The following is a 51,041-nucleotide window of genomic DNA, read 5'->3' on the forward strand; positions in this document are numbered from 1 at the left end:
TTGTTGTGTGCCATGATTAGTTGTATTTCTTGAAGCTCTGCAATCAGTTTAGCCTAGGAAAACCTGTTCTGAAACATTCAACAGCGACACCATAGGGGTCTTTAAAAACTGTTCTGGCTATGGCTCTGCATATTAGGACAATCATAACTCATTTAATATCAGAAAAACGCGTGTATTACAACGTCACTAACACGAACTCTTTGGACAAATAATATGTTGTGTGCAATTGAGATACTACGTCAAACAAAAAGAAATAAAAATAAAAACTTATTAATGTTTCTTTGTTAAAACGATGGAGACGATTTGGTAACTTGTGTCCACTGTTACTACTTGTCTTCTAATACTTGTTTGGGGAAACTTATCATTTACGTTGATCTCCATATGAGAGAAGAGACAGGCAAATCCGCAAGGACACAGTAATAAGCTTAGATCTCATCTCTTCGGGGCAAATAGGACACCCATTCATCTCATCATCACCTTCTTTCTTCTGATCATACTTCTTATTCTTTCTACTGAAATTGTTATGAATTTCTGATGAAGCTTCTTGGTCTCACTTTCACTTGCCTGCTCTTCTCCATAATGCTGAAGAGAAGCAATGTTGTGATCTGTTGACATTAACACAAGCTGTTGAGGCACGATTCCAAAATCACCAACTGGAGTTGCAAAATCTTTTGGTTTATATACTCCTAACAACACCAATTAAGGAATGTGAAGACTTTATGCTCCACATACATAATCAGATTGTGCAAAGAATGAACATATATACCTCTATAAAGTTACCTTCCTGACAGCCCATATCCACCAAACAATTAGCATCATAGAAAAGAAAATAAAAGAGCATTCATTAATCTGTAAACAAATGCATATCACACAATGACTTCAACAGCGACAAAGTAAACTTACCAAAATAGCATGAGTGTGACATATGGTCGTCTTTCTCATTTCATGTGCTTTTGGTTTAGAGCAATGAAGCCTTAAATACCAGGTTTTCATGTGGAAATGTTGAGTTGGTTAGATTACAGAGAACAATGGTTATCATTTTGAAGGGTATTAGTCTTTTAGATTATGAGGCCGTACCTTTTGGTCGGTTCATAGGCTTTGAGAAAATTTGGTGGTGCAAATAGCCAGAGAAGAAGTGTCAGAAGGAAAATAGTAGCAGATACTAAAACTTCTTGGGACAGAGCATTACCATGTCTCCCTCACCGTGTATAGCACAGTTCAAGATTTGTTTCACACCGCGGCTAGCTCCATTAGTGAGAAATATGAGTTCTTGGTCACTGAGATATGAAATTGACAAATAATAACCCTGAGCTGGATTTGCTTTTACAACAAATACATCAGTTGCCTAAAAACAAAACTGAAAGCAATAACCTGGGTATCCATGACGTCATTCAATGAACTCAGCTACCTCTTCTCTAACTCTCGGAAGACCTCTTGAGACACTATAAGCGCCTGATGACACAAAGAGAAAGGAAATAAATTTCATATTATTCCACACTAAATCTATATGCAGATAGCTGGCTAACTAATGAGTTTAGTGTGTAACAATACCCAATCCGCCTGAATTCAAGAAATTAAAATGTTTAGCTCTTGCAATAACATCAGGTGGAAACATCATTCTAACATTTGCGTCATGTAGCAGAGACGGAGCTTAACAAAGCAGAACCACCTGCAACAATTGGTTGTTATCTTTAATATCTAGCAATCGATTATATTAATAATTGATGTTCATAAGCAATTACGTGCAGGTAAAAACATTTTTTTGTGTCATATTAATATTAATGTATTATAGAGAGATACATTTCGTCCAAATTAGTCCTTACATTTATACCTTTTTGCCTTCTTTTTAAAGCTTAGAATCTCAGAGGATGAGATAAAGCTCACCACTTACGGCATACTGATACTTCTTCATGTTTACATTCATAAATCGTACTTGAGAACCATTTATTTCCACACCTTATAGCAATCGCTACCTCACTAACCGTATTGAAACAAAAAAAACTATTTTTTTGTGAGAACCCATGGACTCACATCAGCAGTTCAAACATAGAGCCAGACAGAATCAAAATGAATCAACATCAAAACTAAAAAGTCACGGCTTTTCAATTGAAAAAGAAAACTGATCCAAACGAAATCGCAATTAATCAGCACATACCTTCAAAAACTCAATCTTGTGATCCCTACATATCCACACCAGCAGAAGAACTATTACCAAAAACAAAACAATGAATGAGATGAGGTTGTTTCTGCTGGGATTTCAACTATATATATAGTGGTTTGTGTGTAGGTTATGAAGCGTTTGAGAAGATGGCATAATGAATGAATCGGGAAGAGTGAAATTATTCAAGAGATCACAATAACCTTAATCACAGATGAACTTAGATCTTAACGCTTCATATTTGTAAGGTTTTTGAGAAAACACCAATAAACTTGAGAGGAAGAGGAAGAGGAAGGGATTTTGTGTTTGATACAGAGTGCGGAAATTATATACTGAATTTCAATACTGAAAAGTCGCAGAACACACATTTAAAGAACGGGATACATACATCACACATTAAAGTCCACTCATACTTAAAAAACAAATTAAATGTGGGGGCCATAATAATGTTGATCTGGACATGCTTAGAAGAGAGGAAAAACTGTATCATTATAATATAGACTAGGTCCGTGTCCGCGCCACGCGCGGATTATGTTTAATATATGTTGTGTGATATATTATTTCTCTCTAAATTATGTTTAAAGTAAAATAATGTTGCAACAAAAACAACCATAAAATGTTTGACAAAGAAAATAGGCTTGGTATAGTAAATAGTTGTCTTCTTTGTTTAGTTTAGTTGATTAATTATATTTATATTGAATAAAACTGAAATGTTCAACATTGTCTTCAATTTTTTTTTGTCATCAATTTAAAATACTAACTTGGTTTAGTTTATTCTTCATTCACAAGCTTTTGATAATGCCAGTTATGGTGTTGGAATAAAATGGTATTGTTGGTTGTTGAATCGAACAATAATTTGTGTGAAATTATATAAAGAAGATGATTAGATTTTTGTTTTTACCTTTATCTTTTTGGATTAATTCTTATTATCAAGGCGATCTAACATTACTGATCAGTCATGTTATGTAATTTGTCTAAAATGATTAGTCATATCATCATGTTATGTAATCTGTTCGTCCTTCTTTACTTTAATTTTAGGTTTTTATACTGCGTTTGAGTTATTGTATTTCTAAGATATATATAAGCATCAAACAAATGAGATTTTCTTCCGCACTACGTGAAGCTTGTATATTTTAAACTAATTATATTTCAATTTTTAGAAGTGTTATTTACAGTGTTGTATGATCTTTTGTAACAAATTGTGCAAAACCATTGTTATAATGGCAGCTTCGAGCTTCTAACTTGACTTTTTCAAGGATTAAGATTCTCTCCAACGTATAAAAAGATCTCATAAGGTGGTTACTTCCGTTTACAGGAGAAACTCAAATCTTAAATTTGTAACAATAAAACAATTCTATAGATATTGGTTAAAGAGCCAGTCGAATACAATTAATTCACTAAGTGTAGTCATTTTCTGTAGCCTCAGCGAATATATATTATTGTCTTAACAGTAACCTCTTAATCTGATGAAACAACATAAAGAAACATTTCAAAGTTATTTGACCTGAGGACCAATAGACAAAAATCTGTATGCACTTTTTCTAGTCTATTAATGCAACTAAAAGTATATAGGGAGATCTCACTACTTCAGAGAAAACTTTCATAAGCTTTGAAACTTCATAGAATTGCATTTGAACTTTGTACATCTGCTCTAGCTCTAGCTTGCTGCTGCAGAACGTATTCAGAAATGGAGTCCATTTGTTAGTAACCCATATCCAACCATTAAAGCACTATATAACAGATACATTTTGATGAAAGTAAAAAACCCACAACTTAAATATCAAAGGGGCACCATTGGCAAAAAAAAATGTCACCTTTCAATGGTAGGATGACCCTTGTAAAGCATGGGTCGTTGAAAGCAGTCCTCTCATTGTGCTTGAGAGAAGTCATATCACTCAAAAAGATAATGCATTGTTAACTCATGGAAAGTAAATGGAGATATACGTGAGTTCATGTGGCTCGTGGCTCCACCACGCTAATTATTGTGTAATACTTCAAATAGTCAGGAGAGGACAACATAGATCAATACAAAACAGCACTCTACTTGTTTCCATATAGAGTATCATATCAAGACTTGAGTCAAGTGGTGACAATCTGAACTAAATCTTAGAAGAAAACATTTAAGAGCAAGAATTACTTGAATGATATTCGCTCCTTTTGCGTGTGCTTCTCTGTCCAGCCTGGAGAAAACAAAACTTTCAGTGCAGCAACGTTAGGGGAGATATCCTCGGAGCAGGCGAACTGATGAGAGTAAACAACCACTTCTCGCCTTCTTCCTTCTGGGGACTTGAATCTTACATGACAAAAATTATTGGTTTACAGAGTTGATTTCACATGATATGAGTAACTGGAACTGAATCTTAAAGAAGAAACTATTCGTTTTATCCATGTTCATCTCAAGGCCAATTCGACTGCCCCTTTCGTGCTTCTTAGATATGAATTAACCGGAGTCGCAGCTCCGCCTCTCCCAAGCCATGGGCAACATGGTCGAAGAACTGATCGATAAGGGCCTTGCCGGTGGATTTCGTCATCTTCGTAGCTGATATATAAGCTGTGAAGCTGAGGGAATCGTAAAAGTTGCATGCTTCTCGGGTTGTTGAAGTAATGAATTGAGTATTAAGAGCCGTATTTATGAGACACAACCATTGAAGTTGAGAATCGTAGGAGATGATGACTGCTGATATTCTCCGGTCAGAATAAAGAAAACGAAGCGAAGAAGTCAGGATCTAGGTGGTGATAAGTTAGGTAGATATTTTGGGCCACTAAAGTCGACAATCTTTGCAAATGAGCTGTTTATCTTATTCGTCTGAGGTCCAGCAGCTCAACATCCACGATGACATGGCAAAATGATTGGTTCTAAATATTTTGTCCTACGTGGCATCCCTAAAAAAACTTCAAATTAGTTGCTTTTATATAGTAGAGATTGTGTGAATCCATTACTATAATATGTAAGTTTCCTTTCTAAAAATTCATCAGTTCATTCCTTTTAATCAATTTCGTCTTAAATCTCAGTGCTAGGTGATTTGAAGGCCGGCCGCTCCACCGTTCTCCTGAGATTCTGGGAGGCTCGCATTGTAAACAAATTCGGCGAGTTTATAGGTGTTAACATGCAGAGTTTATATCTTCCCGAACTATAGAAAACGTGTGTAAGTCAAAGCGATACAAAGGTCCGATCACTTTCTTCCTTCTCGCTTTCATGGTTCTGTTTCTTGAAATTATAACGTTACTGAGCTGGGAAGATGTGTGTACTTCTGTACACACCGTCAATGGTTTAGGACCCTTATGAATAAAGCCTAAATCTTTGCTTATATTGTTGAATCAAATGATGATTGTTTGCTAAATTGTTATTGCAGTTACCTTTCTAAGACAAAGAAGAAAGGAAGGGAGGGAGCACATGGATGGTAATGTTAATTGAATCAGAGAGTCTATCGAAAAATATAATTCTATCAAATTCAAGGAGTTCAGACAACAGTTTAGACACCATGGAAGACTGTTTCTTTGTTTTTTTTTTCGTAACTATGAGTAGATGGGTGTTGGTTGGAAGTAACTGAGATTAATATATGTTTCATTGAATTGTTGATTTGTAGTTTGGTACTTCTTATTGGTTCAGCTTCTTCCTAGGCAAACAAAGTGATGCAGGCCTCTCTTGGTCGTTCTGCTTCTGATGATATTGGTCCTGCTTAAAGGCTATATTCTGCTTCTTAGAATAGTTGTTTTATATTAAATGGTCTTTTCTCGCCAGTTGCGCTTTTACATATGATTTGGAATTTTTTTCCAGTTGCTTCATATTGATGCTGGACTTCTTATTACAGATATGCAAAAGGAAAAGGTTGAAAGGTATTTCTTTCTCGAAATCCTCTTTTTCACCTATCTTTCTTTGGTGGAAACAACAGTGAAAGCTTAAACTGTTTCCATCTTATTCCTGGCTTTCCTGTATCTTTGGTCTAACTGTTTTGAATACATCTTCTTATTATCATTGCAGCTCATTTTACGCTTATGAAGATTCTGGATTTTTAAGGACTGAAAGCACTCCAGTAGAAACGGTTTGTGATTCAACTATTGCCAACTTGATAAACAAACAAGATTGACTGTGTTTATCTTCATTACTGATCAATTCTGTTTTCGTAAAATTGATTGAACAGGTTGAACTGAAGGAAGAGTCTCTATAACAGTTTACACAAGAGATGGAATCCTTTCTAAGGACGCATGGTATGCATGTTTGGCTCACCAAAGGTGTTATCTTGCCACTTTTAGTTTCATCTCCATCTCTCTCTCTATCACAATATTAATTTCTTTTGTTGATTCATTCATTACATACTACGCATAATCGTCATGTATTTTGGTAAATAATGATATCTCTATTCTAAAGGCCTTTCTTTTTGTATGTTTTTAAACATTGAATTTTTCGATGATGTTATTATATTTAAAAAAATTATTCGGCGAACAAATTTGAGTTGGCATATAATTTTTCCAACATGATATATATTATTTTGAATAAATCTAAAATACTTAATAAAAAAGTAAACTGTTTACTTCAAAACTCAATTGTTGAAATAAAAAAGATTAAATATATACATAATACAACCATTATAAAAAAACAAATACAAAAACAAGGAGTAGAATAAAAAAAAACAATGACAACTCTGATAACCAAACAACAATATTATTTTCTGGACAATCTAATCAGTTTCGATATTATGTGTATCTGATATATATGTCAAATAAATATGTGTACCTTCTAAATAGTAACGAGTAGTATGATATTTTTATACTATCTACTATCTAACTCATAAAAAAAAAAATAATAAAAAGTGCAACGGTTATTTTATTTTTGGTATTAACTAAATCAATATGTTTAAAAGAAAATGTATAAGAGAAACTAAAGTATATTCAAAAACAAAAGTATAAAAGGTAGAAATAATTCATAATTTATAAGTTGTATTTCAACTACGTCTTGAATCAATTAATGTAATTTACTTACAGAATAAAATTAGGTAGAATAAGTATTGAGTAAATGTAAAATAATGATATCAACATAAGAATTTATTTATACTAAACAAGCTTATTAACTTTTAGAACAAAAAAGCTTATTTCAAAAAAATTAACAAAATAGTCAAATATAAAATTACTTTCAGTTTAAACTGAATATTATAAAAATATTTACCAGTTAATTTTTTCATTCACTTCTATGTTTCCCCATGATATTGCTAAAAAAATTCTTCTATATTTAGAAAAAAAAATATCATTCCTTAATATGATTTTTGATTTTTTATAGTTATAATTCTTTTACACAAGATGCTTACTTACATTAAAATTAAAGGCCCAAAAGACTTAATGGATTACAACCGGATATATACTCCTAGACGATACACAAATAACACCAAACGTTATAGTTATAACAGTATTTTCTTAGATAAATATAAATGATTTACACAAAACAGAAATACAATTTTTTGGTTTACTTAAAAAGTTATTTAAGTAATGTATGTTTTATGTAATAAATGATTAATTTAAATAAATATTATAAATTTATGAAAATAAATTGAGTTAATTTAACTTTATAACTAAAATTTAATATTTGTAAAGTCAAACTAGAGTATATAAAAAATAATAGTTTGAAGGAAAAAATACATTGAAAAGAAACAATATATTCTAAAAATTTTCTATAAAAGAAAAAAAAATAGAAAATGCATTTGAGATGGACTTTAACTCGATATTCAGATGTTTTTACACAATAATACACCCTCCATGATTTACAACTTCTTATGCTTTGATTGGCATAGCAGATGATAAAGTAGTAGCAGTTAGAGGCGGACGTACGTTACGACTAACGGGGTCATGTGTCCCCTACTAAATCTTGATTTTCTTTAAGCAATTGTATTACAGCAAGCTCAACTTCTATAAAGGTGCCCCCTACTAACTCAAACCTTAGCTTGATGTCTCCGACTAATGCCTCTTCTAGATCCGCCCCTGGTAGCAGTATGCTATAAAAACACTATGGTACAAAAGCTGTATGCTTTTGTTAAACTGTTTAATATGATGACTGGTAGAGCAGTATGAATATGATATTTAAAATTATTATAAAAATTAGTATATAATATATAATATATTTATTTTAATGAATATATTTCTAATATTTATATATAAATATATTAACATATAATATTAAAAAGATATTTAATTAATTTATTTTATTTAATAATTTAAAAATTATTTTTATATCGGAAAATATTATTTTAAAATAAGTTTTACAATTAAAATATCTATTTTTAAAAATTATATTTCACATTGAAAATATAATTAAATTATATAAATTAAATTATATTTTAAATGTGAAATACTTAAAAAAAATATTTTATTGTAAATTAATTTTAGAAATCAAAATTTATTTTCTGAATATAAAAATAATTTTATGATATTATTAAATAAAATAAATGAATTAATTTTATATTTTCCTTAATTTTATAATTGTAAATGTAAATGTTTTTCAGAGAGCATTAACGGCGTCGACTTCATCCCGGGCTGCATCTTCATTACATAAATTCTCTCCATCACCCGTATTCCTCTCCGTCACCGGCAACGTCTCCAACTGTTATCGGTAAGTTTCCTCTTCTTTGGATATTCGTAAAATAGTTAAGGCTTGGACTGGATTTGTATTTATGGTGATCAAAATTCAGAATTGGCTTCTTACATTTTTTTTTTGTTCGAAATGTAAGATCAGTAAATATCCATTGTACATTAGATGTTCGACTAAATGTCTGAGTGAATATCTAATTGTGTTGGTTACTCATTTACTCATCAGATGCTCACTGCGTCGACGGTTTCCTCAACCGCTGTCCAAGACTTACTCTCAAAGTGCAAAACATTCGGACACATCAAGCAACTCCACGCCCACATCCTCCGTACAGTGTCCGGCCATCGCCGCAACACCTTTCTCTTCAACCTCTCCTCTTCTTCTTCCTCAATCAATCTCAACTACTCTCTCTCCCTCTTCACATCTATCCCCTCTCCCCCGGAACCCTTCCTCTTCAATCTCCTTCTCCGGAACCTCTCTCGTTCCGATGAACCTAGAGCCACGATCCTCTTCTACCAGAGGATCAGACACGCCGGCGGTCGCCTCGATCAATTCAGTTTCACTCCGATTCTTAAAGCAGCCGCCAAAGTCTCCGCCTTGTTCGAGGGTACAGAGCTTCACGGCCTTGCCTTGAAGTTAGCTACGCTTTCCGACCCGTTCGTAAAGACTGCTGTTATGGATATGTACGCGTGTTGCGGCAAAATCGTCGAGGCCCGTAAGGTGTTCGACGAAATGCCCCAGAGAGATGTTGTTACGTGGAATACTATGATTGAGAGGTTAGGAATCATATTCTTCAGTGTTTCTTATCTTTTGTCTTTTAAAGAAGGTGTTTACTTTAAGCTTGTTTGCAGGTATTGCCGATGTGGATTTTTAGAAGAAGCTTTCAAGCTTTTTGAGGAGATGAAGTGTTCTAATGTTATGCCTGATGAGATGATTCTCTGTAACATTGTCTCCGCATGTGCTCGTTCTGGGAATACGAGATATAACAGCCCGATTTACGAGTTTTTGAAAGAGAATGACGTTAGGATGGACGCTCATTTGCTTACTGCTCTTGTAACCATGTATGCTGGAGCAGGCTGTATGGATATAGCAAGGGAGTTTTATATGAAGATGTCGGTGAGAAGCTTGTTTGTTTCAACCGCCATGGTTTCTGGGTTTGCAAAAGCTCGGAGGCTCGATGATGCACGGGATATATTTGACCGAATGGAGAAGAAAGACTTGGTGTGTTGGACGACGATGATCTCAGCTTACGCTGAGAGTGATCATCCTGAAGAAGCTTTAAGAGTTTTCGATGAAATGCGTCGCTATGGGACAGAGCCTGATGAGATTGCAATGGGGAGTGTTGTATCAGCTTGTGCGAGCCTCGGTGTTCTGGAAAAAGCGAAATGGGTTCACGAGTACACTCATCGTAACGGGTTTGAGTCCTCTTTGACGGTAAACAATGCTCTCATTAACATGTATGCGAAATGTGGAAGTTTGGATGCAGCGAGAGGTGTGTTCGAGGAGATGCCAACGAAGAATGTAGTGTCATGGAGCTCTATGATCAACGCCTTTTCTATGCACGGGGAAGCCAATGATGCGCTTGCCTTATTTGCCAGAATGAAACAGGAAAATGTCGAGCCCAACGATGTTACTTTTGTAGGAGTGCTATATGGTTGTAGCCACTCAGGGTTAGTGGAAGAAGGCAATAAGATCCTTGCATCGATGACTGATGAATACAACATTACTCCTAAGCTCGAGCATTATGGATGCATGGTGGATCTCTTTGGCCGTGCTAATCGTTTACCAGAAGCTCTTGAGGTTATAGAATCAATGCCAATGGCGCCTAACGTATTCATATGGGGATCATTGATGTCAGCTTGTAGAGTTCACGGAGAGCTTGAGTTAGGCGAGTTTGCAGCCAAACGCGTCCTCGAGCTGGAACCTGATCATGACGGGGCGCTTGTGTTAATGTCGAATATCTATGCGAGAGAAGAGAGATGGGACGATGTGAGGAAGGTAAGGCGAGGAATGGAAGAAAAGAATGTGTTCAAGGAGAAAGGTGTTAGCCGGATTGACTTAAACGGGGAATCACACGAGTTTCTCATTGGTGACAAAAGGCATAAGCAATCAGATGAGATTTCTGCGAAGCTAAAAGAGGTTGTAAGTGAACTGAAGCTGGCGGGTTGTATTCCAGACTATGGTAGTGTTTTGGTGGATGTATAGGATTAGGAGGAAGAAAAGAAGATTTTGATTCTATGTCGTTGCAAAAGGCTCGCGCTCTAGTTCAGTTTGATGCATAGGGAGTGAGAAGAAGAGAAAGGCTTGAGCGTAATTATTCGGATAGTGAAGGATTGTCACAAGTTCTTCAAGATTGGTCTCTAAAGTGTATGAACGGGAGATTATAACGAGAGATCAAACTAGGTTTCACGGTTATAAAGACCGCTTGTGTTCTTGCAGAGAATGGATTCTGGTGATGGGCAATAATCTCATAAGTTCTCTGTTCTATTTGGAACAAAACAATATATTAATTTCTTTTTTTGTGTATATAATTCTAGAGAATTTGCACTAGATAGCAAAGATTAAACACAAATAGTAAGGTGATTGGTCGTGACTTGCGAGTCTTGTGAAATAGGAAATGTATTTAGCTTTAGAGAAATTTGACTCTATAGCCATTAAAAAAAACTAAATTAAAAAACTAACCTTTTCTCTCTTCCTTTTTCTTTTTATATATCTCTGACACATGGTTAGAATTTTAATTTTAGTGTTTTTGGTTATTTCACCAATTCTCTCTTAGCTTTAACTCTTATTACAACCATAAAATTTTAATTTGAGAGATTTAGGGAAATACTCCAAATGAAAATCCAAATTAGAAACTTATCCATGATGTGATAATAAAAGTCAAAGTCTTGCAATTGCGGTTAGATACTTACCGTTTTGCCCTTGGAAGCTTGAGCAGAGAGAGTACAATGACGTGGGGGCTTCAAATTTTATCAGAGATCACATAGGTTCCTATTGAACCATAGATCTGACACTAGGCAATTCTCCACCACCCATATTTTTTTAATCGGGTTTGCCGATGGAATTTAGAGAGTATTTTCCTTTTGAACCATAGAAACTAATTTACTCAAAATTAGTATATAATACATGTACATTTTATGTAAAGATAGATATAGATGATAAACATAATTCAGCAAATTTTTAATATTTATTATTTTCCAAAAATAATAATTTTTGTTAGCTGATACTCCCTCCGTTCCTTAATAATAGACTTTCTAGAAAAAACGTTTGTTTCAGAAAGATGTATTTTTTGTGTTTTCTATGAAAAAATTGTAAACTTCAAGAAAATTAATTGTCTTTATTGAATTACTATTGGTTAAAAGTTATTGAAAATTGAAAATTACAGAAAACGATACATTTATTATGGTAGTTTAATGTGTTTTCTTAATATGTGTGAAAATTACAGAAAACAATACATTTATTATGTAGTTTGCCATATAGTTTTGTTAGCGGCTAAATATATTTTTAACATGTTACAAATTTTGTCAACATGTAATACTATTTTTACATGTTACGAATTTTGTTATCAAGTTATATTTCTTTATAAAGCGTTAAACAAATAGTTAACTTAATAATAGACTATATACTTTAGTATTATTTATCAATTTACTAAATTATTTAACGGATAAAACATAAAGTTAACCAACTAATATTATAGTTAACAGAAAAAAAAAATTACCATGTTATATTACAAGTTAGCATGTTAACAATAATAGTATCGTATAAAAACTGAATCTACTTTATATATGCTTTAACGTGGTAACATAAATGTTATATGTTTCATATAGGAGAACATAAACAATGATAGAGATAAAAAAAATACTTATAACCAGATGTAAATACACAAATAGGAATTATCGGAGAAGACAATTACGGTTACTGGGCCGAGTAACCGAAAGAACATAAGCGCCTCGACAACAAAAGCAATACACAAACTACCCGACTGAAGAAAATGACCGAGAGGGAGGCTTAAAAAAATACTTAAAAGTGTTTTCACCAATCTCTTCAAGATTTGTTTTTCTAAATTCATAGAATGATAGAATATATAAGTTTATTCATCTATTAATCAACGGTCGGATTGGTCGATCTAGTAATCGGTGACTTGGAAGATGTTTCTGGTTCGCTTTCTAGATTCAGGTTCAATAACATTGCATGTCACTATTTGTGTGTCAAACGGTACTCCAGTATTTTTGTTTATATTTTAAAGTTATAATTAACAATATCTGAATAGTTTTTTGAGTGTTATGATTTTATATTTTATAATATTGTACATTAGCCAACACTATAAAAGCGAAGAAAATAACGAGGGAAAAAGATGTGTAAACGCAACTACGTGGTTTTAGATCTTCCAAACTTCTTGGACTTCGCCGGCAACAACTCACCGGACCTCCTACGTAGCATCTGCCTCATGCCGTCTGCAACGAGTTCTGCCGGGTTGGCTTTAAACTTACTACAAAACGAAACGTGGGCGTTGACAGCTTCCTCCACTGTCGTCATCTTCCGATCACGGCTGAATTCGTCACTCACCGCCTCGGAGCAAAGCCCACAAAGCCATTTTCCGGAAAAATTAGCTTTGACCTTATTAATGTAGTTTTGTGTACAATCTTCCGTTAAGCCGCAACACTCGCACGCCACCGATTTGATCTCCATTTCTGACCAATCTATGGCTCCAAAACTGTTATGCAGTAACTTATATTTTAAAAGATGAAAGAATGATAAAAAATTTAACAGTTTTTGAATATATGATTCTCTAATCTTGAGGATAGATTGACGATGGAATGCTTTGTGGATATGTGAATATTGAACACAAACGCTTATTGTCAGTTATATAGACATTATAATATACATGTTTGCATGGTGGGGTTTGTATGTTGGCCCTAACTTGGGAACATTAATATTATATTCTAGAAAAGTTGAGAACAAGAGGAAATGCATTATCACACCTTGGAGTTATATTATCTTTGAATATTGAAACATAAGTTAGTTAATAACACGTCAAAACGTTAGTTAATTACAACAATCCAATTTCAATTAAAGCACCACATAATTCCTCGATTTCGAGGTTTATATATACGGTGGACCAACTAACTTATAGGTTATGACAATTGGCAGATATGTTTGAGGTGTTTTAGTCCACGTGGAAGTAAATGATTATTGCGAGAGTACCAAAAGTTTTATGTAAGTAAATGATGATTTGAAAGAAATAAGATTAGGGAGGACAAAGATCAGATGCAATAACTACCGCTCCATGTTCTAAGGGACATGGGATTCTCATTTGTGGAAATGGAGGCAAAGGTGGCCGGGCTCAGGGCTCCACTCTTCAATTATTTGATCTTCATATGTTGCTCGTATCAATAAATAGTCGAAACTTTCAAATAAAGTTATGAATTCATAATATGTGGGTTGTGGTCTAGTGACATGTTCAACGATCCAGTAAAGTGGTTGTGTTGTTCTAAAACCTTCTAGTTTGAGTCCCACCTGGGAAGGATCTGCAGTGTAATGGTGGCCTGAAAAAACTGAAACTCAAATCAACACCCTAGGAAGGTGTACACCGTTTAGGTTCTCAGAAGTTGGACCGACTTTACTGGTCGAGGATCAATACTCGCAAGATCTATTATATATCAAATATTATAGGTTTTGTAGATATTGCAGAATCACTAGACTTTAAGCATCAGTCTGAAATGTTTGGCATGGCGCATGTGCATGAGTGAAATTTTCTCGACGCAGATTATGTCGACATCAGTTCAAAATGGGAATTTTATGGGCAGACAAGCTTTGATTATAAATTTATAATGAATAAGTAGGTGTTAGTTAATTTCCGTTACCATTTTTGTTTTGGCCTCTCTAGCCAGACGTTTGTTTGACTCTTGCCACTAACTATCGTCAAGATTTCTGCCATATATAAATGTGCGTCTATAACTTCGTCATCATGGATATCTATTCGTAGCATTATAGTTATCATCACATGGGAAAAATGGGTTAGGTTGAAAAAGTATTATAGTTATAGAAGTCTCTCGGCGCTACACCTGGAACTCAATGGACTCTTTTGAAGAAATAACATGTCTAAAAGAGAGGCATATCCTATATGCCAAATTTAAGAAGAATTATTCACATCTGATGATAACATATCATGTGATAAATGTGGCTGACAAATCTGGGGATTAATTTGGTACTCGTTCAGAAATTTTGAGGATTTTAGTTTTGCTTTACATTTTTCACAAGTCCAATGTCTACCTGCAGCACCTTTCAAATAGTACAAGCACACGATTACCTTTTCCCATATAGGTCTGCTCTACGGAGCATCAGCCATACTATATAAACATGATGTAGTGTGTGTGGGTTTATTTAAAAATAAATTAGAAAAAATAATTCACCTACACGAATTATACACCATTAAATGATCACACATCTAGACAAAAGTACTTTATCAAAAGTTACATGAACTATATGATTTACATGACAATATCCCTGAACTATTATTTGTTATGTTGTTAATACCATCAACATTGTTCTAATAGCTAAAAATGTGCGTCTCAAATCCAACAACTTCTAATGATGTTTTAACATATTCATATGTTCTCAGTTGTATAACATGGGTTTTGAATGCTTAACCTATGTATTTATTTTGTTTCTGATCTTTGTATATGTATTATAATTTATTTCTAAGAGTTTGATTGATGTGTGTTCAAAAAAAAAAGAGTTTGATTGATGAAATTCTCATCAAATATTGTTAGATTTGAAATCCGACACCTTTTAGTTATCATCATAGTGTTTATGGTGTTAGTCACATAACAGAAAATACTTAAAAGATATTGTTATGTCATATTTTTTATGTAGTTTTTGATACATTACTTTTTGTCTACATGTATAGCCATGTAGTGGCATATAGTTCGTGTAGTTGATAATATTTTTTTACAGTAACTTACCATCATTAATGTATTTTAGTCAATTTATTACTTTATGTTAAATTGAAAATATTTTTTTGATCTTAAAAACAGACATGCAAATTTTGAAATAGCGAGATTAATTGGATTTGATCATTTATACTTTTAACTTCAAAACACTTATCCATCAAATTAAAATGTAGATTTTGAAATTTAATAATGAATATTTAAATAAATTATATTATATTTCATTTCGAACAAAAAGTTATACTATATTACAACTACTATTTATAAATCAAGTTATTTTGATAAAGTTTTAAAACCTCTAGTCTAATAAAACATTTAATATATTCAAAATTTAATAACTAACCAAAAACCTCTATCTTCTTTTATCTTATCTATGTGCATAAAATATGATTATTTTTTGTTTAGTAAGTATAAAGATTTGAATCAGAATTCTCTTTATATTTAATAAAATTAGAAAGAGACAATATTAAAAAAAAATGATTGTTAGTTACACGAACGATACACCACCGCATGGCTACAAATATGAACAAAAGAAATTTAGCAAAAGCTACACGAAGTATATGATTAACATGACAACATCCATGAAATATTATGTGTTATATTGCTAACACCACAACCATCATTCCGAAAGCTAAAAAGTGTGTTGGATTTGGAACTCAACAACATCTGATAAGAATTCCATCAGTTAAACTATTAGAAATGGATTATGACACACATAAAACAATCAAAAATAAAATAAATACATAGATCAAACATTCAAATGCATGTTATACAACTAAAACATGTGAAAATATTTAAATAATCGTTCAAGACTTCACGCCTTAAAAGAACATGTATATCCTCCATACATGAACTAAAATTCGCATAAGGTAAACGAGAGTACGTCTGTTCGTTCATTTTTTTTGGTTCAGTTCAGGTTTGGTTTTAGTTTTTTTTTTCGTTCCTAGAAATATAGAAATTATTTAAGAAATTTGGTTTGGTTTTGGTTTAGTTATATTTTTTTGGTTCGGTTCGTATAACAAAGTTCAAAACTTGCTAATATACAATAAAATTTATGTTCCAAGTCAGTTCTGGTTTGGCTACGTTTTTCGATAATTTTGGATAGCTCGGGTAAAATAACAGATTTTCAGTTTTTCGAATTAAATATCGGATATTTTAGATAAATTTAAATATTTCAGATAAAAGTTATTTGGGTATTTCGGTTCTTCCGGTTAATATGAATAATTTTAAATACTTCAGATAAAAATATACGGATAAATCTGTTTTTTGGATAGTTCCATTTATAAGTAGTAATTTAAAATTATTTGGTAATATTGAAAACTAAATATAAATAATACTTTGAGGTATATAAATTTTATTTGGGATATTCATGTACCCATTTGCTCGGTTTCGATTGTTCAGTTCTAGATATATAGGAACTGCTCGGTTATTTTCGAACATCAGTTCGGTTTTGGATTTGATTTTTTGGTTGGGTTTTCGGTTCATATGCCCATGCCTATACGAGAGTGTTCTATATTTCAAATAGTGTCCTAGAAAGTAATATTTATTGCATAAATCAAACAGATACAATACACTCTTTGTAGCTACAAACCAATATCACCAAGAAAGTAGAGACTTTATAGAGCACAAAATACATCACCCAACACCATAATACACTGAGATTCAGTAGAGATTAATAAACAATATGTTCTTCAAAGAGGCCAATAGCTTTATGGATTTAAAAAGTCAGTATCTGGAGTAGTTTATGATGTAGGAAACCGCAGATAGGACGGCGAGAAGAGAGAATGAGACCTTGATGGAACTCCCACGAGATGATGACCTATGTCCTGGAACTGTTTTTGATCCATTTCCATGTTCTGTTCGTCAAAAATAAGTTAAAACTAGGTGTTTTGCTCGCACATGCGAGCATAATCATTTTACTAATAGTTATTAATATATGTATTATGATTTAAACATGAGGATAACTTATTCTTAATCATTTAGTTTTCTTCGATTTTTATTTCAGTCTACGTCTCCCTAACACAAAAAAAACTATAAAAGTATGAGATTTTAAGAGCATAATTACATATCAAATATTCTACACAATAAAGTAAATTAAGAATGTGAATTTTTGGTCTCTCTTAATCTACTTTGTATTTTTGAATCAGAAACATGTATTAAATTACCAGAAAAAACACTAAAACACACAAAATCCAAGCAAGAACAAAATAAAAAAAAGTAAATAATAATTAAAATTCGATGATAATTTAGAAGAAAACTTTTTTCTTTTAAACGAATTGAGAAAATGACAATATTTCATTGGTTTATTTGATTAATATATACATTGACTTCTCTTAATATTTCATAAGTTTACTTTTAATAAAAGAAAAAATAGATAATGTATACATTGATAGTTTTATTATTAAAGTTAAATTATGGTTAATTATATAATGATAAATCTAATTATTAATTAAAAATATATCTATTTTAGCCGTTTCATAACATGATTATATATGCAACTCTCTAAACTTAATATCAAAGCATAGTTTTCTTATAGATTAAACAATAATTAAACATACACGGAAAATAACTACAGAAGTAATTCAGAATATTTAATTCATAATTCCAAACTCCATGTAACAAAACTGACTTGCTCTTAGTCTTTCAAACGCAAAGAAAGAAAAAAAATATAGAATTCCAACTAAAAAAAACAAATATCAAAAGTACATAAATATATATGTCAAAAACTATAATCGAGACAATTTAGAATGAATGAGAAAAATGAAACTATAGAATTTTAAAACATCTTACATCATACGAAAATAAGAATTGGTCCTAACTTGTATAAAATTATTATAATTGTAATTCCAGTTTGAAAATTTGAAATAGTTTTATATTATTTAAATTAATAAATTAATGATTTATGCTAAAAACTAATAAGAATCTCGTGAAAGTTAAAATAATTATAATCATATTCCAATTAGAAATTTCGAAATATTTATATTATTCAAATTAATGAATTAATTAGAAAGTTTAAAATATTTATATTATCTAAATTAAGAAATTGATTATTTAATCTAAAAACTAATAAGAATATGACAAATAAGCAAAATTAGCTAAAATCATGGAGAATGTGACAAATCTGCAAAATCACTTCATATATAATAGTATATATTATAGGTTCCACAAAGGTTATCAAAAACCAATAATTCTTTAGTTTTATGTGCAAGTTATCCCTATACCTGAAGTGTTGGATGGTCCTGTAGGCGATTTAACAGAAGAATCATCTAAAAAATAACAACCTCTTGATGCGTGAGAGACAAAAAATGATCAGTCTAATAGAAAATGATCCCCTCAAAACAGAGGTTATTCTTACCGTTGCAGCGACTAACAGGAGGAGTTTGAACATTACAAGCTTTAGGCAAAGCAAGAGCCTGTGTTTTATTAAAATTGATCCCAAGATGAGGGCCTCCACCTTTGAGAACTTCACACAAACACTCACCAGAAGACCTGATAACATGAGCCAACTGACTGCAGCATTGTTGAGAAGGAGAAGAAGAGTTTCCGGTGATGTAGCCGAGACATGGCGCCATACTAATTAGCACATCTGTGCAGCTCGATTGAGCAGAAACCGTGGACATCACCGCCATTGAAACTGTAAGAAACAGTAAACACATTCCAGGTTTCATATTTTTTCTTGTGTCAAAATTTTGTTTAATTGGGTGTTTGAGTTTTAATGGTTTGTGTTTGGAGTGTTTGAGAGCAACTAAAAATAAATAAGGAACTCATGCCGTAGAAAAAGACGAAATTAAGGAAGTGGCTTAATCTGGATGACCAACACATTTTTGGTTAAGTTTCCGTCTGATTCACACATTATTGGAGGCTTATGTGATGTGAGAGAATCTGATTACGTTTACATAACTTAGCAAGGAAAATGTTTTCAATTCAAAGTTTTAAAACAGTCATATGAGAACTAATTTTCCAAGTTTAACATTAAAGCAGATGTCAGATTAGTAAAAAAAACAAACATAAGAGACTTAGACAGCAGCAGTGGTGACATCTTGTACAGACTGACGCCAAGCGTGCTCGCGAGCTCCATCCTTGTCGACGATCTTGATCACAAAGTTTGGCGGGGCGATGACCAGCCTTGACCTGATCTCAAGTATGCATTTGTCGACCAGTTCGATGGCTTCTTCAACAGACATGTCGCTGCGGAAGTGCCTGTCCATAGTGGAGAGGGAGAAGTATGAGCCGTAACCGAATGCGCCCTTGTCAACCTTGTGAAGAGTTGCAATGTAGTCAATGTAGTAAAGAGATGCGCCTGCTTCTTTGTCGTAGCCAGCCATCAGGATGTTCACAGAGTAGGGATTCTGGAATCAAACCAAAGGCCACATGGGTTTATCAGTATATAATACGCCTGAACAATAGTAGATAGATTCTACCCAAAATAGGCCAAAAAGTGCACAGATAAGGTAATGAGTATCTTCTTCTTTTTTCACAATCAAGTCACATATATCAGAATAAACAACCTTTTCAAGTGTGCACAAAACTTTATAGTGTTAGTAAATTCTCATTGTAAAGCCATTGCAATTACTTATCAAGGTTAAAATAAGGAGTCTAAACTTTGTTACTTCAACCAACCCGAGGAGTAGCTTCTGTGACATCTAAGCAGAGAAGACAAAAGATTCTTGAATTTACAAAACTGCAACAAAGTCATGAAACAATAGTCTAATTGCTTTGCAAACATTCTTTCATCGTCTAAAAAAGAGCATATGGGCTATATACTAATGAAGATAGTGTTTCTTCCAACTGCTTTCAAATAAATAGAGTTAAACAAACCCCAAAGAATCTATAACATCCAAGTCTCCAACACTTACAAGTTTCTCCAGCAATCAAAATTATCTGCTAATATTCTAGAATCTCAAATAAATATCATAAAAGCAATCTAACAGCAAAGAAGCTAGAAACCCTAATTCCCCCCAAAGCTCAAAAGTAAAGGAAAAGAGGAGAGACCTTTCGCAAAGCAGTGGCGAGCTCACCGCGAGTGAAATTGGCAGCAGCAGCGGTAGTCAAAGGGATGCCGTTCCGGAACTGATACAGTGACACATTCTTCTGTACATACTCCGTAAACTGAACCCTATTTATCAATTTAATTATCCCTAAATCAATTCCATCTACAAATTTACAGACAGAGAGAGAGAGAGAGAGAGAGAAAACGGGGGAGATACCGGTCACCAGGCTCGCCGCTTGCAGCGATGAGCTTGTGAGAGTCAAGGGCCATGATCTTGTCCTCGTTGTTCTTGTGTACAAGGATGCTGTGAACCGCCGACGTGTCCGCCGCAACGATAGCGAATCCATTACCAACGAGACCGAACACGCACTCCATTCTTCTTCAGATCTGTTCCTTCCTTCGATTTTTCTCGAAGCGACACGGGTAAATTCTACAAGATGGTTAGGGGTAGTTTCGACATTAACTGGATAGGGTTGAAATTTCTATTTTCTTTAAGTATGAGGATATAAGTGAGAGTAAAGAAAAAGTATAGGGGTATATTATTAAATTAGTAACGAATTTCTGGAAGCAACCTCTCGTTATGCTTCCTTGCTTCTCTCTCTCTCCCGCTTCTTGCTGAGTCGCCGACCTCTGAGAAGAATCAGGTCTAACAATGGTTGTACTCTGCTATTTCAAGGGACTGCAAAATGATTATTGAATTGTTCTGTAAAGAGCAATTGATCCTTGTCTACTTCATTCAATCAATTCTCCACAAAATTATAAAAATGGCGTATTCTCTTCTTCGGATTCGAAAGGTTTCACCTTTCCGAATCTCTCGTGTTCTTCAAGGTTGGATCTTCGAAACCCTTTCTTTTTATTTTCCTTCTCTGTTTATCGTTTTGAGTCTGAGAAATTTCAAAAGTTTAAAAGCTACTAACATAGATATATAGTCGACTCTAGTTTATAAGGATGAACAGAGAGTTCCACCCTTCTAGATTCGAATTTTATTACTTATCTCTGGAGCTTCTTCACTTGCTTTTTTAGAACAAGATTTGGATTGGTTGTGTTGTGTTGTGTTCTTATATGATGGTTTCGTGTTTCAGCTGATAAGGCAAGTTTGTGGCGGTTTCACTTGGAACCTGAGTGTGCTCAGTTTTTGAGGTTAGGTGTCTTCACTAGGAACTACGGAAAGATCTTAGGATCCTCTAACTACGACTTCACTGGCTCCGAACCATCCTCATCTTTCGATTTCACTGATCTCACGTAAGACCACAACAACCTCCTGTAGATTCATTGTTTTGATAACACTATTCAATATTTGGATGTTATCTTATCTCTCCAATAGCAATGTTTCCGGATTCTCTTTCAGCTTACCCACGTATTATATATGATTTGTTCTTGTGGAGATATTCGTAGACAGGGATTGATTTATATTCATGTCAATTTTGCAGCTGTCCTCATACATGGTATCCAATTGCTCGGAGGAAGAAGCGCAAAGTCATTCTACATGTTGGCCCTACAAACAGTGGCAAAACATATAATGCCCTCAAGCAACTTGAGCGGAGTTCTTCAGGTATGTGTCCTAGACGGGGGTCGATGCTACTTAACCATTTCTTGAACTGTTTAAGATTTTTTTTTTTTTTGTTACTTGAAAGGTGTATATTGTGGTCCGTTAAGATTGTTGGCATGGGAGGTAGCTAAACGCTTAAACAAAGCTAATGTTCCTTGTGATTTGATCACCGGACAAGAGAAAGAGTTAGTGGAAGGTGCTAATCACAAGTCTGTCACAGTTGAAATGGCTGATGTTACTTCTGTCTACGATTGTGCCATCATTGACGAGATTCAGGCTAGTCTTGTTTTTTACTTTGGCCGAAGAAGAAATTTGACAATGACTGTTTTGTGTTGTTATTCACCTCCTTTTCTCTTCGTAATTTCAGATGGTGGGATGTAAACAAAGGGGGTTTTCATTTACTCGTGCTCTACTTGGGATTGCAGCTAATGAACTACATTTATGTGGTGATCCAGCTGTCGTTCCTCTTGTTGAAGACATTCTGAAAGTAACCGGAGATGATGTCGAGGTTTATTCTAGCTGGATGCCCTTTACCTTCTCGAATACTCACTTAAAATACTATATATTTTAGAGACACTCTTGACTTAATAACGATCTCTTGAATTGATCCCCTTTTGTCTTGTATTTTAGGTTCTTACATATGAGAGGCTTTCACCATTAGTCCCTTTGAAGGTTCCTGTTCGGTCAGTTTCCGATATTAAAACTGGTGATTGTCTTGTAACCTTTTCGAGAAAAGATATATATAGGCATAAGGTTAGCAGTTATTTATATTCTACGCCCTATTCTCCTAAATATTTCACTACACTACACACTTCATGAGTATTAAATGTTATTCTGTTGCCTTAGTACATTTAATGTACTCTTCATTCCTTTGTTACAGAACACAATTGAAAAGGCAGGAAAGCATCTTTGCTCTGTGGTTTATGGTTCATTGCCTCCAGAGACTCGTACAGCGCAGGTTTGAGACTTCACTGGATGGTCTAAGAACACATATATGTTTCTCCCCTATTTTGAATTATTCTCTCGTATTAAATAAAATGCTTTAAGAACTACAGGCAACAAGGTTTAACGACGCGACCAATGACTTTGATGTGCTTGTTGCGAGCGATGCGATTGGCATGGGTCTTAATTTGAATATTTCAAGAATTATCTTCTCCACCCTTGAAAAATTTGATGGTACCGAGACCAGAGACCTAACAGTATCTGAGATCAAACAAATTGCAGGTATGTTCCAAAAACAAATAAGGTGTTCTTGTGAAGTCTAGGATAGGCTGGTGACTGGAAGTGTATATGTTGTCCTTTCTAATGTTCTCATGATCTTGTTGAAGGGAGAGCCGGCAGATTCCGGTCACAGTTTCCTGTTGGAGAAGTAACTTGTTTGCATAAAGAAGATCTTCCGTTGCTTCATTCGTCTTTGAAGTCTCCTTCACCTATTATTGAGGTAATTTTTTTAATTATATAACCTTAAGGATAGTTCTCTACGTTTTTTTTTTCCTTTTTTGATTGTCTAAGTTTGCACAAAACTTCTATCATGCAGCGTGCTGGACTGTTTCCAACGTATGACCTCCTATCTAGATATTCGCAAGCACACCCTAAACTCGGACTGTATAAGATTTTGGTAAGAAACACATTTTTTTCCCTGGCTGTTTCTCGGTCTTTTAATGAGTGAATCTGAAACCATGGCTTCATTAACTTTGGCAGGAACATTTCGTTGAAAATGCAAAGTTATCTTCAAACTACTTTATCTCTAATGTTGAAGACATGATGGTAAAACTCAGTGGTGATCTATTTTTTGTTCTCATATCAGAAAGTGAATAATGTGTGTGTTTAACATGCGTTGGTCTTTATTTTTAGAAAGCTGCAGCTCTTGTTGATGAATTACCTCTCAAATTGCAAGACAAGTACCTATTTGTGGTCAGGTAGTAGCAAAGAACAACATAGTTCTCTTGTTTCCTGCATTCAGTAAGATCTCAAATGGAAACAAGCTTGGGTTGATCAAAGTTTATGTTTTTGCAGTCCAGTTGACATAAATGATGAAATATCTGGTCGGGGATTTGCACAGGTAAAAAAGAAACTACAAGATGTTATGTCTTTTACGTTTGAGAAATCAATAATGGTAATATGTGCATGTACAACTGTGTGTTCATTTTTTTCTTTTTTTATTTATTAATACATTAGTTTGCTCAAAACTACTCGAAAACACGCGTTGTGAAGCTCCGAGAGATACTTTCAGATGACACAGTGAAGGTTCCCAGAACACCAACAGAGCTCAAAGAACTTGAATCCATTCACAAGGTAACATCTATAGATTGGGTTTGATTTACTTTCTGATCCTAATTGTTCATTAACTGAAACCAAGAGAAAAGCGTTTGGATTTTGTTAGTTTATTAACTAGATAGGGTTTGTAACAGGTTTTGGATCTTTACGTATGGTTAAGCTTAAGGCTAGAGGACTCTTTTCCTGACAGGGAAGTAGCAGCTTCACAAAAGTCAATCTGCAATGTGTAAGTGTAGCCATGACCAATGATTATAAAAGCCTCAAGTCTTTTCCTCTGATTTGCTTCACGTTCTGATTCAAAGTAACTATGAATTTTCGCAGACTAATTGAGCAGTTCTTAGAGGCAAATAGATTGATCTCTCACATCCCCTTCTCAAGCAAAAAACTGAGGAGCCGGCGTAAATTCTAAGAATACATTTCCAGTTTGGTTGGGCAATGTTCTTGAGCTGTTCGTTGGTTTTGGACTCAACTCGCTGAGGAGAAGTGATTGATTGTTCCACAAGATCTTACACACAACTAGTAGCATTCGGAGTTTGTCATGTATTTTTTAAGTGTTAACTAAACAGTAAAGAACTATATAATTTCATTGATTTATTTATCATTTCGGTGAGGCATGACATGACATGCTTTGTGACTGGAAACATACATGCCACAAGCATATGAGAATTAGATTTGTAATTAGGTAATATGATCTTCACACATTATAGATAAGTTTATTTTGACGAATTACAACGGAAACTTAGATAGAAGAGAGAAACAAGTAGTCATCAAGTACCGTCTAATGCACACTTGGATAGAGCTTTAGAACCTCTACATGGTCTAGAAAGGTTTAAAGTACAGCAAACTTGGACCCATCCATGTCCACTCCTTCAATTTCAACTCTTACGACAGTGTTCCTCCCGGGATTGAAGTAGAAGAGGTAGAAAGGTTTAACTGAGTACCACGAAGACAACACAATCTCGTTAGTCCGCGACAAACCAACAAATTTTAGCACGTGTTCTCCAACTATATTCTTCCACTCAGCAGGCAATACATAAACACGCTCAGAGCATTCCTGTTTCTCAACATCTTCTAGAACCCACAACTTAAACCTTGAACTTTTTCCACTGATAAAGCCGACATTTCCTTCATGATTTTCAGACATACTAAAACCTAATTTACCATTGCAGTTTACCATAAACCCTAGCACAGCTCTTCTGACACTAGCTCCTTTGACTTCAATAAGGTTGAACTTCTCAGACCTAACGTCAAAGCAAACTATCATACAAGCCTTGTAGAGAGATGTATAATACAAAACACCATTGACGCATATCTCGTCACGTGGATAGAAATGGGGTATGCTACACTGAAGCATTCTCCATGACATGTTTCCGGATCCTAAGGTAAGAACTTGATGCTCCTCATAAAGGAAAGTGAAGAAGATTGAGTTTTGCTTTGATAAACTTTATCTCTCTTAATTTGCTTGATTACAAAGTGAGTCTATTTATACAGGAAATGTAAATCCCTAGAGCACGCCCAGGTGTTGTCATCAGGTATCTATAAGATCATCTAAGGCTGAGAATGGATTGGACAGCTCGATCATATGTGCTCCTCCAGTCGTACGAGTAGCAGCTGGCTTGTGTACGCTGCTTTTGGCAATCGTCGACCGTTGGGAGCTTTGTTGACTGGTTAACGACAAAACCTTGGCGGGTACACTGATGGGCTTTTGTTGAACTTGGGCTTCATCATCTGATTGGATCAGAATGGCCTTTTGCTCTGCAGTGAAGCCTATTGGCAAAACAGAATGGCCTTTGCTCACTTGACTGTTGAGTTCCTATAGCTCAGACACCATATCATTCCTTGACTCGATTCCATTCAAGGTGGGCTGACAATACCTTGAATTGTTTATCAAGGGGATCATACCCAAGCAAACACTTTACTTTAGCTCTCGACGTCTTTACTTTGGGCAAGACTAAAGTTTGTCCGGTGCTAGGGCTGCAGAGCACCGGCACCATGTCTAACTTAATCTTAGAGATCCGTTGATCTACAAGGCCATGGACAAGACGACTGATTTATTTCTTTGTATCTGGTAATTCCACACATTGCTTTTTTGATTCTGATGGATAATTAATGTTAGAGAGTTACAAAACAAGAAATATTCTAAAATATCATTGATCTCGTAACTTTATCTTTGCTTTCCAGTATACGCTTTACTTATTTCTTTTTAGGATTTTCATATGCCTAAAGCAATGACATATATTTCTTGACAAAAAAATTGGCATATAACTCAACTGATCTTCAAAAAGAATCATACATATTCTACTGCAAAAAAAGGTAAAATGCATCATCATCTATACAAAATTTATAGCAAGCATTGTTCGTTATAAACATTGTAACTGTTACCGCTTCACATAGTTAATTTGCAATGTGTAAGTAGCCATGATTACAAAATAGCCTCACTCTTTTTACTCTAATTTGCTTCACGAACCGATCCAAAGAAACAAATAATCTTTTTTGCAGACTGATTTAGCAGTTCCTGGAGGCAAATAGATTGATCTCTCCTATCCCCTTGTCAAGCAAAAACCTGAGGAGTAGGCGGAAATTCTGAGAATACATTTCCACTGGAAGTAGAGCTAAAAACAAGTGATTTTTTTTGTGCCACAAGATCTTACCGGAACCGTAGTATTCAAAGTTTGTAATGTATTTTGAAGTGTTAGCTAACAGTAAAGAAATATATAATTTCATTTATTTATTTATCATTTCGTCAAGGCATGACATGCTTTGTGATGAAAGCATTCACGCCACAAGCATTTGAGAATCAGATGCGTTCCTTGGTAAAAACTACTACTTCTAGACATGGCTGCAGTCAATTTATTTTACAGATAAAATCATTTATCGAAATACATGGAAAAAGTGATCATATAAAATAGGCATCTAATGATAAGATAGATGAGAGTAGTAGAAAGCAGTCATGAAGTACCAACTAGTGAACCAATGCAACAGATGAAACTATGCATAGAGCTTCACATCTTCAACATGGTCTAGAAAGGTTTGAAGTACAGCATAGTTAGACACATCCATATCCACTCCTTGCATTTCAACTCTCACAACAGTGTCGATCTCAGGATCGAAGTAGAAGAGGTAGAAACGGTTAATCGGGTACCACGATGACAACACAATCTCGTTGGTCCGAGACGCCACCCCAACAAAGTTTAACCTGTGTTCCCCAACTACATTCTTCCACTCAGCAGGCAACACGAATACACGATCAGACCATTCCTGTTTCTCGACATCTTCTAGAACCCACAACTTAAACCTTGAGCTTCTTCTATTGATAGCACCGACATTTCCTCTGTTATCCTCACACGTAATCAAACCCAATCTACCACCGTAGTTAACCATATCCCCAGTCAGCATAGCTCTTCCGAGACTTCCCTTGGCTTCAATAGGCCTGAACATCTCAGACCTAACGTCAAAGCAAACTATTAAAAAAGTCTGTGTTGACTGATTAATAGATTTGTAATACAAAACACCATCGATGCATATCTCTTTAGGTAGTGGATAATCATAATGGGGAATGCAACACTCGAGCATTCTCCATGAACGGTTCGGAGATCCTAATGTCAGAACTTGATAGTGTCCTCCATCGCTTGTCATGCACAGCACCTTGTATTGTTTATCAACAGGATCATACCCAAACATGCTCCTCAGCTTAAGCCTCCTCGTCTCCGTCTCCACTTTGGGTAAATGCAAGACTTGTCTGGTGCTAGGGTTACAAATCGCCAACGCTGTCTCCTTCTCTCCATCTAAGACCCGCACGTGTTTAACACAGACCAAACCATAGACAGGACGACCACAGCTAATCTCACCGAAACCACCAAACGACAACTTCATATGACGGCTGGCGACTATAGGAGGAGGAGAAGAGGAACAGCTCACTGTTTGTCACACGCGCGTGCAAGAGCTGCGGGGGGCGAGAAGAGGATTTGGTTAAGAAGAGTTCCGTGAAATATGGAAGGCGGAGTACGGATGCCCAGAGCTTCGAGACGCAGCGGCATATCGCTATTGATTTCAACGGTAGCCTCGAGAAGATGTCCACTATGACATCGGTTGGGATCGGCGATGCGGAGCTGCCTTCTCTTACGTTATCTGAGGTTTTCGATAGCATGTTGCGTTGAGAGTCCCAGGAAAGGTTGAGAGTCTGCTGCGTTTCCATGGCTAGAGAGAGCGAACAAGCCAATGCCCTTTTCAGAGGCGGTCAAAGGGTAAAGGAGCTTATCGTGATGGTGCGCATAAGCGAAGGTGAAACCGATTGTGATGTAATGGGTTTTGAGTAAGCCCATAAAGCTCAAAACTAAGGCCCATAAATAGCAGAATTTCGTTTTGTATCATCGTCATTCGTCAACAAGATATATTCTTACAATTTTAAATTTTATTTGTACCCGTGGGGGTTGGAATGAAACATTCTAAAAAGATGTCATTTCTAAAAGAAAAAAAAATTATATGTTAAATATAAAATAAAAAGAGTTACATCAGTGTTACAAAAAAAAAAAAAAGAGTTACATCAAACTATCAAAGAAACAGGAGATGTTTGCATATATCTTAGCTTCCGCTACATCAAAGATCCAATTAGAAACGGATCTGGCGGATAAATTTATTCTATACCCATATAGATATCTAGTACATTTCGGTTCCATTTAATATCTGAATCATATTATATTTTTATGACATGGAAGAGTTTACATTTAAGTTGAACTTTCCTGATTAGCAAATACTGGCTCACTTTCCTTATAAGCTGTCATCGGTCTCAAACAAGAATAAGATCAAATAGAAACCGAGTGGTAACGTGGTTGCCTAATCTCCTATCCAACATGAGTTCCTGTCACAGCAATATCAATTTCGTAAATGTTTTACTGGAATTTTATATATTTACAATATGCAAGAGTTTTACATGTTGAAATGGTCCAGTGGAAACATTGTTGTCTATTTGTCTATCCAACCTGAGTCTAGTAATGATGGTGACATTTTTTAACATTCTGGATTTTATGGTATACATTTTGGTTCAATCGCATACCAGATCGGTTCTGAGTAGAAACCGAAGCGATGAGTAATGAAAACCGTCATGTAAAAAGGCTGTAATCGAAACCGATCGAAACCGGCTCATTTCAGTTTGGTTCTTGTTCTATTTGGTTAAAATGCCCGGGCCTGAGAAAAATATGGAGAGGTCTCTTTGTTACGTCAAGACCACACGAACAAAAAACTTCGCCTATGGAATGTGTAAGTAGCCAGAACTAGAAACACCTCAATCTTTTTCCTTTGATTTGCTTCACGTCTGATGGAAAGTAACAATGAATTGCAGACTGGTTGAGCCTTCCTTGGAGGCAAATAGGCTAAAAACTGAGGAGCTGGCGAAAATTCTAATAATACATTTCCAGTTTGGTTGGACAAATTTTCTTGATCTGCTCGTTGGTATTGGTCTCGAGCCGCCGAGGTAGAGGTCATGACAAGGGACTGATTGTGCCACAAGATCTTACCAAAACAGTAGCATTCAAAGTTTGTCATGCAGAGAACTTTTTTTTTTTTAATCATTTCAGTGAGGTATGATAAGCTTTGGGATGCAAGAAAAGCACTCATGCCACAACCACAAGCAGCTGATAGATACACAATTCGTTAAACGATAACGAGAAATCAAATGTATTCCATAGTAAAGGCAATTGGTTTTGCTTAGCTATATGATTCACATACAACAACTTAACACTTCTACTTCCATTAGCAAACAAAATCACAAGTTAGAACAATCATTGATCACTATAAAGAGTAAAAAAAAAAAAAAAGGAGTGGATTAGATCATTAGAAAATATTCACATCCAAAAAGAAATAAAAACTGAATTTAATTAATCGTACATATATTAAGATCTGTCTCATGATCAACTGACGAGAACCTAAAAGCTAAACAGAGTGTCCAGTTTAAGAAGTACCTAAACATCATAGAGCTTCACGTCCTCCACATGATCTAAAACGACGTGATCCATATAATAGTCAGACACATCTATTCCTTGGATTTCAACAAATCTTACGACGACAGTGTCCCTCTTGGTATTTAAGTAGCAAAGGTAGAAAGAAGGGTAGGATGGACAGCTCGGCGCCAACACAATCTCGTTTGTCCGAGTCACTCCAGCAAAGAATAAATAGTCTCTTCCAACTAGATTCTTCCACAAAGCTGGCAATAAGTAGATATGATCCGACCATTCTTGTTTTTCGACATCTTCTAGAACCCACAGTTGAACACTTGTACTTCTTTCACTAACAGAGCTTCGAAAATACCCATTATCTTCAGAAATAAATAAACCTAATTTACCACTGTAGTTTATCAGAGCTCCACGGAGCAGTGCGCTTTGTAGTGTTACCTTTACTTCAATAAAACTGAACTTCTCAGATCTAAGGTCAAAGCAAACTATTAAATAAGCCTCTGTTGACTTATTAATAGATTTATAATACAAAACGCCATTGATACATATCTCTTTAGGTGGATAACCATAATGGGGGATGCAACACTCGAGCATTCTCCATGACCGGTCTGGAGCTCCTAGTGTCAGAACTTGATGCTCTTGATATTTTGAACTTTTTATGAATCGGATCATACCCAAACATACTCCTCACCACAGGTCTACTCGTCTTTACTTTGGGTAAATGTAGGACTTGCCTGGTGCTAGGGTTACATATAAACAGGACGACCACAACGAATTTCACCGAAACTACCAAAGGACAACTTCATATGACAGTTGGCGACGACAGAAGGCAAGTTCTCCTGCAGATATTGAGGGTGTGGTGAAGAGAAGAAGAACAGCTCACGATTTTTTATCGGTGCGAGCGGAAGATTTCGTTAAGAAGAGGTCGGTGAAATCTGGAAGGCGGAGTATGGAGGCCCAGAGCTTCGATACGCAGCGACATATGGCTATTGACTTCAACGACAGCCTCGAGAAGATCTCGATTATGAGATCTGTTGGTATCGGCAATGCTGTGTATTCATGGCTCAGCTTAAAACCCTAGAGAGACGAAACAGTCAATGCGACGGGCTTCAACAGGCGGACGAAACAGTTAAGTTTATCGCAATGGTTTTTTTTTTGTTGAAGAAATTAGAACTTTATTTATTTTTGAAACCTAAATTCATTACACAAATATGGAATAAAAATGCTATTATTTTTTTTTCATGAAAATACCATTATTTTTCATAAGTTCGGATTATTCATGAAAATATCATTTTTTTTCCTTTCGAAAATGCTTATTTTACTCAATCATCTTCATTTTCTTCTTTTATTTACGTCATTGTCATTGTCATCAATACATCAACTAACGTGAACAACCAATTTCACGCTTTAAATGTAGCTAAAATCAACATCTACATCTTCGTATTCTTGTTTCTTACACACACAAACCATTTCTCTTCCACTTCCTATCTTATTTCATCTCAAAATTCCAACTTTTTATTTCAAAATTTATAAGCTTATTCGAGTTACTCGATATCATGATTCTTGGTCAAGAAGGAGTGAGCATTTCATTAAGAAGTGACGTGTGTTTGAAAAAGCTAAACATGAACCTCATTGGATCTAACAATGATTTTTGAATTTTTTCTGATGTGTTCGCCGGAGAAGATACGGAAGTCTTTTGGTCAATGCATATGTTAGTTTTATAATTGACTTTCTGTGTGTTTTTAGAGACGACTTCTCTAGAAGTCTTCCTACTTTTCTTTGTTAAAAAAAAAAACAGAAGACTTACTGGAAAGTCCTCTCAGATAGAAAAGTTAGTTTTGCAATTGATCGAATTGTGTCAAAAATTTGACTTTCTCTAGAAAACTTCCAGGGAAGTCGTTTCAGCTGTCAGTGGAAGTTTTCCCACTGTCGTTGAAAGTCGTCTTAGGTATTTTTGCAACTGACAAATAAACTTAAATATTCAATTTTAACCAGAAGACTTTCATGTAAGTCTTATGAGGAAAAACTTCCTAGAAGTCGTACAGATTTGTATTCCGAGATTCTGGTCAAACTTTTGGTTACGACAGTATACTTCATAGAGGTCTTCTGGCAAAAATTAAATATCTAATTTTTAATTCTCAATTTTAAAAGTAACCAAAGACAATTTTTACTGACAGTAAGAATACTTCCGCCGACAGTTGAGACCACTTCCACGGAAGTCTTCTGTAGAGAAGATTTCTATGTAAGTCTTCTAGAAAAATTCAAATTTATGACACAATTCGGTCAATTGCAAAACTAATTTTTTTATCCGCGAAGACTTCTCGGTAAGTCTTCTATAGAATTTTTGAGATTTTTTAAAAACAAAAGTAAGTCAGTATTTACAAAGGAAATTTTTTATAGAAGTCTGTTGTAGAATAGACTTCTCTAGAAGTCTTCTTTTGTAAATTTACATTTGCAAAAATGACATAAATAGAAGACGTCCTAGAAGTCTTATGTCGGAAGAATTTCTTGGAAGTCTTCGAAGTCAATGTGTAATAACGGTTTATTTTCTCTAAAATTATAAATAACTTTTACAATTTTTTTGTTAATTCATGTATATTAGTCAATATTGGGGCTACTGAATGAAATTGTTAACTTAATTCGTGATAATTATGAGGTTACCAACATCTATCTATACTATTAAAAGAGAATGAGTCCTAAAAAATCTACTTAAACAAGGTTGTTGGACCTATTCATTAAATCTAAATATGTTTTACTTTATAATGCTTTAGTTGATCAAAATATATACTCAATTAAATTAGATTTCCGTTTTCAAATTCATATATTTTGAACGTACAAAATATATGGTGGGCCCTTACCTAAATTATATCGGCAATAGCTTTTAAATGCTATAGCTAAATTATAAATAAGTTTGAATCAATCCTAATTCATCACCCACGTATAAATCAAAACGACCATTGAACCAATCCTAATTCATCACGGCTAAATTTATTTATATGAAGTGGATTATCACTACTGTTATAATTAGAACTTAAACGACCTTGACACATATAAGACTCAATCCATAATCACAAACAAATTATTTTATTCAGAATATACAATTAAAAGTATATTAGAATTTTAACTAATTTAAAAATATATATATAAAATTAATTTATTTTAGGTTTTTACCAAGTCAACCAATACCGAATCGCGGTTAATGGCGGTTTTCAAAATTTGTATGCTTTAAATTAATTAGTTTTCATTAAATTCACGTTTATCGGTTTGACCGCGTTCCAGACTTGGTACAAAAACATTAATCTTATCTAATTTAAAATAGATGTCCTAAGTGCTGGTTAAAAATGAAATGTAATATATAAACTAAAATTACATTAAGAAAATTACAAACATAATTACATAAATAATTAAAATAAGAAAATAGAACCCAATATATATTCATGAGTTAGAAAAAAGACACGATATTTGCTGCATAAAAAAAGATCTTATCTATTTGTTGTCAGCAGATTAAAAATATTTCTGTGGGCTTTGAGCCCTTAACTTAACAAAGCGAATTTAACTGTTAAAACCCATTTAAGTTAAAAAAAATATTACAAACTCAATTAACTTCGGACCCATTTTCAATTCTTTTTTTTAAAACGCCTAAATTATGAAGACCAATTTATACATAAATACATATAAATAGAACACTATTTAAATACTATAGATTTCTAATAATAACATTTGTCTCAAACTGATTTTTTTTTAAGATTTATAATATAGTTACTATTAATAAAGTTAAAAAGAAAAAAATTAATAATTGGTTCACTATTTTGGTACATTGATAGTTAATATACTTACAAATAAACTTAATAACATTTGTTATTTAATAATAAACATGTTGGTATTAATCTTCAAAATTGACGTACAAAAAAATATTTCTTATGCAAGTCAAATATATATTGATGTATCAAAAATTCTAAAGGAAAAATCAAAATTATTTTCTTCTCAGTGGGTTAATAACGGTCTTTTTGATTTTAAGATATTTTTACCATATTCGTTTTATTATATCCTACCCTCACTATATATGAGTAACTTGATCTCTTGGTTCGACCACAAGTCTTACTTGGATATGAAACTCAATGAAAACATTGTACCGGACTGAAATAATACTAATATAATAGATTTTAAATATTATCGATATCTAATAATAGACATAAATTCATTTAATATTTGGCTTTACGGTCAACAAAAAATACCCGCGCTTCTTAAGCGCGGGTCAAAATCTAGTTCATGTTTATAGCTAATCTGAGAAGATTTATTAAGAAGTTTTCTACTTTAGTTTTTTGTAAACTTGTGTGTTTAAGAGTGTTAAGTAACTTTAACATATATTTTTTAACTTTCAAAAATATTAAGTAATTTCAAAAATATCAAGTCACATAGTTTGATGTGTCTTTTTAGAATATAAGATATACGTTTTAACTTTCATGAGATTTAAAATTTCAGTTTAATTAAAATTTAAGTTTTCCGCTTAAATTTTAACTTTCCGTTTAAATTTCCCGCTTATATTTTAAATTCTCGCTTAAAATTTAAGTCTTCCGAGAAGACTTTCCAGATATTTTCTAGTGAAAGTGTTATATGTTTGATCTTTTGTAAATTTAACTATGTTTCTTGAGAAGTCTTTTCCCTTAGTTTTAGTAAATTTGACTAAATTTTTGTGTTATTGTGCTTTACTATTGAAGTTGTATAAAACTTCAATAATGTCAAATACTTTTGACAAGATAATATTGTACACATGAAGATATTTACCAACTTTTCATTAACATCTCTTCAAATTTACAAAAAAATCAACAACTAAAAGAGTTCAAATACAAATCACGAAACAAACCATGAACAAAATTATTATACTTGGAGTTAGAGATCATTTCTCCACATAGGTTTGGACTTTTATAGTCCTCATATTCATGTTTCGTATTTTTGAAGACTTCGTGGAAAAGTTCCAAGAAGACTTTGTGGAAGACACTACAAGAAAACATCAAGGATTCTGAGGGAAAAAATCGTCGGAATTTCGTCGGAATATCGTTATTCCGACGACATACCGACGAAACACGTCGTCGGAAATAATTCCTCGGAATTTATTTTTTCCTCGGAAATCCCTCGGAATTTTCCGTCGGAATTCCGAGGAAATTCCGAGGAAATTCCGAGGATCACTAGTTTGTCGGAAATGTCCTCGGAATATACCGAGGGAGAACTTCGTCGGTATAATTCCTCGGAAGTTCATCGATCGATGCGTGTTTGGACATATATACATCGATCAATAGGAGTATACCGACAGACATTTTCCTCGGTTTATTCCGAGGAACTTTTCCCTCGGTATATACCGAGGGACCAGTTCCTCGGAATTTTCCGAGGGACAACTCCCTCGGAGTTTTCCAAAATATACCGAGGGAAAAGTTCCTCAGAATAAACAGAGGACCTGTCCCTCGGTATAGCCCGAACGTTTTTTTAAAAACGCATCGATCGATGCGTTTTTGAACAAAAACGCATCGATCGATCAAGTGAAAAATATAATTAATTTCCTCGGAATGTAAAAAATATTAATTTAAAAAAAAAAAAAAAATTCTGAAATTTAAATTCGAAAATATGAAATTAAAAGTAAAATTGAAATCATATTAATTAATATTCAAAGTTTCACAAATAAAAATAAAACATTCCGAGTTTGTGGAAAAAAAAAAACTACGGGTCTGGCACGTCCGGGAACACCTCGTTCGGGTACATCCTCTGCATCATCTCCATCATTTGCTGGTTCAGCCTCCTCTGTGCCTCATAGCCCGCCTGTTGAGCCGCCATCTGGGTCTCTAACAAAGATATACGATCATCTTTGTCCTTCAACTGGGCCGTAAGTACTTCTGGATCAACAAAGGGCGGTGGTGCAGAAGAAGGGGGAACCGACCGGGTGCGACGACCCAAACCGACCAAACGTCCATTCTTCTTTGGAACCGACTGAATAGAAAAAAGCCAAATTTAGAAATTTAAACCAAGAAATAAATGAATTGAACTTTTAAAAACAAAGAACTTTCGGATTCAACGATTTCGTTGATTCGAAACCGGGACAAGTTGGTCGAAGCCGTCGAAGCGTCATCCTCGGTTTGAAGCTGAGACACTTCGTCTGCCACCTGAGTTTGGACCAGGTCGACCACGTCCCTCACAAGACCGTCATCAATCTGGCCGGTCTTCTTGTTGGTATACGCCCTCCTCATTAGGGCGAGATCATCAACCGGCTCGCCATCATTTTCTTCCGCCTTGAAAAAAAACATAAATTAAAGAAACATTAGAAATTAGAAGAAATGCACAATAAATTTAAATTCTGAAACTCAAATAATTGAAGAAAAAGCGGTTGAACTTACCATGCGATCTCCGAGAGTGGCAATAGATTGAGCACCCAAGTTATGCTTGTAGATGCCCTTCCCTTTACGGTCGCTCTTGCGGTTGGTGGAGTTGGTGGAAGAAGTTTCTTTCGTCTCTTCCTTATCCCAATGCGCACACAACTCCTTCCAGACCGTGTCGTTCATCGACTTTGGGACCTTTTAATAAAAAAAAAAGAAAAATTTAATATATTAAAAAATAGTTTAATAAATTAAAAAATGGTTTAATAAATTAAATCGAACCTTATTGATTTCTCACTTCTTCTTCCACTCGTGGATCTGCTTCCCATAGTTGTCCATTACTTTATGGACGAAGTGGTGATAGATAAAGAGCGTCTCATCGGAATTCCAGTTGAACTCTTGCTGAAAAAAAAACACAATTAGTAGAAAATTTATATTAAAGATTAAAAATATAAGTAAAAAATTAGAATACCTACCGCAAACTGACGAAACCACAGAACCTGCTTGTCGGTTGGGAAGTGAGTGAAAGTCGGATGTCCACTGTCGAGGGCCGAGTACATCATACGGTTGATCCATGCGCTGATCCCGTTCCCGGATCGGTTGAACCTTATTAAAAGAACAAACGGTTAATAATTAATCCAAATTTAAAGAAAACAAATCATTCAACCAAATCACAATTCTAAACCTATTATACAACCTAATCACAATCCTAACCAATCACCCTAAAAAAAATCTATCAAAACCACACAAAAACCTAACAAATAGAACCTAAGAGAGTGAGATAGGGTCCTTACATGATTTGTGTAAGAGAAGAGGGAGATCGTCGGAGATATCGTCGGAATTCAGGGGGAAATCGCCGGAAAGAAGAGAGGATTTGCGCAGAGGAAGAAGAAAGAAATGGGGAAGAAGAAGTGGCTCGTGGTTATAAAACCTAGGGTCCGACGGATATTATCCGTCGGAATTCCGTCGGAATTCTAATTTCAATTTTCGCGAAATATTTGCCCGGTAAAATGAAAATATTCCGAGGAAATTCCGACGGATAGTAAAATATCCGTCGGAATTTCCTTGGAATATTCCGAGGAAATACCGAGGAACTAGTGTTTGGGGTTTCAAAACATCAATTTTTTTTGTCGTATTTCATTTCTTATACAATTGTAATGCATACCATTGAGGATTCTTTGTATAGATGAGCATAAACCATGAAATAAAAAATTTCAAAACTAATTGAAAGTATTCCCTTTACCGTTCATTAAAAGGTATAAGTGTTTGTCTTATGTTGCGAGATTTCGTTCATACAATCGGAAAAGTGTTAATTATACTGTAAGGAACAAATTTTTGACTTCATAATGAACGTAAGACACTTAATAAGGGTTATATAGGTGTTATTCAAACGGCAAAACGTTGTTTTCAGTTTAAAAACCCTATTTCCTCGGAATTTCCTCTGATTATTCCGAGGGAACTCCGAGGAAACCCTCTTCTTCCTCGGAATTTCCTCGGAATATTCCGAGGAAATTCCGAGGAACTAGTATTTGGGGTTTCAAAACGTAATTTTTTTTAAATAAACGCATCGATCGATGCGTTTTTGAACAAAAAAAAATCGATCGATTACAAAGATGGACCGGGCCGTAAGATTGTGATCGATCGATGAGAGAATCCCATCGATCGATCGAGAATCTCAATTGTTCCTCGGAATGTCCTCGGAAAATCTTGTATGTTTTTTTAAAAACGCATCGATCGATGCGTTATAGAACAAAAACGCATCGATCGATTACAAAGATGGACCGGGCCGTAAGATTGTGATCGATCGATGAGAGTATCCCATCGATCGATCGAGAATCTCAATTGTTCCTCGGAATGTCCTCGGAAAATCTTGTATGTTTTTTTAAAAACGCATCGATCGATGCGTTATAGAACAAAAACGCATCGATCGATTACAAAGATGGACCGGGCCGTAAGATTGTGATCGATCGATGAGAGTATCCCATCGATCGATCGATAATCTCAATTTTTCCTCGGAATGTCATCGGAAAATCTTGTATGTTTTTTTAAAAACGCATCGATCGATGCGTTTCTGAACAAAAACAAATCGATCGATTACAAAGATGGACCGGGCCGTAAGATTGTGATCGATCGATGCGTTATAGAACAAAAACGCATCGATCGATGCGTGTTCGGAAAACAGAATTATAAGGCAAAACCCGACCTTTTCTGGATCTAAACCTTAGAACTCTCATCCCCTCCGATTTCCCCTATAATTCGCCCCCCCCCCTTTCTCTCTCTATAATCATCCAATTTGAACAATTTTGGGCTCCATTCCACTTGATTTTTCGAGCTCTACCTGATTCCTACACTCGTCTTCACCCTAAGACAGGTATACTCCGCGAATCTCCACATTCTGAAATCGTGTTCTTGAGCAATTTTTTGGGTTTTGTGAATTTCTTATTTCCGTGTTGATTCCTTGATCAAATATGCATGAAACAGATGTTTAAACATGGAATAGAACAAAATTGTCTGTGATCAACGAGTTTGGAACAGGATTTGAGATGATTTAGGGATCGAGAATTTTTTTCAATTTGGTTTTTTTTTTATCACAACTCGATTTCGCTTTTCATTTTCATGTTGCTTTGAGTTCTTAATTGATTATAACCATGTTGAGAGCAATGATTCTATTTTGTAGAGAATGAAGCGCACGAAAATGTCAGCAAAGAAGAACACACAAGAAGAGGGTTCGTCTCAGCGAGAGAAGCAAAGGCCAAAGAAGTGGGATAAGTCTGATACCACCCACTACAACAACATGAAGAAGGTAGCCGTTCCGGCTACACAACTAGCATGTCCTGAGACGATGACAATATTGGGAATCCAAGCAGACATTGAAGGACTGTTCCAGAACATGGGTCTAGGCCAACTATGCAACCTCAACGAACCCACTTATCCGGAGTTGGTACGCCAGTTCATAGCATCCGCATACGTCACCCGTCCCGATGATAGCCATCAGGAAGGTTTTCTGGCATTCGTAGTGCAGAAAGTATACTATGATGTATCTTTCACAGACCTCTGCAGACTATTTGGATTGAGTGCAGGGGAGAGGACATCTGGTCTTTATTGGACTTCAGAGCTGTTGAACTTCTGGGAAACGATTGGCACAGGGGTTTATAGATCTTCTCAGGCAAAGGAGTCACTTATCCGGAGCCCAGTACTGAGATATGCCACACGCCTCATTGGCTCATTGCTATACGGGACAACCACAGCCGCATCAGTCACGCAATGGGAGTTGTGCCTCCTGTACCAAGGTGTGAGGCATTTGCTACCGGCATTTGGAAACTCTACATTCCCACCTGCTACTGCCTTCAACATGGGAGCGGTGCTGGCCGCAAACTTAGCAGGATACAAGGGGAAAGTAACCAAATACAAGAGCAATGCATGTGGATTTGGTGCAGTGATTACTCGGATCCTTAGACATGTGGGTGTAGACTGCAAGAACCAGCAGGTAGCACTGGACAGATCGAACAACATTGCTTGGAACTACATGGATGTCATTTCTCTAGTAAGTAAGGAGTTCATAGCTGGTCCCCACTCGAGGATCCATCGGGATGGTCTTTACGTCTACGTATTCCAGGACCGAGCGAAGAAAACACTCTACTGCCACCTACCTCAGATCGGTCTGACTTCTCTACTTTCAGAGGCTGCAGTTGAGTTCCTACCCCCTGCTACCGCACTAGTAGACAAGCCATCCTTCTTCACGCCAAAATACAGACCAAAGGCAAGGGCGTGGTTGATGAAGAAGGAGAAGATGAGGCTGCACAAGCCATTCCAGATGATTCACAACCCCATCAGCTACTCCCATCAGACTCCAGCCAGTACAAGCTGCAAGAGCTTCCACCGAACGCCACTTCGCGCCAGCAACAACATTGGAGAGATCAGAGCATAAAGACAAACAACGACATGCTACACAAGATCTGGGCTTCCATTTCACGTATCAGGCCGTGTCGTTGCCAAAAGGATGATGTAGTTCATCGGGACAACTCTCCATCCAGCTCTGGTTCGGGTTCGAGTGGTACACACAGGGTAAGAAAGAGGTCCAAGAGACCCAACGATGCAGGAACATCTGGAGCAGGAGACGAGGAGTAGGAGCTATCACCGGCTATTTTATTTTCTTTTCTATTCTAACGTTTTATGGTCTTATTTTCTGTTAATTTTGAACTGAGTTTTTTTTTGGGTTTCTTAATTATGAGTTCGTATTTCTTTTACATGGTTTTTTCGTTTTATTTGGTTGTGTTCTGAGTAGTTTTTAATTCGTATTCAGCTTTGCCTTGCTAGATAAACCAAATAACTATTATCCGAGGAAAGAGGTTATATCAAGTGTTCCTCGGAATTTCCTCGGTATTTCTTTAAAAAAATAAATAAATAAGTTCAATGGTAGTCTGTTTCCGAGTCATCATCACCAGATGAATCTGAATCTGGATCTTCGTGAAACTCTCCAATCACTGGTTCATCCTCTACGTGAACGACGGCTTCCTCTCCAAAGTCGGTTAAATCGACTACAAGGCCAACTCCAGCTAAATCTTCTGCTGCACTTAAGTTGCCGGATGTGCTTGGTTGTAGTGGGTCTTCCAGCTCAGAACTTCCCTGAACTCGGCCTCTCGGGTTGAGTCTTGTAACAGTAACCCATGGATCATCTCTGTTCCTTACCCGGGGGTACTTGATATAACAAACCTGTAACATTTAGAAAAATTATAAATTAATACACATGATGATGAATCATTCTGAATAATTAACATTTAATTACCTGATCGGCCTGAGAAGCAAGAATGAAAGGATCATAATATTGCAGCTTTCGCCTCGAATTTACTGATGTAACACCAAATGCATCTGTTCTCACACCTCGATCTGGGGTGTTGTCGTGCCAATCACAATAGAAAACAGTACAGCGCAATCCAACCATGCCCAAATACTTAATTTCCAAAATCTCATGTATGTGTCCGTAGTATACATCATCTCCTGATGCAGAACAAACGCCAGCATCATAAGTCGTACTCGAACGTCTCCTCTTCTGAGTTGTGAATGCATATCCTCGAGTACAAAATCTCGGATATGACTTCACAACAAAGTTTGGTCCAACGACCATCTCACGTATCCAATCGTCAAATGTTTCACCTCTGGCCAAACCAGCAGACACCTATTAATAGCACATATATATATTATATCAATAAATGTGAATTAGTATAAATATGTGATAAAATATATTTTAATTTGTTTAAAGCACTCACATAAGTAAACATCCATCCACTAAATTCTCTCTGCTTCATTTCTTCTAGTTCGTCCTCTGTGGCGTATCTATACTCGAACCGCTTTTCTGCCATGAAAATCCTGTATATGATGACAATAATGTAATTAATTAAGATTTAAATTTCAACTTGTTAAAATAAAAATTTGTAAGCTCATTTATTTACCTCTCATATTGAAGAACGTCTTCGCAGTTGGTGAGCAAATATGTTTGCAAATGACTGCGCTCCTGCTCAGTAAGTCGACGGTCCTTTGGTTTTCCGCTAAGTCGTCCAACATCTGTGAAAATGTCTGGAACCGTAACATGATATGCTGCCCGTTCGCCTCTATCATCATGCCGAGCAGGTCTTCTGTTTTTGGTCTGAACTTCTGCTGGAAAGTAGTACTCGGCAAAGTTTGAAGTTTCTTCATTGATCATCTGTGCGACTATAGAACCTTCCACCCTACTTAAATTTTTCACCATCTTCTTCAAATGGAACATATACCGCTCATACAGATACATCCATCTATACTGCACAGGACCACCAAGTTCCAATTCTCTTGCCAGGTGAATAACAAGATGCTCCATAACATCAAAAAATGAGGGAGGAAATATCTTCTCAAGGTTGCACTGAATCACGGCTATGTTAGTCTTCAAATTTTCAATACCTTCAAGAGTCACTGATCTCGTGCATAAATCGCGGAAGAAACCACTTATCCCTGCAATTGCTTCATGAACATTTCGTGGTAATAGTTCCTTGAAGGCGAACGGAAGGAGGCGCTGCATCATTACATGGCAATCGTGGCTTTTCAAGCCAGTAAACTTTCCTTCCTTTCTGTCGATACAGTTACGCAAATTTGATGCGTAACCGTCTGGAAATTCCACATCGTTTGAAATCCAATCAAAGAACGCATCTTTTCCCGCTGCATCAAGTCGGTATATGGGAAAAGGAGCCCTACCATTTTCATCAACATGAAGTTCTGAACGAGCACATATATCGACTAAATCCAGTCTTGACTTCAAATTATCCTTTGTTTTACCTTGAACATTAAGGATCGTGTTCATGAGATTGTCAAAAAAGTTCTTCTCAATATGCATGACATCTAAATTATGCCTTAGCAGATGATCCTCCCAGTATGGCAGATCCCAGAAAATACTTTTTTTGTGCCAGTTATGTAGTTCTCCAACAGCATCTACCGGAAAACGCTCATGTCCACCGACTTCTGGCGTCCTTTCTGCACCAAAATCTCTTAGTTGTATCTTCAAATCTTTCCCAAAAATTTCCGGAGGTGGACTGTCAAACACCCTCTTGTTCTTCGTAAACAAATTCCTACTCCTACGATATGGATGATCAGGTGGTAGGAATCTCCTGTGACAGTCAAACCAACACGTTTTCCTTCCGTGTTTTAGTTGGAAAGCATCAGTGTTATCTTGACAATATGGACATGATAGCCTTCCATGCGTTGTCCATCCAGACAACATACCATATGCTGGAAAATCACTTATTGTCCACATTAGTACTGCCCGCATTTGAAAGTTTTCTTTACACGAAACATCGTATGTTTCAGCACCTTGAGCCCATAGTTGTTGCAACTCATATATTAGTGGCTGAAGAAACACATCAAGTGATCTCTTAGGATGCTCTGGTCCGGGAACGAGAATCGAGAGAAACAAAAACTCTCGTCGCAAGCACAAGTTTGGGGGGAGGTTGTATGGTGTAAGAATGACGGGCCATAGAGAATACTGTCTTCCACTCTTGCCAAACGGACTAAAACCATCAGTACATAATCCAAGGTAGACATTTCTTCTCTCATACGCAAAGTCGGGATACTTTGATTGGAAATGCTTCCACGCTTTTGCATCTGAAGGATGTCTGATCTCACCATCTGTTGAGTGCTCCGCATGCCATCTCATTGGTTGCGCTGTGCGTTCAGACAGATACAACCTCTGCAACCTTTCCGTCAAAGGTAAATACCACATCCTTTTATATGGCACTGGAACTCTTCCACTCGTATCTTTATAACGAGGCTTTCCACAAAATTTGCATGTAACCCGCTGTTCATCCGCCCTCCAATAAATCATGCAGTTGTCGCTGCATACATCTATTACCTGATACGATAAACCAAGACCAGCTACGAGTTTCTGAACCTCGTAGTATGAACCAGGAGCTACATTATCCTCGGGTAGAATACCTTTTACAAAATCAGCAATCGCATCCACACAGTCTTCAGCCAAATTATAATCTGTTTTAATGCCCATCAATCTTGTAGCAGATGATAAAGCTGAATGACCATCTCTGCAACCTTCGTACAATGGTTGCTTTCCAGCATCCAACATATCATAAAATCTCCTAGCTTCTGCATTGGGTAAATCTTCCCCTCTAAAATGATCATTTACCATCTGCTCAGTACCTACACCATAATCTACATCCGTTCTAATTGGTTCTTCTAATCTAACCGCTGGCTGAGGTTCGCTAGTACTACCATGTTCATAATCAGTTTCCCCATGATGATACCAAATTTTGTAACTTCGTGTAAACCCACTCAAATATAGATGAGTCCAAACATCCCACTCTTTAATAACCTTTCTATTTTTACAATTAGAGCAAGGACATCTTAACTTACCTGTTTTTGCTTCCGGTTATCGGTGAACTAACCCCATGAATTCGGTTATACCTCGTTGGTATTCTTCCGTAAGCAATCTCGTGTTCGGATCCAAATGAGGTCGATCGATCCAAGAACGAAAATAATTTGAAGAAGACATATTTTTTGTGAATCAAATTCGTGTGTAAATAGAGTAAGAGGGAGGATGAAGATATGGAGTGAATGAAGAGGAAGAGGAGTGCTTGTATATATAGATTAAATCCTGCCGACATACCGTGGAAATTCCGACGGAATTCCGACGGAAAAGGCTAGTTCGTCGGAATTTCCTCGGAATTTTGTAAAATCCCCCAACGGCTCTCCAACGGCTATAATATTTCCTCGGAATTCATCGGTTTTTTCCGAGGAACACATTGTTCCTCGGAATTTCCTCGGAATATTCCGACGGACTGAGGTTTCCTCGGAATTCCGTCGGTATATTCCGAGGAAATTCTGAGGAACCCCAATTTTGTGTTTCCTCGGAATTTCCTCGGAAATTCCTCGGTATATTCCGAGGATTTCATTTTCCGTCGGAATGTCCGTCAGAATACCGCTGTTTTCTTGTAGTGAGACTTCGTATGCATGAAGTCTTCCTGGAAGACTTCCAAGAAGTCTTCCATGAAGTCTTTCTCAAACTTGAAACTTCCATCGGTTTTAACACATTCAGATCTGTTTACCAGATGATCGGACAGCTCCTCCACTTGGATAGCTCCAGATCTGAAACTAAATCAAATATTCAGAACATAGTTTGAAAAAAGTAAGTCTTAAGCAACAAAAGGTTACCAAATGAAGAAAAATCAGACATAGAGATGATATATGAGAAGACTTTGTCATAAGACTTTAAGAAGAATGGAAGTCTTCCAAGAAGACTTCCAAGTCTGACTCAGATCTTCTAGTGCATTATATGTTACAAGTCTTCCGAATTTGACTCAGATCTGGAAAACATGTATATCCAAAAGCATTTAAATGGCTTCAAAACATAGAAAGCTTCAAAAATAAGGTTAAAGCTTTAACAACAAAAAGAGGTTTCAAAAGGTAAGAGCTTTAATCAACAATTAGGTTAAGACCCGCACAATTGCGTAGGATGTTCAACATTATATATAAAAATAATATTTATATATTATTATTTATTTTGTGTTCATTTACGTATTATGTATATTATTAAATTAGAGTAAAAATATAACTCAAAACAATACCTCTTGTTTATTTACAAAAAAAATTGGTAAATAAATCAAAATAATCATTTTATTTATTTTATATGGTATGTAACTAAATTTCAATGATATAGACATAGGTATATAATATATTTTAATATATATTTATTATTGAGACTTCGTACTCATATAGTAAATTAAAAATATTCTATTTAAAAGTTAAAGTACTGAAAATATCTTTAGGATTTAATAAATCTAATTTTAATCATATAAACTAAAATTGACAAAATATAATAACAAATAAATATAGTTATTGTTTTTGGTATAAAACCAAATAAAACAAAAGTCGATAGTACATAAAACGAACCATACCAATATAGATATGATTGTACTATGCTAGCTAACTTTTATAAACCGAAATACTAAAAACCTTTTTAAAAACACAAATTGAAATCCGACCAAAATCCAAATTCAACAGCCTTAGATGATATAATTGGTTAAAAGTAATGACGCATAAGCATCGAATAGAAAGTATACTAAATTGCCTAGGATTGTATCTGTGGATGTAGATTTTTTTTTCTACGTTATAGACTTTCTCGGAGTTTTTTTAGCACTAGGGGTTCTGAACTTGATCATAGAAAGAAAAAAAATCTGTGCGGATCAAACTAAACTCTAGTTACTTCGAGCTGGTTTGTTGGCCCATGAGCATTTAAAAAAAGACAACAACTTATTAATTAGTTACTTTTTCGCTAAAGCATAGCAAACTTCCATTCAATAATTTATATATGTACTTTCTCAAAAACATAACAACTATTAAATTAATTACAATTATATTCCCGCTCTAACTTACGAAAAAAGGTTCTGGCCCGCGTCATTCATCTCTACCATTTATCTGCATAACCAAAAGTTGTTGCACTTGATCAAATCTCCACTTGACTCTAAACGTGATTAGTAATAATTTATCACCATGTAGATTAATGTATTATATATGACCTAGCTGAAAATAATTAGTTACACGTATATCCGATTATGGTGAGAAGTATTATTGCTTTAAGATCCAAAGTTGAGATCGGGGATGAAGTGGTAAACAGTAAACACATAACATTCTCGGCTTAAGAGCATGATTATTGGAGGGTTTTTAAGGTAGAGTTCTTAGCGGAATATAAGAACCCGTCTTTTAATTTTTAACTAAAAAAGTTAAGAACCGGTTCTTAAAACTCTTATTTAAGAACCGGTTCTTAAAACTCTTATTTAAGAGCCGATTCTTAGTTTTTTTAGTTAAAAGTTAAGAGACGGGTTCTTATATTCCGCTAAGAACTCATCTTAAGATCCCCCCAATAATCATGTTCTAAGAACCTGACTCTTAACTTTTAACTAAAAAAGCTAAGAACCGGTTCTTAAATAAGAGTTTTAAGAGACGGTTCTTAGTTTTTTTAGTTAAAAATTAAGAGACGGGTTCTTATATTCCGCTAAAAACTCAACCCTAAAAACCTCCCAATAATCATGTTCTAGCTATTAGAAACATATATTATCATCTTAAAAGCTTAAATGGATATCCCTCTTTATAAAATAGTTTATTACCTCTTCAAGGAACCGGAAACTCTGCCACACTGGAGACTGAAAAACAAAAATTTAATATTATATATCGGCGTGGCTCCAGTTCATTAATCTGAATTAATATATAGATATGAAAAAAAGGAAAAGTTGAATTCACCTTGATTTATGAGTCCATAAGTCAAAAGATATGCATGCCAACTTTTGGGTACTTAAGAGAGAAAGAAGATATGCAAAGTCTAAGGAGAGCCCTAGAAATCAATTACAATTATTCATATAAAGCTAAGAAGAATGGACAAGAAATGATAAAAAGATTCACCGTACAAACATATATGAGCTATCTAATGATTTTGCTACGTTGGCTTTTTCTTATTGTCAATTTGTCATTGTGAGAAAGACTTAGAGATCGAGGATCTTGACTTAGTGATTAAAATGTATATCAGTATCAAGCAACCTGACATTCACTAAAAGTTCAGCAATCAACTTTATAATATCCCGATTTAAAAGACCTGTTTGTGTACTAACAAGTATATATATGTGAAGATTAAATATAGGTGTTGGGTTGGGTTTTAATATGTTCTCTTTCTTATTAAGAAATATGTTTTTTTTGTTCAAAACTTATTAAGAAATATGTAAGGATGTCGTTTTATGTGTGTTTAGGTCATGTGATGCGCCTCTAGTCACGTGATCTTGAAGGCAGCATGTTTGGTCGACATTATGATTTTAGCATGGAGCTTCTTTATGCCAAGAATGTACTTTTTCTTCTCTTTATATGTATTACTTTTGGGGTTTTAATTTATACAAATAACCTCGCATACCAAAAATATTATACAAATAATATGTCCGTATCTGTTTTTTTTATATGCCAGCATGTCCGTATCTTGTTATAACTAATTCTTTTTCATTTTTTTTTTTGAAAAGGAATTCTTTTTCATTTTTTGTAACTTTTTTGTTATAATTCTTTACGTTTACATATTGCTTCGCCACCTTAATTCATATATCACAACAAGAAAACAGCGGCATATCAAGAGAAAAAATCGTCGGTATGTCGTCGGAATAACGTTATTCCGACGACATACCGACAAAACAAGTCCTCGGAAATAACTCTTCGGAAATTCATTTTTCCTCGGAAATCCCTCAGAAATTTCCGACAGAATTCCAAGGAAATGAATTTCCGAGGAAACTCCGAGGACCACCAGTTCGTCGGAAAGGTCCTCGGAATATACCGAGGGAGAACTTCCTCGGGATATTTCGATGGACTTTCCGATGGTCCAATCCTCGGAAGTTCCGACGAAATGTTCCTCGGAATTTTCATCGGGAATTTCCGAGGAACGGAGCCCTCGGAAAATTCCGAGGAATGAGTCCCTCGGTATATTCCGAGGAAGGAGTCCCTCGGTATATTCCGAGAAAATGTTCGTCGGAAATTTCCGAGGGTTCATTTCCTCGGAATTTCAAAAAAAATTATTTTTTTTAAAAAAATAAATTTTTTGAAATTTAAATTCGAAAATATAAAATTAAAATTAAAATTGAAAACATATTAGATAATATTCAAAGTTGTACAAATAAAAATAAAACATTCCGAGTTTTTGAAAAAAAAAAAACTACGGGTCTTGCACGTTCGGGAACACCTCGTTCGGGTACATCCTCTGCATCTTCTCCATCATTTCCTGGTTCAGCCTCTTCTGTGCCTCATAGCCCGCCTGTTGAGCCGCCATCTGGGTCTCCAACAAAGATATGCGATCATCCTTGTCCTTCAACTGAGCCGTAAGTACTTCTAGATCAACAAAGGGCGGTGGTGCAAAAGAAGGAGGAACCGACCGGGTGCGACGACCCAAACCGACCAAACGTCCCTTCATCTTTGGAACCGACTGAAATAGAAAATAACCAAATTTAAATAATATAAAAAGATGATAAAATAAAAATCAAAAAAAAAATGAATTGAACTTTAAAAAAAGAACTTACCGATTCAACGATTTCGTTGATTCGAAACCGGGACAAATTGGTCGAAGCCGTCGAATCGTCATCCTCGGTTTGAAGCTGAGACACTTCGTCTTGCACCTGAGTTTGGACCAGTGTGACCACTTCCCTCACAAGACCGTCATCAATCTGGCCGGTCTTCTTGTTGGTATACGCCCTCTTCATTAGGGCGAGATCATCAACCGGCTCGCCATCATTTTCTTCCGCCTTGAAAAAAACATAAATTAACCAAACATTAGAAATTAGAAGAAATGCGCAAAAAATAAAATTTCAAAACTTAAATAATTGAAGAAAAAACGGCTGAACTTACCATGCGATCCCCCAGAGTGGCAATAGATTGAGCACCCAAGTTATGCTTGAAGTCGTCCTTCCCTTTACGGTCGCTCCTGCGGTTGGTGGAGTTGGTGGAAGAAGTTTCTTTCGTCTCTTCCTTATCCCAATGTGCACACAACTTCGTCCAGACTGTGTTGTTTATCGACTTTGGGACCTTTTAATAATAAAAAAAGAAAATAGTTTAATAAATAAAAAAATAGTTTAATAAATTAAAAAATTGTTTAATAAATTAAAAACAACCTTGTTGATTTCCCACTTCTTCTTCCACTCGTGGATCTGCTTCTCATAGTTGTCCATAACTTTATGGACGAAGTGGTGATAGATAAAAAGCGTCTCATCGGAATTCCAGTTGAATTCTTACTGGAAAAAAAAACACAATTAGTAGAAATTTTATATTAAAGATTAAAAATATAAGTAAAAAATTAGAATACTTACCGCAAACTGACGAAACCACAGATGCTGCTTCTCGGTAGGGAAGTCAGTGAAAGTCGGATGTCCTTTGTCGAGGGCCGAGTACATCATACGGTTGATCCATGTGCTGATCCCGTTCCCGGATCGGTTGAACCTAATAAAAGGAATAAATTATTAATAATGAATCAAATTTTAATGAAAAAAAATACGTTTAATTACCATGTTTGACCCCGTCCATGTGGATACGGAGTGAGATAGGGAAGATGGTCACGACCGGGTTGTCGAACCAACTCCGCAACACTCATCACTCCCGAAGGACCCGGAGGAGCAGAAGCGGGTGCAGCAGGGGGAGCGAGAGGAACAGAAGCGGGAAATGGAGAGGGAGATGTATGGTAGGAGCTGTGGGACGAAGCGGAATCCTGAATCTGGCTGGAATCCCGAGACTGGCTCCCCGTACCACCACGACCACGACGCTGTCGAGACCGGGTCTGATCATCATTAGACCTGAAAATTAAAAAAAACATATTTAAAAATTAGTTCTAATAATTTTAATAAGTAAAAAAAACCTATTTAAAAAATAGTTTTTAATCACAAATAAATAAATAGTTTTACAAAAAATAGTTTTAATAAATAAAAAATAGTTTAATAATTACAAAAAAATAGTTTTAATAAATAAAAAATAGCTCAATAATTACAAAAAATAGTTTTAATAAATAAAAAATAGTTTAATAATTACAAAAAATAGTTTTAAAAATATTAATTTTTTTAGTAATTACAAAAAAATAGTTTTAATAAATAAAAAATAGTTTAATAATTACAAAAAATAGTTTTAATAATATTAAAAATGTTAAATAAATATAGAAATTTATATTATATATATATATTTTAAAAAAATCCCAAAT

General features: G+C 35.3%; 7 protein-coding genes and 1 long non-coding RNA gene across 10 annotated transcripts; 2 read left to right on the plus strand and 6 right to left on the minus strand.

Moving 5' to 3' along the window:
- Window positions 1-255: 255 nt before the first annotated feature.
- Window positions 256-8,167, minus strand: LOC125580777. Its single transcript, XR_007318561.1, has 2 exons — window positions 1,372-8,167; window positions 256-1,277 (listed from the first exon to the last, which is right to left on the minus strand). It is a non-coding gene; the product is annotated as an uncharacterized LOC125580777 (long non-coding RNA).
- Window positions 8,168-8,621: 454 nt separating this feature from the next.
- On the plus strand, window positions 8,622-11,282 carry LOC106372725 (pentatricopeptide repeat-containing protein At4g14820). Its single transcript, XM_013813009.3, has 3 exons — window positions 8,622-8,756; window positions 8,961-9,508; window positions 9,584-11,282. Exons 2-3 carry the CDS (start codon window positions 8,961-8,963, stop codon window positions 10,935-10,937), a joined length of 1,902 nt encoding a protein of 633 aa, XP_013668463.1. The 5' UTR covers window positions 8,622-8,756; the 3' UTR covers window positions 10,938-11,282.
- A 194-nt stretch (window positions 11,283-11,476) lies between these two features.
- Window positions 11,477-13,549, minus strand: LOC106370790. Its single transcript, XM_048745903.1, has one exon. It carries the CDS (start codon window positions 13,419-13,421, stop codon window positions 13,101-13,103), a length of 321 nt encoding a protein of 106 aa, XP_048601860.1. The 5' UTR covers window positions 13,422-13,549; the 3' UTR covers window positions 11,477-13,100.
- A 3,660-nt stretch (window positions 13,550-17,209) lies between these two features.
- Window positions 17,210-19,419, minus strand: LOC106370765 (non-specific lipid transfer protein GPI-anchored 26-like). 3 transcript variants are annotated; one of them, XM_022694905.2, is made up of 3 exons: window positions 19,038-19,419; window positions 18,904-18,921; window positions 17,210-17,538 (listed from the first exon to the last, which is right to left on the minus strand). In XM_022694905.2, the coding sequence occupies exons 1-3, from the start codon at window positions 19,348-19,350 to the stop codon at window positions 17,408-17,410; spliced, it is 462 nt and encodes a 153-aa protein (XP_022550626.1). In that variant the 5' UTR covers window positions 19,351-19,419; the 3' UTR covers window positions 17,210-17,407. The 3 variants fall into 3 exon arrangements, with proteins under 3 accessions (XP_022550626.1, XP_022550625.1, XP_022550627.1); XM_022694904.2 differs by having other exon boundaries at window positions 18,904-18,948; XM_022694906.2 differs by lacking the exon at window positions 18,904-18,921.
- A 136-nt stretch (window positions 19,420-19,555) lies between these two features.
- Window positions 19,556-21,126, minus strand: LOC106372728 (proteasome subunit beta type-2-A-like). The gene is made up of 3 exons (XM_013813011.3): window positions 20,890-21,126; window positions 20,675-20,798; window positions 19,556-20,031 (listed from the first exon to the last, which is right to left on the minus strand). The coding sequence occupies exons 1-3, from the start codon at window positions 21,045-21,047 to the stop codon at window positions 19,699-19,701; spliced, it is 615 nt and encodes a 204-aa protein (XP_013668465.1). The 5' UTR covers window positions 21,048-21,126; the 3' UTR covers window positions 19,556-19,698.
- Window positions 21,127-21,169: 43 nt separating this feature from the next.
- LOC106372726 (DExH-box ATP-dependent RNA helicase DExH16, mitochondrial) lies at window positions 21,170-25,115 on the plus strand. The gene is made up of 16 exons (XM_013813010.3): window positions 21,170-21,500; window positions 21,755-21,914; window positions 22,103-22,224; window positions 22,307-22,497; window positions 22,589-22,729; window positions 22,852-22,974; window positions 23,102-23,179; window positions 23,277-23,445; window positions 23,550-23,662; window positions 23,759-23,839; window positions 23,923-23,988; window positions 24,076-24,140; window positions 24,238-24,283; window positions 24,400-24,516; window positions 24,633-24,724; window positions 24,820-25,115. The coding sequence occupies exons 1-16, from the start codon at window positions 21,359-21,361 to the stop codon at window positions 24,905-24,907; spliced, it is 1,794 nt and encodes a 597-aa protein (XP_013668464.1). The 5' UTR covers window positions 21,170-21,358; the 3' UTR covers window positions 24,908-25,115.
- A 212-nt stretch (window positions 25,116-25,327) lies between these two features.
- Window positions 25,328-25,864, minus strand: LOC106372727 (F-box protein At5g65850-like). Its single transcript, XM_048743751.1, has one exon. It carries the CDS (start codon window positions 25,862-25,864, stop codon window positions 25,328-25,330), a length of 537 nt encoding a protein of 178 aa, XP_048599708.1.
- A 1,622-nt stretch (window positions 25,865-27,486) lies between these two features.
- LOC106372730 (F-box protein DOR-like) lies at window positions 27,487-28,693 on the minus strand. Its single transcript, XM_048743753.1, has 2 exons — window positions 28,410-28,693; window positions 27,487-28,336 (listed from the first exon to the last, which is right to left on the minus strand). Exons 1-2 carry the CDS (start codon window positions 28,691-28,693, stop codon window positions 27,487-27,489), a joined length of 1,134 nt encoding a protein of 377 aa, XP_048599710.1.
- Window positions 28,694-51,041: the final 22,348 nt, after the last annotated feature.

Source organism: Brassica napus, chromosome C1 (genome assembly GCF_020379485.1).
Source record: "Brassica napus cultivar Da-Ae chromosome C1, Da-Ae, whole genome shotgun sequence".
Classification (NCBI taxonomy): domain Eukaryota; kingdom Viridiplantae; phylum Streptophyta; class Magnoliopsida; order Brassicales; family Brassicaceae; genus Brassica; species Brassica napus.

Bases quoted from the DNA above. Each gene is read 5' to 3' on its own strand.
- LOC106370765 (XM_022694904.2), bottom strand. From the start codon at position 19,350: ATGAAACCTGGAATGTGTTTACTGTTTCTTACAGTTTCAATGGCGGTG. The intron at 18,949-19,037 runs GTAAGAATAACC...GTTATTTTTTAG, and splicing joins TCCTGTTAGTCGCTGCAACG to ATGATTCTTCTGTTAAATCG. The intron at 17,539-18,903 runs GTATAGGGATAA...TTTGACGAACAG, and splicing joins AGGACCATCCAACACTTCAG to AACATGGAAATGGATCAAAA.
- LOC106370790 (XM_048745903.1), bottom strand. From the start codon at position 13,421: ATGGAGATCAAATCGGTGGCGTGCGAGTGTTGCGGCTTAACGGAAGAT.
- LOC106372728 (XM_013813011.3), bottom strand. From the start codon at position 21,047: ATGGAGTGCGTGTTCGGTCTCGTTGGTAATGGATTCGCTATCGTTGCG. The intron at 20,799-20,889 runs GTATCTCCCCCG...ATTGATAAATAG, and splicing joins AGCGGCGAGCCTGGTGACCG to GGTTCAGTTTACGGAGTATG. The intron at 20,032-20,674 runs GTCTCTCCTCTT...GTTTGATTCCAG, and splicing joins TCGCCACTGCTTTGCGAAAG to AATCCCTACTCTGTGAACAT.
- LOC106372725 (XM_013813009.3), top strand. From the start codon at position 8,961: ATGCTCACTGCGTCGACGGTTTCCTCAACCGCTGTCCAAGACTTACTC. The intron at 9,509-9,583 runs GTTAGGAATCAT...GCTTGTTTGCAG, and splicing joins TGGAATACTATGATTGAGAG to GTATTGCCGATGTGGATTTT.
- LOC106372726 (XM_013813010.3), top strand. From the start codon at position 21,359: ATGATTATTGAATTGTTCTGTAAAGAGCAATTGATCCTTGTCTACTTC. The intron at 23,840-23,922 runs GTAAGAAACACA...TAACTTTGGCAG, and splicing joins TCGGACTGTATAAGATTTTG to GAACATTTCGTTGAAAATGC. The intron at 23,989-24,075 runs GTAAAACTCAGT...CTTTATTTTTAG, and splicing joins CTAATGTTGAAGACATGATG to AAAGCTGCAGCTCTTGTTGA.
- LOC106372727 (XM_048743751.1), bottom strand. From the start codon at position 25,864: ATGTCATGGAGAATGCTTCAGTGTAGCATACCCCATTTCTATCCACGT.
- LOC106372730 (XM_048743753.1), bottom strand. From the start codon at position 28,693: ATGGAAACGCAGCAGACTCTCAACCTTTCCTGGGACTCTCAACGCAAC. The intron at 28,337-28,409 runs GTTCCTCTTCTC...CGGTGAGATTAG, and splicing joins CGTGTGACAAACAGTGAGCT to CTGTGGTCGTCCTGTCTATG.